Below are 60,948 nucleotides of genomic sequence, written 5' to 3' on the forward strand. Positions count from 1 at the left end.
GTAATATTTGGGCTCAGCAAATATCTGTTGAATGTACTAACGAACGAATGTGATAGTTTTTCAAAAAATTTTAAAATTCTCTTCTGTTTCCATCCATATGTCTCTCTTTTTCTCTCTTTCATTGTAGAAATCTCACCACTCACCACACAATACATACTAATCTTTTTTGTCTGTTCATATTTAATAAAGAGTCTCTTGGAAAGCTGATTTGAGGATACAATACACATGAGTGCTTCTCAAAATATGTTCCTCAGCATCATCTGGGAACTTGCTGAAAAGGCATATTCTCTGGCTTTATCCCATCATTAGTGAGTCAGAAACTCTGAAGAGGGGATGGGACCAAGTAATCTGTTTTTATAAACCCTCCAGGTGACCCTAACGCACACAAAAGTTTGAGAACCACATATGTAGGGCCAAGACTGGCATCCACTGCTTTTGGGTGACCTGGAGAGGAGTAAGTGTTTACACAGGGAGATCTTTTCTTCAATGAGGAAATTTCGGGTCTCTTGCTTAGAGAATAGATATCTAACTGCTACTGTTCTGCTGGATGGTTGAGATTGAGACACCACGCCCATGCCTCTGATATGATAACTAGATGAACAAAGTGGCTCTTCGAGCTCTAGAACTGCTGAAAGTTTTGAACAAGGAGCCATTGTTTCAGTTCCCTAAGAGATCTGGCTGTGTGGGCCAGCCATTCAGTTTCCTGTATCTCCTTTCTTAGACATATATCCTTTCCATAAACTCCCATCATTTGAGGTCACCTGACAGTTTTCTATCCTTGCTACATTCAAGTTTAAAATTTTAAACATTTTGTCTTTAAATGTACTATTTGGATTACTTGTAACTCGAACAATCAAGCAGGAATGTCATAAACTCGGAAAACAAAATTCCAGCTCTTCATTTTAGAAAGAACGTGTGTACATTTCCCGCAAAGGCCACTAGGTGGCACTTTCTGCTCCACTTATAATCACTGTTCGTTACTTTGCTTTGGGACAAATCTTTAATGGAGTTCCCTTAGCCTCTTGTGGCAACTCCTCAAAATCTTGTGAGAAAATGGTTGCACGTTGGTGACTCAGTCAGTCTTTGGTGACTCATTTCGTTATTCTTGCTGCTTGAGTAAAGAGTTGAAAAATATCTTGTAATTGTTGACCACTCTGTCATAACTTGCATCTATTTTTACTTTGCCCAGCAAGAAATCTGGATACAAAATTCAACAAAATACAACACAATCATCTTAATCTAGCATTTTGGTAAAATATTACTAACCTTATCATCCTGAGGCTGCTCTCCCCCTTGCAATAGAGTCCCATAAAATGAATTTCAAAAGTTAAAGATGGTTCCTACAGATAAATACTGAAAGTAGAGCAGTAACAATGACCCTTTGGGTTTTATAGAAACTTTGTTTTTTGTAAGTTTAAATAATATGCAAATCAATATTTCATTGATTATCAGCAGATTTCTTTTTTCTTATTTCCCCGTGTGTCTAAGTTTTACTCAGCCTTTAAGAATCAGCTCATGCTGCATCACTTGTGACAAATCTTTACCAAAACCTCCCTCTAGCCTAAGTTGAATAGGGGGCCCCTCCTCACAGTTCTGCATACCTCTTGCATGGCACTAACCACACAACATAAAAAGATTTATCTTTTTGTAACTTATACCCTCCTTAAAATGCAGAGCTATGCTGTAGTCATCTCTATGTCCTATTTCTATAGTATACAGGGGAGGGTCTAGTTAGGTTTTTATTTGTAAAACAATACAAGTCCTTAATTATTTGATCAGAAAAACTACTTGATCCTTTAATGTTTTTTTTTAAAGAAGTAAGCAATCCAGTTCATTTATGAAGCATATTACAAAGCAATACTTGTTTAAATAAGGTGAGAAAGAAAAAAAAACTGGAATAGTAGAGATGACCAGAAACAGTTGGATCTTGCATAAGTGACAGATTATTTAGTTGCTTCCTGTCAACTACAATGTCATGGAGTCTCTTAAAATATATGAGTCTGGTCATTTTGAATTTTTCCTTAAAACCCTCAACTATGTCACTATTTTGTATCGGACCTAAATGACATATTTTCACAACATGAAGCAGTGCAAAATACTTACACGGTTGCTAGTTTTCCAGAAATTCAACCACATGACAAGGCCAGACATACAAATTTTAGTCACTGGCATATAAATTATCACCCAATTGTAACTTCACATGGTGAAATATAAACGTGTTTCCTTTACACCTCGGCAAGTTATCTATTATTGGATTTGGGGACTTGAGGTATGTTTAGAGAAATGAACAGAGACATTCTTAGCAGAGGTAAAACCTGGCCTCAATAGAAAAGAAGGAATTTTACATTGAATGATTTTTTTAACATCTCAGAGGATTAACTGTGTAAAAAATGACCAGATGACTAAATATAAAGAGAAAATATTCTTAATGACTCCATCTCGGTCTTGTCAGGTGAAAAATGGGAGCTTGTCTGAAAAGATACTAAAGGAAGACAAGACATTAACCAGCCTTCTTGTTCTGCCAGAAAAATCCTTGTTTCCGGTGTATAAAAATGGATGAAAGTGACCCAGAAAAGACCCTCTCGCTGGAACCCAGCCCAGCTTTCCGCTCTTATGCTGGCTCCCGGGCAGCCTGACAGCAAAACTAGACAAGAACCAGAACTGGACTGGAGAGAAAAGAAAATGAAGAATGTGACTGATCAGGACTTCACTTCCGTTTATATGGGACTTGCCTTCATCAAGTTCTACTCAACAGTTTGTCTCCCATGAACCTACAAAGAATAAAACTATAAAATAAAATATAACTCCTTCTTTGGTTTCAATCATGTTTTCACTAAGAGGTTTAAATAGGCAGATGTAAATACCATTTTATTTCATTGCCCTGCGTTACATAGTTGGGAGGGAAAGCAATGGACTGTGTACTCCCCATTCTGGAATGGGTCTCGGTCTTGGGAATGACAGGGGAAGCTGTGCAGGTTAGTTATAAGAATCAGAAAGCCATGGGGTTGGAGCCCTGCACTGATATGACTTTAAGACTCGGGCCCTGACCAGTTTGGCTCAGTGGATAGAGCGTCGGCCTGCGGACTGAAGGGTCCCGGGTTCGATTCCGGTCAAGGGCATGTGCCTTGGTTGCGGGCACATCCTCAGTAAGGGGTGTGCAGGAGGCAGTTGATGGATGTTTCTCTCTCATCGATGTTTCTAATTCTATTCCTCTCCTTTCCTCTCTGTGGAAAATCAATAAAATATATTAAAAAAAAAAAAGACTCGGGGAAGTCATTCTGTGAACTTCCTTATCTCCTAAAATAGTAATGATAGAAATAACTACTTTATAGGACTGCCGCATGAGTCAGAAAAGGTAATATTAATAACAGCCAAAATTTATAACCTTGGAATAGATATCCAGAGAGTAATTACTCATTGAGAGTTGGAATCACAATGCACTCTACCTGCTTTAGTCAAGAGAACTCTTTGACAACAATCTTTCCTTTTGGAAAAGAGAAAAAAAGAAAAGAAAAGAGCTTAATTGGTTTCAGTCATAAGTCTAACTAATGTACCCCAAAAAGGTAGTCATGTTGACAACAATAGTCACTAAGAGCCAGTGTTTTTTTTCAGGAATGAGTAGGATAACCGGTAGATGGTGATTCCCAGAGAGAAAGCGGGTGGGGCAGGAGAAGAGAGTAAAGAGGGATAAATAGTGACGGAAGGAGACTAGACTTTGGGTGGTGGACACAATACAACATACAAACGATGTATTATGAAACCGTACACTTTAAACCAGGGGTGGGGAACTTCATATTTTTCAATTTTACTAACACTATCAAATAGACCACCTTCTCTCCACTAATATGAAATGCTACCTTTAAAAAAAATATCATGATATATGCATAAGTTTCAATGTATATATCTATGTTTCCTTTCTTAGACTCTATTTTCCTATTGTCTGTTTGTGTGCATATACAGCATGCTTTAATTATTATAGCTGTTAAATTACAATTCCGAGTCTCTCATCCCATTCCTCTTTTTGAGAATTTTATTGATTCATATCCTCTGAAGCAGAAGATTTTAGTAATTAAAATCAGAAACTCTGGGTCAGATCAGTTAGGATTCTGCCCTGGGACCTTCAGAAAGGACCTCCACCCTTCGTTTTAGCCCAGTGCGACCCATTTCAGACTCTGACCTCTAGACTTTCATGAGAATAAATGTGCTGTTAGAGTAACCAAGCTTGTGACAATTTGCTTCAGCAGCAATAGGAGACTAATACAGTCTCTTTCTTTAGGATTTTTATGTTATATTTTATGTGTGTAAAATGCCAATCTAAAATCAGTTTAAAATTTGTTGATGTGCTATGTCAGATAGAAATCTGACTTAGTTTTTCCCAAAGCCTCCAACACCATTTGTTGAATAAACTGTTCTTTCCCAACTAATATGATGGGTCAACTTCATCACATACTAAGTTCTCATATACATGTGCTTCTATTTCTGGAGAATTTGTTTTGTTTCATTTATCTATTTACTTATTTTTAGATTAAAATCATTTTCTCCTTATACTATAAATTTATAGTATATTTTCATGTCCAAAAGAACCATTTCCCTATCAGTTGTTTGTGTTTTTTTAATAGAAACTTTCTTGGCTATTTTGTCTATTTTTTATCCCCCCAGAGAAACTTGCTTACATTTTTATATATAAAATTAAGCTTTATTGTGTTTATATAAATAGCATTTGTAACTATAAAAAACTGGTATTAAAAAAATTTACAATGAAGGAAAAAAATACTGAAATATCTTATCAAGTAAAAATAGCCATTAGTATTTTAGGAGATCATAACTTCAGAATTCTGTTTATGCAAATATATGCAAGGACAGATCAATAAATAGGATACCAATAAAAACAACTTTTTATATAGTTTATATTGTGCCAGGAACTGTTTTAAATGCCTAGCACGTGTTAACTCATTCAATTCTCACAATAACCCAAGGAAGTAAGTAATATGTCATTTCCATTTTTCAGACATAAAAACTGAGGTATGCAAAGGCTGAGTACCTTGCCTAAGGTCACACAACCAGTCAATATGAAGCGCTAGGATTTGAAGCAAGTCAGTTTGACTCTGTAATCTAGAATCTTAACCATTACACCATGTGAGAGAGTGACAGACATAATGACAATAGCATCTTGAAAGAAGACTGAAGCTTCAAGTTGTACTTAGATTAGTACTCTTTTTTTGCTGTCTACAACAAGCCCACTTTGTTCTCTTTTTTATTTTTTTGAGTGATTCCTTTTCTCATTACAGATAACTTGTTTATCTATTTATTTTAATTGAATTTGCTAAGATTACATTGGTTAATAAAATTATATAGGTTAAAAACAGGGGTGCGGAACATTCTTTCTGCCAAGGGACATTTGGTTATTTATAACATCATTCGAAGGCTGTACAGAATTATCAACTTAAAAGTTAGCCTGCTATGTTTGGTCAAACATTTAACTAACTCATCCCTAATGCTTTGGCAGGGCCAGACCAAATGATTTTGCAGGCCTTATACAGCTGATCTGACCCAGAGATTCTGATTTCAACTACTAAAATCTTCTGCTTCTGAGGATATAAACCAATAAAATTCTCAAAAAGAGAAATAGGATGAGAGACTTGTAATAGTAATTTAACAGCTATAATAATTAAAGAATGTTGTGGAGAAACCAAGATGGCGGCATAAGTAAACACCGGAGAATGCTGCCTCGCACAACCACTTCACTAAAATACGGAACGGACATCACCCAGAACCACAGGAAAGCTGGCTGAGGGGAAATTCTACAACTAGAAGGAAAGAGAAAAGCATACTGAGACTCAGAGGAGGTGCAGTACGGAAGTAAAATACTAAGATGCGGTTGTTGTTTTCAATCAGAAGGGAGTCTCAGGCTCTGGGCTCCAGTTCCAGGCGAGTCTCTGGGGACCCAGACTCAAACGGGAGAAGCGGGACTGTCTGGCAGTGGTCGGAACTCGAGGGCAGCTTTCTCTCCGAGGTACTTGCAGCGGTCACTGGGACACTGACAGGCAGAGACTCTGGGGACGGGACTGAGAGCAGCCATAACTGCTCGATTGGCCCGCCCTGTTATCCCCTGGGACCCGCCCTGCCCAAGCCCTGCACAGAGGCATTTGCTGGTTAGCCTCAGGCAAAGGCTAGATTAGCACCTCCCTAGAGGACAGAAGTTCTCCCACTGCAGACACAGCTGACTCTCACAGCCAGTTGGCCTGGAGATCAAATACCCCCCAGTGTTACCTACCACAATCAAGGCTTAACTACAACAAGACGGCACACAAAGACCACTAGGGGGTGCACCAAGAAAGCATAAAAAATGCGGAGACAAAGAAACAGGACACAAATGGAGGAAGGCAAAATGCTGGATATAGAGTTCAAAACCACACTTTTAAGGTCTCTCAAGAACTGTCTAGAAGCCACCGATAAATTTAGTAAGGCCCTCGAAAAGACTGGTGAGACCGCCGATAAATATAGTGAGATCCTCAAGAAATCTAATGAGATCCTCGATGTTGTGATAAAGAACCAACTAGAAATTAAGCATACACGGACTGAAATAAAGAATATTATACAGACTCCCAATAGCAGACCAGAGGAGCACAAGAATCAAGTTAAAGATTTGAAATGTGAAAAAGCAATAAACACCCAACCAGGAGAACCAAGATGGCGGCATAGGTTAACGCCCGAGTTTGCTGCTTTGAACAACTACTTCAAAAGTGAAACCAAAAAACAGAAGGGACATCACCCAGAACCACAGGAACGCTGGCTGAGTGGAAGTCCTACAACTAGGAGGAAAGAGAAACGCACACGGACACTCAGAGGAGGCGCAGTGCTGAAGTCAAATTCTGAGGTGCGGAGTGCGCGGAGCGGGCTGGCGGCAGAGGGCGCGGTTGTTGTTTTCAATCGGGAGGGAGTCGCAGACTCTGAGCTCCAGATCCCGGCGAGTCTTTAGGGACCCAGACTCAAACGGGAGAAGCGGGACTGTCTGGCTTCGGTCAGAGCGAGTGCAGCTTTCTCTCCGAGCTTTGCAGCGGGTGCTGGGACTCAGAGAGGCAGAGCCCCTGGGGACAGGACTGAGAGCCGCCATAACTGCTCTCTCCGGCCCACCCTGTTGATCCTGTGCGACCCGCCCCGCCCAAGCCCTGCACAGAGGCATTTGCCAGATAGCCTCAGGCAAAGGCTAGATTAGCACCTCCCTAGAGGACAGAAGTTCTCTCACTGCTGACACAGCTGATTCTCATAGCCACTTGGCCTGGAGGTCAAACCCTCCCTGGAATTAGCTACAACAATCAAGATTTAACTATAAGACTGCGAACAAAGACCACTAGGGGGTGCACCAAGGAAGCATAACAAAATGCGGAGACAAAGAAACAGGACAAAATTGTCAATGGAAGATATAGAGTTCAGAACCACACTTTTAAGGTCTCTCAAGAACTGTTTAGAAGCTGCCGATAAACTTAATGAGATCTACACGAAAACTAATAAGACCCTCGATCTTATATTGGGGAACCAACTAGAAATTAAGCATACACGGACTGAAATAACAAATATTATACAGACGCCCGACAGCAGACCAGAGGAGCGCAAGAATCAAGTCAATGATTTGAAATGCGAGGAAGCAAAAAACATCCAACCGGAAAAGCAAAATGAAAAAAGAATCCAAAAATGCGAGGATAGTGTAAGGAGCCTCTGGGACAGCTTCAAGCGTACCAACATCAGAATTATAGGGGTGCCAGAAGATGAGAGAGACCAAGATATTCAAAACCTATTTGAAGAAATAATGACAGAAAACTTCCCCCACCTGGTGAAAGAAATGGACTTACAGGTCCAAGAAGTGCGGAGAACCCCAAACAAAAGGAATCCAAAGAGGACCAGACCAAGACACATCATAATTAAAATGCCAAGAGCAAAAGATAAAGAGAGAATCTTAAAAACAGCAAGAGAAAGAAACTCAGTTACCTACAAGGGAATACCCATACGACTGTCAGCTGATTTCTCAACAGAAACTTTGCAGGCCAGAAGGGAGTGGCAAGAAATATTCAAAGTGATGAATACCAAGAACCTACAACCAAGATTACTTTATCCAGCAAAGCTATCATTCAGAATTGAAGGTCAGATAAAGAGCTTCACAGATAAGGAAAAGCAAAAGGAGTTCATCACCACCAAACCAGGATTATATGAAATGCTGAAAGGTATCCTTTAAGAAGAGGAAGAGGAAGAAAAAGGTAAAGATACAAATTATGAACAACAAATATGCATCTATCAACAAGTGAATCTAAGAATCAAGTGAGTAAATAATCTGATGAACAGAATGAACTGTTGATTATAATAGAATCAGGGACATAGAAAGGGAATGGACTGACTATTCTTGGGGGGGAAAGGGGTGTGGGAGATGTGGGAAGAGACTGGACAAAAATCGTGCACCTATGGATGAGGACAGTGGGTGGGGAGTGAGGGCTGAGGGTGGGGCGGGAACTGGGAGGAGGGGAGTTATGGGGGGGGAAAAAGAGGAACAAATGTAATAATCTGGACAATAAAGATTTAATTAAAAAAAGGAAAAAAAAAAAGTACAGAGACCATCAATCTGGCTTTAGTAAGAAAATAATTGTTGTTACCATAATTATATATTTGGCAAGATTTCCACTTGATTCAGTGTTTCTCTATTTATGTAACTTTTTTAGAGGAATACAATTTGCCTTGCAGGACCTGATTATTTATTTATTTATTTATTTATTTATTTATGTATGTATGTATGTATGTATGTATTTATGTATTTTAGCTGTGAGTTTATAACCATGAATTTTAATGCTTTGGCCTTTCAGGAAAGAAATTTTAGCCCTAACCGTTTGGCTCAGTGGATAGAGCGTCAGCCTGTGGACTGAAGGGTCCCAGGTTCGATTCCAGTCAAGGGCATGTACCTTGGTTGCGGGCACATCCCCAATAGGGAGTGTGCAGGAGGCAGCTGATCGATGTTTCTCTCTCATCGATGTTGCTAACTCTCTAACCCTCTCCCTTCCTCTCTGTAAAAAAAACAATAAAATATATTTTTTTAAAAAAAGAAAGAAATTTTTAAATAAAGTCTAACCCTTACAATGTGAGAACTCAATACATTTTTAAATTTATATTTTTTGTTGACAGTATTACAGATGTCCCCCAATCCACTACCCCCAACCCCCACCTTTACCAACCTCCATCCAGCCCCTGCCCCACCCCAGGCCTTCACCAAAATATTGTCTGTGTCTATGGGCTCTGCATATATGCATTTAAGTTCTTTGATTAGTATCTTCCCACCATCGCCCGCCCAACACACACACACACACACACACACACACACCAAACAAAAACAAAAAAAACTTTCCCTGTGAGATCTCTCAGCCTGTTCCATGCATCTATGTCTCTGGACCTATTTTGTTCGTCAGTTTATTTTGTTCATTAGATTCTACATGTAAGTGAGAACATATGATATTTGTCTTTCTGTGACTGGCTTATTTCATTTAGCATAATAATCTCCAGGTCCATATATGCTGTCGCAAAGGGTCAGAGATCCTTCTTTTTTACAGCTGCATAGTATTCCATGGTTAAATGTACCACAGCATTTTTATCCACTCATCTGCTGATGAGCACCAGGCTGTTTCCAAATCTTAGCTATTGTAAATAATGCTGCTATGAGCATATATTCTTTCTGGTTGATGTTTTGGGATTCTTAGAATATACTCCCAGAAGTGGAATTGCTGGATCAAACAGCAATTCCATTATTAATATTTTTAGGAAACTCCATACTGTTTTCCATAATGGCTGCACCAGTCCCCATTCCCACCAGCAGTGTACTAGAGTTCCCTTTTCTCCACATACTCGCCAGCACTTGTGGATTTATTGATGATAGCCATCTTGATGGGTATGAGATGATACATCATTGCTGTTTTAATTTGCATCTCTAATGATTAGTGACACTGAGCATTTTTTTCATATGTCTCTTGGCCATCTGTATGTCCACTTTGGACAAGTGTCTATTTGGGTCCTTTGCCCATTTTTTAATTGGGTTGTTTGTCTTCCTTTTGTCAGCTTGTATGAGTTCTTTATACATTTTGGGAATTTCCCCCTTATCAAATGTATTATTGGTGAATATGCTCTTCTGTACAGTGGGTTCCCTTTTCATTTTGAGGATGTTTTCTTTTGCTGTGCAAAAGCTTTTTCGTTCGATGTAGTCTCATTTGTTTATTTTTCTTTTGTTTCTCTTGCCCTAGGAAATGTATTGGTGAAAATTCTGCTATATGAGATGTCTGCAATTTTACTATCTATGTTTTCTTCTAGAGTTTTTATGGTTTTGCGACTTACATTTACGTTTTCTATCCATTTTGAGTTTATTCTTGTGTATCATATAAGTTGGTGATCTAGTTTGTTGTTGTTTTTTCATGTACCTGTCCAATTTTCCCAACATCATGTATTGAAGAGATTGTCTTTACTCCATTGTATGCTCTTGCTTCCTTTGAAAAATATTAATTGACCATAATTGTGTGGATTGATTTCCAGGATCTCTGTTCTGTTCCATTGGTCTATATGCCTGTTCTTGTGCCAGTACCGGGCTGTTTTGATTAAAATGGCTTTGTAGTATAGTTTGGTATCTGGTATTGTGACCACCTCCAACTTTGTTCTTCTTTCTCCAGATTGCTGAGGCTCTTCAGGATATTTTTAGCTTCAATGTAAATTTTTGAAATATTTATTCTAGGTCTGTGAAGTATGCCGATGGTATTTTAATAGAGATTGCATTGAATCTATAGATTGCTTTGGATAGGATGGACATTTTAAATTATGTTAATTCTCCCAATCCATGTACACAGCATATGCTTCCACTTGTTTGCATCCTCATCAATTTCTTTTCCAATGTTCTATAGTTTTCAGAGTATAGATCTTTCATCTCCTTGGTTAAGTTTATTCCTAGGTATTTATATTTTTCTTGCAATGGTAAATGGAATTGTTTGTTTAGTTTCTCTTTCCGAGAACTCATTATTGGTATATAAAAATGCCATAGATTTCTGGGGTTAATTTTGTATCCTGCTACTTTGCTGAATTCATTTATTAAATCTAGTTGTTTTTTGATGGAGTCTTCAGGGTTTTCCGTGTACAATATCATGTCATCTGTGAATAATGACAGTTTTACTTCTTTCCAATTTGGATGCCTTTTATGTTTTCTTCTTGTCTGTTCACTGTGGCTAGGTGGACTTCCAATATCATCTACTTATATAAAAATGATGGGTGGTGTTCGTCACATAGGGATTAACAGCGACCAGCGGAAGGAAGTCAGTCCTACAAGGGTTGTCTTGGCAACGGTTGTGCCCTCCCCCAGCTGTTTCCTGGAACTGTTCCCTGGAGGGGCAGAGTTTGAGGCAGGAACCCGCCCTGAGAGCGTGCAGGCAGATCTTTCTAAAGTGTGAACCTGAGTGGGGCGGCTGAAAGGCTTAGGAAAGACAGACAGAGAATGAAAGCTGGGTCTCAGTGGGACGCTGCTTCTCTGAGAGCCAGCGACCACGCCCACAGCCATGCCTTTATTTTATAGCAGATGCTAAGGCAAAGTAAAGGCATGACCAAGATGTTTACAAACATTCTCCTGGGTTTCAATCCCACTCAACTACATGCACCTGAACTCTATCAAGCCCATATCACTCAGGCACGTGGGGCCACGTGTTCGGACCATAGGTTCAAGCTTACAACTACAGCTGTAGGCTATAATTGTGCTGGGAGGGCCTTGCCCTCCAAGCTGGGACTTGCACGTGGCAATGAGAGGACTGTGCCCTCTCATCAGTCCAAGGCTTGAACCTGTCCAAAACACTGTAGCGGCTCCCCACAATAAAGTTTTAATTCTGTTTCTTTGTTACTAATGTTGTGGCCTCAACCCATAACAAAGAAACAAAGGAAAATTTCCCAATCAAATTTCTGAATAGTATTACTCCTTCGGGAATGCCGTGTCATAAATTAAAATTGAAAGTGGGTGCAATCATCATGCTATTGAGAAATCTCAATAGTAAATGGGGTCTTTGTAATGGTACCAGATTTATAATCAAAAGATTACGATCTAATATTATTGAAGCTGAAGTATTAACAGGATCTGCAGAGGGAGAGACTGTTCTGATTCCAAGAATTAATTTGTCCCCATCTGACACTGGCCTCCCATTTAAATTGATTCGACGACGGTTTCCCGTGATGCCAGCATTTGTGATGACTATCAATAAATCACAAGGACAAACTCTAGACAGAGTAGGCATGTTCCTACCTGAACCCGTTTTTGCACATGGTCAGTTATATGTTGCTTTCTCTCGAGTTTGAAGAGCATGTGATGTTACAGTTAAAGTTCTAAGTACTTCATCACAAGGGAAATTAGTCAAGCACTCTGAAAGTGTTTTCACTCTTAATGTGGTGTACAGGGAGATATTAGAATAAGTTTAATCACTTTATCAGTCACTGTTTGCATCACTGTTGTTTTTATATCATGTTTTTGTTGTTTTCATATCATGTTTTTGTCATTTTTATATCATGCTTCTGTTGTTGTTAAATCCTTTTGTTACTGTTTATATATTAATAAATGTATATATTATTTTCATATGCATTTTACTAATTTCCTTTCATCTCTCACATTTCTATTATAGAGAAAGGGCAAATAGCAATGTTAAAATATCTCTGCTAATTAATTCCCTTTTTAAAAAATATATTTGTTATTGATTTTTTACAGAGAGGAAGGGAGAGGGATAGAAAGTTAGAAACATCGATGAGAGAGAAACATTGATCAGCTGCCTCCTGCACACTCCCCACTGGAGATGTGCCCGCAACCAAGGTACATGCCCTTGACGGGAATCGAACCCAGGACCCTTGAGTCCGCAAGCCGATGCTCTATCCACTGAGCCAAACCAGTTAGGGCAATTAATTCCCTTCCAATGTGCATGAATTTCATAGACTGGGCTACTAGTGTTGAATAAGAGTGGTAAAAGCAGACATCCCTGTCTTGCTGCTGTTCTTAAAGGAAACACTTTTAGTTTTGGGCCATTGAGTATGTAGGTTTGTCATATAAGGCCTTAATTATGGTTGAGGTATGTTCCCTCTATTCCCACTTTGCTGAGAGTTTCTATGAAAAATGGATGCTGGCCCTTGACCATGTGTTCAGTGGTTAGAGAGTCGGCCTATGTATCAAAGGGTCACAGGTTTGATTCCCGGTTAAGGGCACATACCTGGGTTACAGGTTTGAGACCAGGCCTAAGTCAAGGCACACGCGGGAAGCAACCAGTAGATGTGTCTCTCTCACCCTGCTGTTTCTCTCACTCTCTCACACCCCTCCCCCCTTGCACTTTCTCTAAAAATTCAAGAGAAAAAAGTATCCTTGCCTGACTCTGTATGGCTCAGTGGTTGAGCATGGCCCGTTGCAGGCTAAATCCCCAGTAGGAGACATGCTGGAGGCAGCCGATCAATGATTCTTTCTCATCATTGATGTTTCTATCTCTCTCTCCCTCACCCTTCCTCTCTGAAATTAATAAAAATATATTTTTTAAAAATATCCTTGGGTGAGGATTAACAACAGCAACAACAAAAATGGGTGCTGGATTTTGTCAAATGCTTTTTCTGTGCCTATTTATATGATCATGCAATTTTTATCCTTCATTTTGTTTATATGATGTATCACATTTATTAATTTGCAAATATTGTAGTCACCTTGCATCTCTGGAATAAATCCCACTTGGCCATGATGTATAATCTTTTTAATGTTTTGCTGGATCCAATTTGCTCATATTTGTTGAGGATATTAGCATCTATGTTCATCGGGGATATTGGCCTGTAACTTTCTTTCTTTGTAGTGTCTTTATCTGGTTTTGCAATTAGATTAATGCTGGCCTTATAAAAAGGGCCTGGAAATCTTCTCTTCTCTTGCATTTTTTGAAATAGTTTGAGGAAGATAGGTGTTAGCTCTTCTTTGAATGTTTGGTAAAACTCCCCTGTGAAGCCAGCCAGTACAGAACTTTTGTTTGCTGGGATTTTTTTTATTATTTCTGCTTTAATTTCATTAGTTGCTATTGGCCAATTCAGGTTTTCTGATTCTTCCTGATTGAGTTCTGGAAGATTGTATGTTTCCAGGGATTTGTCCATTTTGCCCAAGTTGTCCAGTTTGTTGGCATATAGGTGTTCAGAATATTTTCTCACAATCCTTTGTATTTCTGAGGTATCAGTTGTTTACTTCACCTCTTTCATTTCTGATTTTTTATTTACTTGGGTCCTCTCTCTTTTTTTCTTGATGAGTCTGGCTAAGGGTTCATCAATCTTGTTTTCTTTTCAAAGAACCAGCTCTTGGTTTCATTTATTTTTTGTATTTTTTTTTTAGTCTCTATGTCATTTATTTTCATTCTGATCTTTATTATTTCCTTCATTCTACTTCCTCTGGGCTTTTCTTATTGTTCTCATTCTAATTCTTTTAGTTGTGAGGTTAGATTGTTTATTTGAGCTGTTTCTTGTTTCTTGAGGTAGGCCAGTAATGCTATGAACTTCCCTCTCAGACTGCTTTTGCTCTGTCCCAGAGATTGTAGGTTGTTGTGTGTTCATTTTCATTTATATGCAGAAAGTTTCTTATTTCTTCCTTGATCTCATTTGTAACCCATTTATTGTTTAATAACATGCTATTTAGTCTCCATGGGTTTTAATTTTTTTATGTTTTTAATTGAGGTTGATTTCTAGTTTCATGCCATTGTTATCCAAGAAGATGCTTGATATGATTTCAAACTTCTTGAACTTGTACAGACTTTTTTCCCCTAACATGTGGTCTATCTTTGAGGATGTTCCACATGCACTTGAGAAGAATGTATATTCTGCAGCTTTGGGATGAAATGTTCTGTAAATATCAATTAAATCCATCTGATCTAGTGTGTTGTTTGGGATTGCTGCTTCCTTGTTGATTTTTTATATGGAAGATCTACCCTAGTGATGTACATGGGGTATTAAAATTCCCTACTAGGACTGTATTGCTGTCTATCTCTCCCTTATCATCCTCCTGGAGTTTTTTAATATGTTTATGTGCTCCTATATTGGGTGCATATATTCTTACCAGGGTTATATCCTTTTGTTGGGTCAATCCTTTGAGTGTTATGTCTCTTTTATGACCTTAGTTTTGAAGTCTATTTTGTCAGATATAAGTACGGCTACCCATGCTTTTTGTTTCGTTTCCATTTGCATAAAAATTTTTCCCATCCCTTCACTTTCATCCTATGTGAGTCTTGTTCTGATATGAGTCTCTTGTAGACAACATTTATATGGATAATATTTTCTTTTTTTTAATTAAATCTTTATTGTTCAGATTATTACATTTGTTCCTCTTTTTTCCCCCCCATAACTCCCCTCCTCCCAGTTCCCGCCCCACCCTCCGCCCTCACTCCCCACCCACTGTCCTCATCCATAGGTGCACGATTTTTGTCCAGTCTCTTCCCGCATCTCCCACACCCCTTTCCCCCCCAAGAACAGTCAGTCCATTCCCTTACTATGTCCCTGATTCTATTATAATCAACAGTTCATTCTGTTCATCAGATTATTTATTCACTTGATTCTTAGATTCACTTGTTGATAGATGCATATTTGTTGTTCATAATTTGTATCTTTACCTTTTTCTTCCTCTTCCTCTTCTTAAAGGATACCTTTCAGCATTTCATATAATCCTGGTTTGGTGGTGATGAACTCCTTTAGCGTTTCCTTATCTGTGAAGCTCTTTATCTGACCTTCAGTTCTGAATGATAGCTTTGCTGGATAAAGTAATCTTGGTTGTAGGTTCTTGGTATTCATCACTTTGAATATTTCTTGCCACTCCCTTCTGGCCTGCAAAGTTTCTGTTGAGAAATCAGCTGACAGTCGTATGGGTATTCCCTTGTAGGTAACTGACTGTCTTTCTCTTGCTGTTTTTAAGATTCTCTCTTTATCTTTTGCTCTTGGCATTTTAATTATGATGTGTCTTGGTGTGGTCCTCTTTGGATTCCTTTTGTTTGGGGTTCTCCGCGCTTCTTGGACCTGTAAGTCCATTTCTTTCACCAGGTGGGGGAAGTTTTCTGTCATTATTTCTTCAAATAGGTTTTGAATATCTTGGTCTCTCTCATCTTCTGGCACCCCTATAATTCTGATGTTGGTACGCTTGAAGCTGTCCCAGAGGCTCCTTACACTATCCTCGCATTTTTGGATTCTTTTTTCATTTTGCTTTTCCGGTTGGGTGTTTTTTGCTTCCTCGCATTTCAAATCATTGACTTTGAGTGTTATGTCTCTTTTATGACCTTAGTTTTGAAGTCTATTTTGTCAGATATAAGTATGGCTACCCATGCTTTTTGTTTCGTTTCCATTTGCATAAGAATTTTTCCCATCCCTTCACTTTCATCCTATGTGAGTCTTGTTCTGATATGAGTCTCTTGTAGACAACATTTATATGGATCATATTTTCTTATCCATTCACCTATCCTATGTCTTGATTGGAGCATTTAATTCATTTATGTTTAATGTTATTATTGATAGGTACTTATTTATTGCCATTTTTATTCATTATGCCTATGTTCCCCCCCTCTCTCTCTATTTCTTTTTCTTCTTGCAACAGTCCCTTTAACATTTATTGTAATGCTGGTTTGGTGGTAATAAACTCCTTTATCTTTTTTTTTTTTTTTTTTTTTTTTTTTGGTCTAGGAAGCTCTTTATTTCACAGTCAATTTGGATAGAGTAGTCTATCCTTCCTGGATAGAGTAGTCTTGGTTCAGATCCTTGCTTTTCATTACTTTTGAATACTTCATGCCATTTTCTTCTAGCCTGTATTATTTCCATTAAGAAATCAGCTGACTACCTTATCGGAGTTCCTGTATAGGTAACTAACTGTCTCTCTCTTGCTGCCCTTTTGATTCTCTCTTTCTTAAAGTTTTGTATTTTAATTATTATGTTTCTTGGTGTGGGTCTCTGTGTGTTCATCTTGCTTGGGAATCTCTGTGCTTCCTGAACTTATTAAGGAGGTTTTCTGCCATTAATACTTCAAACAGGTTTTCTATCCTTTGCTCCCTCTGGTACCACTATGATGTGGATGTTGTTCCATTTCATGTTGTCCCAAAGTTCCCTTCAACTCTCCTCATGCTTTTTAAGTGATTTTGTTTTGTTGTTTCTTTTTGCTGCTTTAAGTGTTTTTTTTACCTTGTCTTCCACATCACTAATTTGATCCTCTGCTTCATCCAGCCTACTTTTAATTCCTTCCAGTATAGTCTTTGTTTTTATTGTCTAAAGTTTTACATATGTCTTCTTTTTCCCCAATTGACCCCCCCCCCCAAGCCATTCCTCCTCTGGGCAAGCCCCTATCTTCCAGTATATTACATATATATATATATATATATATATATATATATATATATATATTTGATTTTTTTTTTTTTTACAGAGAGGAAGGGAGAGGGATAGAGAGTTAGAAACATCAATGAGAGAGAAATATTGATCAGCTGCCTCCTGCACACATCCAACTGGGGATGTGCCCGCAACCAAGGTACATGCCCTTGACCGGAATCAAACCTGGGACCCCTCTATCCACAGGCCAATGCTCTATCCACTGAGCCAAACCAGTTAAGGCTTCCAGTATATTCTTGATGTTAGATATAGTATTCTTTATTTCTGACTGGTTCTTACTCATGATTTCTATGTCATTTTTCATTCTGGTGTAGTTTCCACTAAATTTCTTGTGGCTACCATTAAGTTTCTTATAGTTTTCACTAACTTCCTTGAGCATCTTTATAGCCATCACTCTGAACTCTATAAATAAATTGCTTACCTCTATTTCATTTAGCTCTTCTTCTGGAGATTCCTCCTTTTCTTTAATTTGGGGGTTGTTTTTTGTCTCCTCATTTTAGTTGTCTCCTTGTTTTTATTTCTATGTATTAGATAGAACTGGTGTGACTTCTAGTCTTTGTGGGGTGGCCTTTTGTAATAAATGTCCTGTGAGACCAATTGTGTGGTCTCCTTGAACTCCTGATCTGGATGCTCTAGCAGTGTCTCTTTTGTGGGTTATTTGGGTTTTCCTTTGTAACTGATTGTTATTGATTGTTGTTTTCCTGTTTGTGGATGGGATCTCCTCTCAGGCTGGCTGAGTGTGAGGCTCAATCCCAACCAAGTCATATGAGGTGTTGAACAGGGCCTCTAGTCCCGATTTTCTAAACTACTGGTTAGGTATGGTTCCATGAAGAGCCAAGCAGCAGTGTCAGATGGATAGATGTAGTTTATTCCTCACTGTTTTTTCATGGAAGCCACTGATAAGTTTGGAGGCTAGAAGTCTGAGGTCAGGATGCCAGCATGGTTAGGTTGCCAGCATGGTCAGGTTCTGCTGAGAGCATCCTTCCTGGCATGCAAAAAGCCAACTTCTGGGTGTTCTAATTCTTACACAGTGAATTAACAAACAGAATTCTTGCTTCTTCCTTCAGGGTAATTGGAACTATTGCTCATATCTGGCTGGGAAAGCAAGCAGCAGGTGGACAGACCTGGATAATCGGCTCAAGAGCTCAATTTGATTTATTTTGATCTAGAGATATTATTTGTATACTTGTTTGGTTGCCATGGAGCTTTGGGCAATGGAATCTTTCAGTTACAAAGTATGAGAAAAATAAATAAAAGTAAACCTATTTTTTTTTATCTTCAATTAGAGCATAATAGAAAGCAGGCTCATAAAATGTTTACATCCCATTAAAAACATTTGACAGTAGATACAATACCAAATAATTCTGTCATTTTATAGCATAAAAAGAAACAACTGTAAAATATAATCTACCCATTTAACCTGGGTTAAAATTTTATAATAAATAATATGTTGTCCATATGCTGAAATTCACTTTTCAGCACTCATCTTACAAATGAATCACCTAGCCTGGCTGGTGTAGCTCAGTGATTGAGCATCAGGAGGTCATCAGTTCAATTCCTGGTCGGAGCACATGCCTGGGCTGCAGGCTCCATCCCCAGTGGGGGACATGCAGGAGACAGCTGATCGATGTTGATGTTTCTCTCTCATTGATGTTTCTCTCTCATTGATGTTTCTATCTCTCTCTTCCTTCCTCTCTCTATAAAATCAATAAAATCACATATTTAAAATAATAAATAAATAAATCACCTGATTCCATAAATTAATATTTATTGTTACTATTGGATGTGAATACAGAATAATAATGCCATTAATCAAACAGAAAATCTTTGCCAAGGTATCTCTTACCTGATAGGAAAATGTGAAGGACAGAAAGCTAGTAGAAAAGGAGATATAAATGACTTAAATATATTAAAACTACTTCACTAAATACAAATTAAAACTATAATGAGATACCATTTTTCATTCATCAGGTGATCAAAAACTTTTTTATATATATATATTTTATTGATTTTTACAGAGAGGAAGGGAGAGAGATAGAGAGTTAGAAACATCGATGAGAGAGAAACATCGATCAGCTGCCTCCTGCACATCTCCTACTGGGGATATGCCCGCAACCCAGGTACATGCCCCTGACCGGAATCGAACCTGGGACCTTTCAGTCTGCAGGCCGACGATCCATCCACTGAGCCAAACCGGTTCCGGCGTGATCAAAAACTTTGATAACTCCCTGTATTGGCAAGTGTTGGGGAAAGACTCACTTTCATTCCGTGCTGGTGTGAGTGCAAATTGATACACAACATCCATCCAAGACAATCTCTCAAAATTAAAAAGCACATGTGCTTTAATGTAGCTACTATTGCTTGGTCAGTATTGTACTTCAAAGTGAAGTTTCTCTGGGAACAAATACCAGTCATACTAAAGTCCCTTTCTTAATATATTATGTTTTGTCAATGTAATTGTAGGAATATGAGAGCCCACCCAATATAAAATTTAAACCATGATATATATCGTTGAGATCTAAGTTTCCAAATCATATCTTTTCTCATTTAGTGTATAAATTTCATCAAATGTGTCCTTTTTTTTTTTTCCTTAAATGACCTAGCAATCCGACCTGAAAAAAAAACAGAGACAATACATACCAATAGCTACACAATATTAAACCCAAAGTGTTTTATTTTTCTTTATTCCGTCAGTGCTTAGTACAGGCAGAGCAGATCTAAGGATTTCATTACAGGTTGGTAAATTAATCTAGAGACTTAATGGATTTAAGAAACTACAATGCTGGTGAGACTTTTTAATCTTTTGAAATCAGTAATTTTACATAGGGGCAACAGAGCCTATTTTTTATTCAGAATCCATGCAGAATTTGCCAATACAAATTTAAAATAAAATCCCCCATAAACACAGCATGTGGGACAGAGAATCATAACATGAGGTCGTCACTTTCATACATTAGTGCAAATAAATAGGCAGCCAGTGGTTCGCTGAACATATTCGAACAAAGCATATCCTTATGCAAAAGACTATGCATATGCACTTGATACTTCAAGACTGCACTTTGGATAAGTGCATAATCAGACTGGCCTTGTCAGAGGAGCCCTTAAGAAGGAAACTGTAAGATCATATTATGTGGAACATACAGAACAGAATAGAGATAGGGAAAGAATGGAAACCATTCTGCTACAATAGATAACGATGTCACTAGATTCTTAGCAAAGGGAATTGGGAATTATTTATGAAACCACTGGGAATTCTTTAAAGTCTGTTACATGTAACTACGTGAGGTAAACACTTCTTGTTACAATGTCTGGACTTACTTATTCCCATCAAATTATTTTATTATTTTTATAAGTCCCCAGTTGGAAATCACAAAGTAGTTCAAGACTCCTGGCTATGTGGTTTCAATCAGAAAATAGCCTAGCCTGCCTTGTAGAATTCTCTTGCAATGAAGCCTATTTCAATCTCAAAAGGCAATATGTGATACTAATTTAGATTCTCCTGAAGTGTATTCTTTGAAAAATTAGACATGACTGATGCTTCTTGGTTTTGAGGTGAAGGAGGAAAGGTCAAGGGAAAAGATAGAGTGTGACTTCCATGGTTCTCCCCTTAGAAATCGATGAAGCACATTTGCTTATTACAGATAAAGAATTGCTGCAAGAGAAGCCTCTTTAACTTAAACATAGTATTTCTCAAATTTACTTGGTCAAGGAGGAAAGCATTTTTCACATGATATTAAATAACACACCAAAATAACTAATAATTCACAGAAGCTTTGGGAGAGTGCATCACTTTATGATAATTAGCAATAAGGAATAAGGTCCTTGGAATAGAATTAGACCTCAGTAAGCAAGAACTATTTTCTCCCACCCCAAATGATAAGCCTATTAAAGCCAGAGACTGACATTTTAATAACCAATATCCAGGAACAGGAATATAATTTGGAACATCTTGGCTAGAATGACTTCTTAAGGAGTCTGTCTTGAAGAGTTTGGTCAAGGAAAAACACTACTGGATTACATTGCTAAACCAATCAGAGGAGTAGAGAAAAATGTAATCTCATAAGAAGGGAACAAGACATGAGACACGTGGTCTTAGAAATTTTACCTAACTCATGTGTAAGAGAGATCATTGCAGAAATTAATTCCATTTTATAAATATACATTAATAAACTGACCTTATGTTCCAATTTGCACCTACAGTTGCAGCATAACAACGAATAGCATCCACCTTTACCCTCCAAAGTGTTTCAACTTGGATATAAATTATATGGAGAGTCCCCCCCCCCCCACATCTATTGAACACCTACTGGATGCTACATGTGATAAACAGTAACAAAAAAATTTTAAAAATTTTAAAAACCTGTGCCTTGCCTCCAAAAAAAATGAGCAACCTCATTATAGAAGCAAGAATAATACATTTGAGACAACCTGAAAGCAATAAATTGTTTCCTAGTTTAAGGTTAATGTCTAGTAAAGCAAATACACTGCAGGGGACAAAATAGCAAGGGGAGAGGGTAGAATGTGCTAGGATGTGTGGAAAGCAAATGGGCAAGCTGGTACTTAGAACACAAACTGAATCACTGCGTCCTTGAAAGGAAAACGTGTGCATATAGACATAACCGACTGACCCCAGGCCGGTGACCTTCGGGCAGCCTCTCCTGCCGCAAGGAAACTTAACTACATCCCTCTATGGAGCCTCCATTTTTTAAGACCAATTTCTTGCTACTAGATGATGAGATACTGCTTCCACATCACATGTACCCCAAGTATAAACTGGGACTTGCCACCATCTCTTACAAAGCACAAATATACATGATTTATATTTTTATTTATTCCCCCAAAACCTTTTAACTTCCATAAGAGAGCACGTTTTCGACATTCAAAAACCAAACGGTAGGACTGTTTTGTTCCCAGAACCCTTCCCATGTCTATGGGAACTTCTGGCTCCCAGTGTCTGCAATTTTTCAACATTTCAACAGTCACAGTCACCAGCATCATAAGTTCAATTTGCTCCCAGTGCTGTCAGAGGTCAAATTATGCCAGGTTTCAAAAGAGTAATTCTGTTGGGGTCCAGCCCCAGCAGGTCCAGGGGTTCCCAAAGGTGTGGCGAAGAAGGAAGGACACGGAGGCAGCGTTCAGTTGATCAGAATAGCAAGGTTCTCTCTTTATTGTCCTGTTACATCTGTATTTCTACCATTTGATCCTATAAGCATGCCTCTATAATCACATCATGGTATGTTTTGGGTAATGTTCTACAGTTCCTTGTTTCTTATCGGACCTTGGCCAAAAATCCTGTCTCTATCTAGTTCTGTTGATTTTAATCTTGTCTAGGTTAATCTCTGTGTTTCCATTACAAGGGCGATTCCAAGGTCACTGCTCTACTGATAGGCTACAAGGAAGTGACTGAAGGAGATTATCCTACCCAGTAAAGGTTATGTCCTCCCAGCCTCGCTGCTTGCCTTCCCTGGGACTGCCCTGTGTCGGTGGATCTCCAGGGGTATAGGCTTTTGTGCTTTCCCTGGTGGGCAGACCCCTGGGGATGTGGGCCCAACAAGTCCCAAATTTATTGCCAACAGTCTTAGTCCAAGTTCTTCATAAGTAGTACATGGTATTTCTGTAACACTAGGGGGATTTACTGATTTATTCTCTTCCTTAGTCCTATTAATCCCTAACCTGGGGAAACAACCTTTCTCGGCGAGGTGGTCCTGTTTAAAACACATAGTGCTAAGAGGGGGAGCAAACATATGCCATATATGCCAGGTCCCTTGAAACATAATCTATGCAGATGTTTCTTCCCTGCAGCGACTGTGTCAAGCAGCAAGGGTGGACTGGCTTCCAGCATAATTCAGCTGAACAAGTCTTACCTCTGAGAGAAGCCACAGAAGAGCAGTTATGTGCTCATAAAAGCAGACCTTGCCCTAGTGGTTTGGCTCTGTGGATAAAGCGTCGCCCTGCGGACTGAAGGGTCCTGGGTTCGATTCCAGTCAAGGGCACATGCCCATGTTGTGGGCTCCATCCCCAAAAAGGGGCGTGCAGGAGGCAGCTGATCAATGATTCTCCCTCATCATTTATGTTTCTCTCTCTCTCCCTCCCTCTCTGAAATCAATAAAAAATATATATATTTTAAAAAGCAGACCTTATTTAACATTCTGTGAAATGTGGTAGCCTAGGAAGAAGACACATGTGCGCATGACACAGAACTCTGCGATCTGATTTCACAGGGAAAGATGAATGATCCTGTGCAATCATGCCCTCTGTGAGCAGCAGGCCTAATGAAGAAAAGAGCCCTTTCATGTGGGTGCTTCATAATGCTTTTCATTAACTTCACACAGCAACTCTAAAGCCCTCCTCCATCAGAGGTAATTATCTCCAATTTGCAGAGTGGTGCACACAAGCTTTTCACAGATCTCATAGTCCCCTTCAGACCTCCCGCCCCTGGGTGTGCACGCTGGCCAGCACTTCATGTCTAGTACCTGAAACAAGTTCCTGATTCAGCCGGCCAGGGAGGAAAGAGAATATTACAATTAATTGCTTCCCGAAGAGCTGTCCGTGGTGTTGGCATTCTACTCCACAGTGATCCGAGAGCCTAAGTACAACTTGCAATAATAAGACAGAGGTTTTTTTTTTAAGTTTTCATTTGTTTATTTATTCATCAATGCATATTTACTAGGTCTCACCACGTTATTGAACTACCTAAGCTACTGTAAAAGCTATGGGGGCGGGGGAGGGGAGCAACATGAACCCTGACCTCAGGATATTTTTTTTCATTCTTTTTAATTCTTTATTGTTTAAAGTATTACATATAGTATTACATATGTCTTCTTTTTCCCTCATTGACCTCTCACCAGTCACCCTTACTTCCCCCCACATGCTCTCACCCCCCCCCCCCCCCAGTGTCTGCGTCCATTGGATATGCTTAAAAAGACAGTGCTAATTCTCAGTTCACTAAAATAAGATCCTAATTTATGGGGAGACTCATATGAATAGGTGAATTCTACCGTTATATAAGATTGAATAACTAACTAATAAAATGAACAAAATAGTGGCTTGTGCAACCTTAATTCAGTCCCTCAATAGTGCTATTGTGTAACAAACCATTTGGGTTTCTTATGTAATAATTTCTGATTGTAAAACAAAACATAATACACAACACTTGGTTCAAAACAATACACATTACCCTAATGTAAAGCATTTTTAAGGAGCAAGTGATAAAATCTGAAAAGACTTCTAGGATCTCATCTAGTTCTAATATGCAATTTAGATTTTGGTCATTAGTGTATGTACCCTGCTAAAAGGTATGACATTTATTGCTGTGACCGGTTTGGCTCAGTGGATAGAGCGTCGGCCTGCGGACCGAAGGGTCCCAGGTTTGATTCCGGTCAAGGGCATGTACCTGGGTTGCGGGCACATATCCAGTGGGGGGTGTGCGGGAGGCAGCTGATCGATGTTTCTCTCTCATCGATGTTTCTAACTATCTCTCTCCCTTCCTCTCTGTAAAAAATTAATAAAATATATTTTTTTAAAAAAAATAAAAAATAAAAGGTATGACATTTATATAGTATCTTGCATTTACAAATCATCATCTTGGACATTTTGGAGAGAATTTGTGCAACTTTGCTATAATTATTTTGTATAAATCAACTTATTTGACTGTGAATATTATCATTTTATAGGTTCTTTGATTTCCCTCTTTTTATATAGTAAATATTATCTCCCCAAATCAATTATCTGGCAGAATGATTAAAACAAGGGTGAAGGAAAAAGAAAAAAAGTTCCTAAAGTAATTTCTCCTGGCAACTGAGGAGGACATGTTTATCTAGACACAAACTTCTGACAATATAATCTTGTTGAATATGATTGCTGAGAAATATATCTCAGCGAAATTTCAGTGAAATATATCTCATTAGTGAGTTGTTTTCTCTGAAATTGGTGACATTTTTACTAAGGAGTGTCCCCAATCCCCTATGAGCTAATTGTAGTTTTCTGTTTCTGACACTATATTAATGAAACTCTGGGCACTAAAGTAAAAGTACTTGGCGCAGACGGTGGGACTCAGTGGTTGAGCGTCAACCAATGAACACAGTTCGATTCCTGGTCTGAGCACATACCTGGGTTTCGGCCTCAATCCCTAATGGGGGTCATGCAGGAAGCAGCCAATCAATGTTTCTACTTCTCCCTCTTCCTTCCTCTCCGAAATCAATGAAAATATTTTTTTAAAAAAGAAGTACTTGAAGATTTACAAGGAGTATTGATGCCCTTTTGAAAATAAATAATCAGGAAAATACATTATCACAATTTCCAGCAACTTCAAAAACATTGCCAGTTTGAAAAAGTGAAAAATCAGAAGATAAGTGAATTTTTGCTGGGGTCCAACCCCAGCAGGTCCAGGGGTTCCCAAAGGTGTAGACGGAGTCGGCGAAGAAGGAATGACACGGAGACAGCATTCAGTTGATCAGCAGCCTAGCCAGGATCTCTAGCCAGGATCTCCAGCCAAGTTCTGTTCAGGATCTCCAGCAAAGTTCTGGTTAGGATCTCCAGCCAGGTTCTGTGTCCATGTTCTCTTGCTAGGTTCTGTCTCTAGGTTCTGTGGCCAGTTTCTGTCCAGGATCTTTTGCCATGTTCTCTCCAGCGAAGTTCTTCTGTCTCTAGGTTCTGTGTAGGTTCTGTGTCTAGGTTCTGTGTCTAGGTTCTGTGTCCTGTTGTCTTGTTACATATGTATTTATACCAGTTGATTCCAATCCTATCAATCTCTATTCCAAAGGTTAGGGCGTTTCTTATCTCCATTCCAGGGAGTTAAGATTATGTAGCTTAAGCATGATTGTTCGTAGTTAAAGTGATTAACTACCCTCCTGGCACTTAGTTAAGGGGTTTTATTCCCTCTCTAACTTCAGGGGAAAATCCCTACCTGGGGAAACAACCTTTCTCAGAGAGGTGACCTTGGTTAAAACACATAGTGCCAAGAAGGTGAACAAAACATATTAAGTACAGTATGCCATATATGCCAGGTCCCGTGAAACAGCAAGGATGGACCGGCTCCCGGCAAATTTTGAAGAGCTTTTTGCAATAGCAAAAATGTAGTCAAATTTAGTTATGATTTGGGGCATGAAGAGACAGAAATATATACTTTTCTCCTATAGATTTTCCCTAAAACTGGAAGAAGAAGAAGAAGAAGAAGAAGAAGAAGAAGAAGAAGAAGAAGAAGAAGAAGAAGAAGAAGAAGAAGAAGAAGAAGAAGAAGAAGGAGAAGAAGAAGAAAACACCAGTGTCACTGTTTACACAGCCTATGTGGAGACTCAGAAAGAAGACTAGAGATCAATATAGAGGCAAGAAATGGACTCTGGTCTTGGATCCACGGCAACTGGCAATGTGATCACTTTCAAGTCCCTTCTCAAAACCGTGTGCTCTTTCAATAAGGAGTTCTGTCAAATTTTTAAAGCAACAATATAATTCTAGTACTAACTGTCACAGTGTAGGGGGTGTTTAGTATATGGCAGACATTGTGCTAAGCACTTGTAAGTATTCTATGAGTTCAAACAATCTCAGGAAGTAGGTGCCATTATTATCCGTATTTTAGAGAAAAAAGATTAAGTAATTAACAGAGAAGAGATTAAGTCATTTGCCTAGTTACATGTGAAGTAAAACCAGGATTCAAATTCAGGCCATACGACTCCAAAGTCCATACTCATAACCCTATTTTTGTCCAAAAAAAAGAATGATGTATTCTAGAGATAATATGTGACAAATAATATGAAGAATACTTCACAATGTTACAAGTTAAAATAATTATAGTTCATAAATAGTCATGTGCCACCTAGCATTATAAAATAAACATGATGCCGTGTATCTACTTAAAATAGTACACACTGACTTTGGTGTGAGATTAATTTCACTCAGAATTTCAACAATGTAGTAAGCACAAGGGTAGAATGGAATTTTTAATAATCTATATATATGCTAGTAAAAGGCTAAGTGACCAACTGTACATCCGACCAGCGAGCTGGTACATATGATGCGCACTGGCAATCCTCCCTATATATAAAAGGGTAATAGGCAAATCAACCGAACGGCAGAACAACCGGTTGCTATGATGCGCACTGTCCACCAGGGGGCAGATGCTCAATGCAGGAGCTGCCCCCTGGTGGTCAGTGCATTCCCACAGGGGGAGCGCTGCTCAGCCACAAGCCAGACTGACAGCTAGTGAGCACAGCAGCCGCCTCCACAGCAGCAGCAGCAGCACTAAGGATGTCTGACTGTGGCTTAGGCCCGCTCCCACAGGGGAGCGGGCCTAAGCTGCTAGTCGGACATCCCCTGAGGGCTCCTGGACTGCAAAAGGGCACAGGCCAGGCTGAGAGACCCTTCTCCCCCTCCCCAGTGCACGAATGTTGTGCACCTGGCCTCTAGTTTAAAAATAAACGTTTATTTATGAGTCATTGTTTTGTTTTGTTTTTCAATATATTTTATTGATTTTGTACAGGGGAGGGGAGAGGGATAGAGAGTTAGAAACATCGATGAGAGAGAAACATCAATCAGCTGCCTCCTGCACACCCTCTACTGGGGATGTGCCCACAACCGAGGTACATGCCCTTGACCAGAATCGAACCTGGGACCCTTCAGTCCACAGGCTGACACTCTATCCACTGAGCCAAACCAGTTAGGGCCAGTCATTGTTTTTATCAATGTTGTTTTTATATAATATTTTTGTTGTTTTTATATCATGTCTTTGTTGTTGTTATATCATGTTGTTATTTATTAATCAATTTATCAATCATTGTTTTTAATCAATGTTTTTATGTTTTTTTATTTTTATATCATGTCTTTGTTGTTTTTATATCATGTTATTATTTATTTATTAATCAATTTATATATTTTCATATACATTTTATTAATTTTCTTTCATCTGACACTTCCATTATATAGAAAGAGTGAATAGCAATATTAAAATATTTTGTATTTCAATTTTATAATACTATCCTATCTAATAAAGAGGTGATGTGCAAATTGACCATCACACCATCACAAAGATGGCAGAGGCAGTGTTTCCATAACACAAGACTGCGCCCACAGCAGAGGCCGAGTTCCTGTAACAAGCCTTAACAAGCAATCCACAGGCACCTGAGGCTGCGTGGTGCTGAGCCAGGGCAGGGGACCTGAGACTGTGCCCCCGCCTGGGGGGCTTGACATGGGACCTCAAGGTGCACCCCCCGCCCAGGTGCTGGGCCGGGGAACCTCAGGCTGTGCCCAGCGCCAGGCTGGGAGACCTGAGGTTGTTCCCCCCAGGCCAGGGGACCTGAGGCTGCGCTCCCCACCCAGAGGATCTTGACAGGTTAACTGAAGCTGTGCCCCACCCCCCTCCCCCCCGCCCCCGCCCGGTGGGGCTTGGCGGGATTTTAGACCGCAACCCCTGCTCAGCAGGGCTTGATAGGGGATCTCAGGCTGTGTCCCCTGCCGGGCAGGGCTTGACGCGGGACCTCAGTCTGTGATCCCTCCCCTGGCGCTGGGCTAGGGGACCTCAGGCCATGCCCCCCGCCTGGCAAGACTTGATGGGGGACATCAGGCCACGCCACCTGCCCTGGCACCTGGCCGAGGGAACTTAGGCTGTGCCCCCCGCATGGTGGGGCTTGATGGGGGGCCCTGGGGCTGCGCCCCCCCACCCTGCAGGGCTTGACGGGGGCCCTGAGGCTGCGCCCCCCCCTCCCCGCCCGGTGGGGCTTGACAAGGGTGGGGCCGGACGGGTCTGGATCTTGCCCAATGGGGGTTGGGCCAGCTAGGTCTGGGTCTCGTGCAATTTTGAGGTGCTGCAGGTGGGCAGGGACTTGACTCTGGGTCCCCAGACTCTGATAGGAGGAAGATTTTCATATACATTTTACTAATTTTCTTTCATCTCTGACACTTCTATTATATAGAAAGGGCAAATAGCAATATTAAAATATTTCCTCTAATTAATCCCCTTTTAATGTGTATGAATTTCATGCACTGGGCCACTAGTATTATATATACTATTTTGACAAGTAATTTTTTTAAAATATATTTTATTGATTTTTTTACAGAGAGGAAGGGAGAAGGATAGAGAGTTAGAAACATCGATGAGAGAAACATCGATCAGCTGCCTCCTGCACACCGCCTACTGGGGATGTGCCTGCAACCAAGGTACATGCCCTTGACTGGAATCAAACCTGGGACCTTTCAGTCCACAGGCCAAAGCTCTATCCACTGAGCCAAACCAGTTAGGGCTTGACATGTAATTTTTTGCAGTAACGTAATTACTGCACTAATCTTACTTCTAATTAATTTCCTTTCAATGTGCACAAATCTGTGCACCAGGCCACTAGTGTGTTATATAAAGCAACTCAGTAACAGTAGTATCCTGGAAGCCTGACCTCATTTAACATGACCAGAGTATTGCTGTCCAGTTATATTCCCCTCTACAAAGGCAGATGTTCTATAAATGGGGCAGGGGAGGGTGGTACAGTGTTTAAACACTGAATCATCATCCTGGTGTAAACTATGCTAATGGAGAGAGACATTGCCTGAACATAACCAAAAGCTACAGATAAACTTCATAAATCCTAATAAACATAATGGTGCCTTCTCAAGCAGTAAGGAACAGTGCCTATAACATGGATGGGATGGTTAATTTTATGTGTCAGCTTGGCTAGGTTATGGCACCCTAGCTATTTGGTCAAATGCCAGTCTAGGTGTTGCTGTAAGGCATTTTTTAGATGTGATTAACATTTAAATCAGTAAACTTTGAGTAAAGGAGATCAATCTCTAGATTGTGGGTTGGCCTCATCTAATCAATTGAAGGCTTTAAGGACAAAGTCTACGGTTTCCCAAAGGAAAAACAATTCTGCCTTCAGATTGCAAAACTCCTATGTGAATTTTCAGCCTCGCCGCCCCCCGCCAATAAATTTCAGACTTACCAACCCCTACAGTCATGAGCCAATTTCTTAAAATCAATCTCTCTCGATATATACATGCATATATATATGTATATGTACACACACACACACACACACACACACACACACATATCCTATTGGTTTTGTTTCTCTGGAGAACCCTAACAGAATGGTAGCTACTTACTTATGAGACTGAATATACAAATAGACAATGGATAGACCATTTATATAGAACTTTGACCCACAGTCTACAGCAACCTCCCCAGAAAACCAACTCCCACATCTGATAGGGTACTTATAATCTGACAAGATAGAGCACCTGAATTAATCTGAAAAATAATCATATTATTTTAAATCTTAGAACACATATACGTATGTGAATAGGAGGTTAAGTTTTTAAGTTTCTTTCACAAGGCCTGTGCGAAGAGATTAGGGAGGTAACTCAGCTGTGAATCCAGCAAGCAGAACCGATAAGCATGGTTAGACCGACCCACCAGGAGTCAAAATATCATCTCATCATCTCATTGCCTGATGATTAAGCACAATAGCTGACATCTGTGGACCTCCAGGACAGCATGTAGCTGCATTCCGTTACCAGCATCACCCTCCCTTCCCTTTATAATCCTGTCCCCTACACCTTGCTGGAAGACAGGATTTGAATGTACGTAAGCGCCCTGTCTTCTTAGTTGGCTGGCCTTCTAAATAAATGCCTTATATCAGTGGTTCTCAACCTTCCTAATGCCGCAACCCTTCAATACTGTTCCTCATGTTGTGGTGACCCCCCAATTTCATGGTTACAAATTGAACATAATTAAAGCCTAGTGATTAAGTACAAAAACAATATGTAATTATATATATGTTTTCCAATGATCTTAGGTGACCCCTGTGAAAGGGTCATTCGACCCCTAAAGGGGTCGTGACCCACAGGTTAAGAACAGCTGCCTTATATGATTTAACCCTGCCTTAATTATTGGACACAGTGAGAGGCAGCCTGAGCCCAACCAGGGGTTTCCTGGAAACACATTTACAACCAACCCAGGAAGCTGGCCTTGCTGAAAATCTACTTCTATCTCTAGTGACAATCTGGGAAGCTAAACAATCACTTCTGTAACAATCAGCCCCAAATGGCCAGGACTTAATAATTGACAGCTTCCCTAATTTTTGTCCCTGCTTTTGAATAAGGATAAACTCTAGAAAGCCAAATGTGTACCAATCACATAGGATGTTCCACTTCAAATTAGCTCACCAACAGCTTCCTAAACACCAGCAGAACTCTGGATCAGGACATATCTGAAGCCTTCCCTTTTGTACACTCTAAAGCTTTTCCACTCCTGTCTGCCTTTAATGTTTTTAGTCTCTTTTTTTCTTTTTAATATGTCTAACAGTGAGTTACTGTTATCCAATTGAGTCATCTGACAATTTTAAATATGGAAGTTTTAGTTTCTCATCCATCTGTATCAACAAATATTAAAAAATTTCTGCAATTCCTTATGTTCTGGCTTGCCTTTGAGTCTCTGACAAAACACAAGTAACAGTAGCTGACTCCCTTGCAAACTCAGAATAAATACACTTTGCTTTTCTTATTTGGCTGAGTCTGTTTATTTCCGCAGCCCTCAGGTCCTGAGAAGGCAAGAAATCAGGCCTGCCAGAAATCATAGTGAGATATGACCTGCCTCGAATGCTGCTGCCTATAGACAGAATTTCTAGACTATACAGAATGTGGGCAATACATAAGAATGTGTGTTAGTATGAATTCCCCTCTTACGCAGCACTATTATTAATCAAATTCAATACACTTTTTTTTAACACTGAAACAAATGGCGGTAGCAAACAAATGACTGAAAGCTTTTAGCATAAAAACAATTTTAAAAATTTAATTATTTGACTTATGACTTATTGACAATAACTTGTTTTGGGTTTTTTAAAATATATTTTATTCATTTTTTACAGAGAGGAAGGGAGAGGGATAGAGAGTTAGAAACATCGATGAGAGAGAAACATTGATCAGCTGCCTCCTGCACACTCCCTACTGGGGATGTTCCTGCAACCAAGGTACATGCCCTTGACCAGAATCGAACCTGGGACCCTTGAGTCCACAGGCTGATGCTCTATCCTGAGCCAAACCGGTTAGGGAGACAATAACTTGTTATGCATTTCAATTATAAAAAATTCTGTTTTACACATTTCTTCCTTTAGCCTCACAAACCTACTGTTTCAGATAAAACCTAAAAAAGTATTATTTCTGTCTATAAAAGTGGCTTTTTTACCTTCTATGTATAGAATTTGTAACTAATCTGCAAACACTAAGATTTGGGTATCATAGTTCTACAATTGAATTGATAAAATTAACATAAGAGCTAAGAACTCATAGGGCTAGGAATCCAAGTTAATTACACATAATATAAAAACATCACAATGGAATGGATTTGATAATTAGATTTATTTTTTTTAAATAGTAAACACCATCTTAAATCAGTAGAATTTCACAGTAGACTTTACAGGCATGTGATATTTGGCTTATGGTAATTAAGTGTAAACCATTGCTTTAAGTGCTGTTTTCAACGATATGAAAAATCACACTTGATTTAAAAACGTTCATTTAATAATTTAAGTTCTTCAGAAAACATCAAAAGTGAATTATCACTATATTGTAAACATGATCAATATAATTCTTAAGCTATGAAAAAAAGAGAATAATCCCAAAAAGCAACACAAATTTCACCTCCTTCAAAGGCAAATATATGCCAAAATTAACAAAAAGGTATTAACAGAATTGACCTGTCAATGACAATAAGGGAAAGAGGAAACTGTGGAAAACAGGGATGATCCCTGGAAGATTACAGTTGTGTGAAAGGTAATGAGGTGCCTTAAAATTTTCACTTGAAAATCTATAAAAGTTCATAATGGTCCATTCGATTATTCAGAATATTTGATCTCTCAGGAAGCAACTTCTAATAGCAGTTCTGGTATGCTAGGTTCAATATGCATTTGGACGGTGCTGTAAAAACAGTGCACATGAAAAACAGGTTATTAAACATGCTGGCAATGACTTCACCTCCCCTAAGGACTCTTTTGTGATTACTAACATCTTTTAAATCTGCACTTCGACTAAGTTCTATGCACATTTACACACCCTGTTTATTGTAGGAAGAGAAGGGAAAAACCTTTAAGCATTCATAGCGAGGCCTCTCTTTATAAATATGAGCCCCAGCCCCAAGATAAGCATCACTTTCATGCACACACACCCAAAAACACTAAAGTAATAAAACTTACTGCTTTCTTCAAAGCTTGATCTAAATCTTCCAGTAGGTCTTCTTTATCCTCTAAGCCCACAGAGAGTCGAATCAGTGTGTCACTAATTCCAAGGGCCTTTCTGTGACTCTCAGGCACTGATGCATGGGTCATAATTGCTCTGGAAGGAAGAATGAGCAAATTTTTAAAAAATGAATATTTTTGATTTCAGAGAGGAAGGGAGAAAGAGATAGAAACATCAATGAGAGAGAAACATTGATTGGCTGCCTCCTGCAACTTCCGGCCCCCCACTGGGGATCGAGCCTGCAACCCAGGCATGTGCCTGGACTGGGACTTGAACCATGACCCCCCTGGTTCATAGGTCAATGCTCAACCACTAAGCCACACCGGCCAGGCCCAGAGTGAGCCAATTTTTTGTCACTATATTATATCAATGGAGGCATATTCTGAATCATAAATTGCAGTCATCTTCTAATTTCTTCTACTCTAAATATCAAATTCTTCATACGCTTATAATTTTTCATAGGCAAAAAAAAGGAATTGTTAATATTATCTTTTCTAGTCATTTAAGTGAAATCCAAACTCTTTTATTAATTTATAGCATCAGTAAGGTATACTCAATCCAGACACTGAAGGTGCCAGTCAAGCACCCCTATGCAGGAGGGAAAGACGGGGCCTCCAGTGTGTGGATTTTAATCCCTTGCCTGAAATCATACCCCATGACCAACCAGCTGAACTTACAAGAGGCCTCGGGGACCAAGAGCCAGTCAGAATTAATTTCTTCTGGATCAATGAATCAATCCAGAACTGGACCTTCTGAGGCAGATCCGGAAAAGGCAACCCAGGATCACTAGTAGCGGCCAGTGTGCAATAGGAATTCTGGCACATAACCCAGGTGTAAAGGCAAAGTACCTACTATGGGTCAGGCATTACAGTGAGAGTTAGGAAACTGGTAAAAACGGGGTATTATGAGATGTTATGAGATGTTATCTTTACCCTAGATAACAAAGCAGGAGCTAAAGACTAAGGCAATTCACAAAACAGAAGCGTCAACACAAACCTGTTTGAAAACTAGGACTGCCAGATTTCAGTGGGGGGGAGATCTCTGTGGGCTGAGGCAACACAGAGGGGCTTATAGTCTTTCTGAACTCTAATACTCACATTGCCACCAACACTCAACCTCTCCCTGCACACTGCCAGTAAAATCAATGCCTAAGTTGCTTTCTCCTACCTCACTTCAGACCCATGGAAAGAAAATCTCATTCATGGTCAAAGTAAATGGGTATCTTCTTTCACTACTCTAAGTTTTACATGTAAACAGCCTCCTTAAAATGTTCTGCCTTTTCAGGCTCTTAATTCCCTAACAGAGCATGCACAGGTAGAAATAAGAACTTAGGCCTCCGAGACCAGTAGACGTGGGTATGAATCTCAGCCCCTCCACATACTGGCTGTGTGGGCTTGTAAAACTTACCTCTCCTCAGAGTGCATTTCCTTATCTGAAATAATAGTAGCTATCACTTATTGTATGCTGCTCATGAAACAGGTACTCTAGGTCATTTATGTGCATTAATTTAATTTTAATGGATAAAAACTGGATATGACATCTATCTCAAAAGTGTGTCACAGTCCTTAATGGAATGGAACATATATAAAGCACTTACATGTACCTGGGATATATCTGCAATATAGTAATGTACTAAATGCCTGATAAAAAATAATCTGTAAGAGTAGTTAACATTTACTGAGCACTTAATATGAACCAAGGCATTAGCTGAGGCATTATTTTCTCCCATGTTCTCACAACAACCCTAAGAGCTGGGCACAGTATTATCCACATTTTACAATGGAGAAAACTGCGGTTGCGAGAGGATAAACAATTTTTCTAAGGTCACAAAATTAATACATGTTTTCAGGCTGGGAGACCAACCCAGTGCACACTGGCTCGGCTTCCTCCCTCTCTGATTGCAATGCTGCACTAGTTGCAGCCAAGTTGGGAGACACAGAAGGAGGGTGATAGAACAGCAAGCTCTTGACCTAAATTCACTCCTCTACAGGCAGCAGGGTTATGGCCTAGCAGGAGCATCTGAGGGCCAAGCAACTTTAAACCAAATCCCTAAACAAACCAGGAGAGGTTTAAGACTCGCCTTCGAGTAATACACATTTCATTACTATGAAAAATAACCCAATTTCATATGCTGAGTGTGCCCTCTTGTGCATCCAGACTTAACAGGCATTTCCTTGAAAGATGAACAAAACCTCTAAGTGTTATCTTAATTATTTGAACATCATTTCTTCTTTTTAACTTTGCAAAATTGCCTAACTCTACTCAGAAACTGTAAACTACGATGAGAGAGCAGAAAATGGGCCCAGATTTTGGTCATCTCTAATACCCCTCAGTACAATGCTTCCAGAACATAGTTATTCCAGAAATGTGTATGGAAATTAAAACACACAAGCAGTTGAAAATTATTAAGTAATGTTCTTGATTGACCACTGCAATAATTATATCATATGGTCATAGTAACATACAATGAAGTCAGGACATAATTCAGGAATGCTTGGTGGGATGGGTAATCAATAAATGATAATCATTATTTCAAATGTTGAGCCCATTTTATGGATAAAAAAATTGAAGCTTAAAGGTTAAGTAATTGGTAGAATAGGCATCAACTCCAGATCCAGCCTGCTGTTACCTCCCCTCATTGCAGAGCCTCAAGAGTTAAGTTGCTAACATATTCCCATGTGACATTTGAGGGATCAGCAAAACTTTTTGAATCTGTTTCCTTATCTGTAAAATAAGGTGCTGCACTTCCTCCCCCTCCCCCTACAGGCACCTATCTCCTAAACTCCAAGGGGCCCCAAGAGACTTGTAACCAGGAGAGCAATGGGCAGTAGCAGCTCGTCCCAGGCTAACCCCCTGACCCTGTCCCCAGGGCCCCTTTTCTCAGACTTCCCAGTGAGCCAAAGCAGCCCAGCCTAGGCTCTCCTGTTGCTTCTCCTATGCCCTTCCTTGTGTCACTGTCCTACATGTTTTTGCTGCAGTCAATACATTCTTGCCTGCTTTTCTACAATGTCCTTGATTGAAATCTTTTCTTAGATATTTGATGGTAGCTAGTTGGGCCCTCTTCTGACAATCAAGGCGTGGAGGTGTTTCATCAGAGACACATTCCCCATTTCTCAGGGAGCCTTGAAATCAGCCCTTCCAGGACAAAGTCTTCATCTCCCTTTCAGGGTGGAGTGGGATAGAACAAGTAGTCCTGGGCCAAAGGCGGAGAGCCCGACATACAACTTCTGCTGGAATGTCCTTCAGACAGAACAGGCGTGGAAGTAAATTCTGGAGAACACTGATAAGAGTCTCCATGAGATTTCATCAGTCTCCATTCTATTGAGTCAGAATCCATTCTGATTAAATAGTACCATGCTCTTCTGATCATTAAATATCTTGAATTATTTCGGGTTTTATCATATTTTTTTATCAAATGATCACTAAAACTGACATCAAAGGTAAAATACTATGAAAAAGAAAAACATACTTACGGAAGCTCAGCAAGACTCTCATATCCTCCCAAGCTCTCAGCCAGAGTAAATAACTGTAGCAAAGAAAAAATTAATTTAGAGCTTCCACCAAAATAAAAATACAAATATCTCAAAGTAAAGGTTTTTAATAAAATGGCCCTGGGACAGAGGATGGGAAATAGTGATTATGAATAAACGATAATTGGGCAAGAAAGTCAGAGGGAAAAAATGAGAATAGAATCCATAACACTGATTTCATTAATTAGACATACTATGTATAAACTTTCACAACATTAAAAGTTGATAAAGGTGAACCTCCTGTATCTTCCTAATTGGCCTTATACATGAACAATACTTAACCTGAGCTCTAAAACCTCAGAATGACTACATCTGAGACCTAGCTCTGTGGTTAGGGGCACAAAGAATATTGGGGACTAGTTATGGTTATGGGAAATATTAATTATGCTCTGTTAACCACGATTGCTTTGTTCTGGTTAAGGAAAGGACAGTCTATTCTGGCTGGGAGCTGTAAGCCCCTGGGACCTGGGAGTCAACCTTGGAATGCCGTCCATTCTCATTCAAGACCTGCCTATTATCATGGAAGGATTAACAACCTTGTTGCCCAAACAATGGAGTCCCGTCCCGCATTGCCTACTTTCCCATTCCTGTAATCCCTACTTCCCCATGTAATCCTTGTCCTACCCTATATGAGCAGCTGGTTTATAGGGGGCTGCAGAGCAGATGTTTGTGGATGATTCAGTCCCTTCTCTGCTTAATTGGCTCTAGTGACAGGCAGTGTGGACCCACTGATTGTCCAGTTACAGTTACCCTTTAAAGAAAAATATCTAAATGTTTAAGTACTTATTTGTTAGTATGTATCACCTATTAAATTAATACATCCATTAAACTGCGGCCTGGAATAGAAGAAAAAATAACTCGGTTTTGGTATTTAGTGTTATAGTAGCAAAGAATTTTATAAATATTTAAAAAATTACTCTCACAGCCATATTAAATTAAATACACACTACTATTTTTCTGATTTCAGAGGTGGACCAGTAGGGCTTTGACGAATCTGGTAGCACCCTATTCTTTAAACCGATAGTATTTAAAACTCAGTGTATTGTGTGAGGTTGATCAATGAAAGCTTAGTGTGTGGTTATGTAAGACTCTCCCTGAGCCCCTGAGAACTTCCTGCCACTGTGGAATTAGACAAAGGCCTTCCCTTCCCTCACTCCAGGCAGTTGCATCCTGGGAGGCCACAGGGTTTGGAAAGCCATTCTTGGGCTGGGTTCCAGCATAGCCTCAGGCATTGCCCTAACAGCACCTTACTTTGAGGTCTCACATAATATTTCATTTGGGAAAGGGGTTTACTTTTTTTTAATTATTGATTTCAGAGCGGAAGGGAGAGGGAGAGAGATAGAAACATCAATGCTGAGAGAGAATCATTGATTGGCTGCTTCCTGCACACCCCCTACTGGGGATTGAGCCTGCAACTCAGGCATATACCCTTGACTGGAATCAAACCTGGGATCCTCAAATCCACAGGCCAACGCTCTATCCACTGAGCCAAATCAGCTAGGGCAAAAGGGGTTTACTTTTAAATAAATTTGAAAACCTATGCGCTAGAACATCCTGTCTTTCTCAAATTGATAGCAGGCTCTGGAGAGCTAAATAAATAAACATATTCAGATATCTGCTACCACACCAAAGCCATTTTCTAACCCAATGCATTTCATGATAAAGAGGTTTGTAGGTGTGATCTGCAGGTACAAAAACATGCATCTGAGTTGGATGGAAGGGAGAGATAATAAACTGCCGTAAGAAGGTCTTGCCTCTAGAATTTAATAACCTGTTTTGAAAGCTTACCTTTAGGCTCTTGAGGAAAGCCTCAGCGTGCTGAAGAGCGCCCTTAATATAAAAGGTGATCATCCCCGGGCAACCTGTGCACTGACGCTTTGCCAGCTCATGCTGAGGATGAGAGGGCAGCCCTGTAATAAAGTCTTATTTTAGAGTCAAACAAGTAATTTCAAAACAAAACAAAAAAATCAGTTTGCTCAAGTAAACTACAAATAAGCCTAATCATGAGCTTTACCCGATGGTCTCAGCTGGCTGCTTGTTCTGGCCTGTCTTTCTCTCTCTGGCTTCCTTTCTATCTCTTTTCTATGCTCTCCATGCTCTAGCCACACCAGCTTTCTTTACACCAGAAGTACCACACCCTATTTTCATCTCAGTGAAAGGGTTCATTTGAAACACTGACAGATAGGACTCGGGTCCAGTGGAAAACAAAGGCAGGTGGAACATAGGCAGGGCAGACACGGCAGTGTGAGCCAGCCTCACCACAGGAAACAACCAAGCAGAAATTATAAAATGTTTCTGGACTCAAAGCGGGAGGCATGGGAAAATAAGGGAGGGCCTGCAACAATAAGGTGAACTGATGAATAGAAACAGGGAAAGTTCAGCACAGGGACAGAGAAAGAACACACAGAAACAGGGAAAGTTCAGGCCCGTTGTTGGGCAAGAACAACTGAGGGAATCAATCAGGTGATGACACAGGTAGACATAGAGCAGGCTTGTAGCAAATATATACCCCAGGACTACAAGGCTTGAGGGGGGCAGCCCATTATTGGGCACCCCCTTCCCCGTGAGGGGAGTCTGAATCTGCTTGTAATACATTTTCCACACTTTTGCTTAAATCGCTCACCGTTCCGGTTATCATCAGGACCTTTGCCTGGAACATTCTCTACACTGACTGCCCTACCCCTTGTTAATTACATCCTTCTGTATTGTCCTGCTTAATATTTGTCTTATTCACCAACCTAGTTCTGTCATAGACAGTTAGACAAGCATGAGCAGAGCAAGGACGATGGGCCAGGTACAGAAGGTCACCAGGGCTGAAAGCCTGGATGCAAAACGGACAATTGCAGGTGGGACATCATCCCAGGATGACCTTTCCTCCCTAGCATATTGCTGGTCATGAGATTAGGACTCCCTGACCTTTTGTCCCTACAGATAACATCTAGCCCTCAGTTGTATTTCAGCTCCCGGCCCAGAAAAACAGCAAAACCAGACCAGCTACACCAAGGCTGACCTCAAGGACGGCTGCATTGGATAATGACTCGCCTGCCCTGGCGCTGACCAGACAATCAGTGGAGAACCTGACCCTGAAAGAACACACCTGGAGAGCTGCTGAATATTCTATTGAGATCTTCCCCTAAAATCTCCATCCTTAACACCCTTAAGACAGAGGACCCAGCTCGCTCTCCTACTGGGAGCATGCCCAGGCCTTTTCCTTCCCCCTCCCAACTCATATCATCTTTAACTTCCTCACTCCCAAGCTCCAAGGGCCCTTCCTCTGCCTCTATAACTTGTTTCTTCAGCCCATTTCTTCTATGAATTACTTCTACCTCTGTAATTTTCTAAATAAATGTTCTCTTATAGTTTGAGTCTTGGCTCTGAATTCTCTCCTAGCCTGAACTCAAGTACCAAGGTTGCTGAACCCAGGTCCAGTCTGACCCACCATCTCACACATGGTGCCTGTCCCCGGGCTCCCAACAGTTCCATAAGAAATCCTTTCCTTTTGTTGATAATTGGATTCCAGTTGCTAGTACAAAGCTTGGTCCGTAGCTGGCAATTAATATTTACTGAATGAATCTGAAATGCCTTGTCCAAGCCTTTTTAACAAATGCTACCCATTCTTCAGTTCACAGCCCAAAACATTTCTCCCTTCATTCATTCAAAATGTACATATAGGGCACTTGCTAGCATAGATACAGGATGAGGCAAAAGTAGGTTTACAGTGACTCTATGAAAAATAATACAATTAATAAATAATAATATAGGAATAAATTCTGTGTTTCATGTACTCATGACTATAAAACTACTTTTGCCCACCTTGTATTTTTGCCTTGGCTTATTAAAGTTATTTGAGGGTAGGAATCAGGCTTAATTTTCCTATACATCTAAGAGTTTAAAATAGCTATTTACTTAAGACCACCACAATTCAAACCATTGGCAAAATAGATTCAAACAGTAACATGTAAGTCCGCTAACTCCACATAAGCATTTCTTCAGGTTGTTAGATGTGAAGGAATTCAAAAAGGAAGAGAACTTTGGGGGGATTTTGATGGCTGTAAGTAATAGAGATGTATCAAGTTCCAACCTAAATCAGAAAAAAGTTAGAGCTAATGGCCCGGCCGGTGTGGCTCAGTGACCCAGCATCAACCCATGACCCAGGAGGTCACAGTTTGATTCCCAGTCAGGACACATGCCTGGGTTGGGGACTTGATCCCCAGTAGGGGGCTTGCAGGAGGTAACTGATCAATGAGGTAACTCTCTCATCATTGATGCTTCTATCTCTTTCTCCCTCTCCCTTCCTCTCTGAAATCAATAAAAATATAAATAATAATAACAACAACAACAATAACACAACAATAGCTGTCCAGTATAAATGAATCAAAATTGTACCTTTTTTTTTTTGTCAGATTGGCAATAAACAGAATTTTTTTGGTGCACTACAGAATTTTAGTAATTACTTTATATGTGCCATGAGATTTAAAAGGCTGAAAATTGCTGCTCTAATGCATATGACCAATTTCTTTTTTTTTTTTAAATGTTTTTATTGATTTCAGAGAGGAAGGGAGAGGAAGAAAGAGATAGAAACATCAATGATGAGAGAGAATCATTGATCATCAGCTGCCTCCTACATGCCCCACACTGGAGAATGAGTGGGAAATCAAACCATGACCTCCTGGTTCACAGGTCGCTCAACCACTGAGGCACCCCGGCTGGGTAAGACTAATTTCTTAACATCCAAGCATCCACTAGGCAACACAAGGCCATAGATCATGTCTATCTTCTTTACCACCAGAACCACCACAGAGCTGACACCCAGCAGCATTCAATAATTAACGAACATGAAAATATATGAAAGCACCTAACTTACAAATAAATGTTACATACACAGGATGCTTAGGATAAGCCTTACAATCCCAAGAATATGTGCTTAGAACTCAGATTAACATACCAGGATAAATAACCTTTTCCACCAGAGGATGTGACTCCAGAAACTGAGCAACTGCCATTCCATTTTCAAAATGCTTCTGCATTCGGACTTGTAGTGTCTTCAGACCTCGGTTGCAGAGGTAACAGTCAAAAGGAGAGGGGACTGCCCCAATTGCTGCAAAATAAACATATCCTGGGTTAGTGTTGAAGGTGGGTAGGAATCCCCAACATTTTCTGACCCCTCTTTTTCATGATAGTGTCTCTGAGAAGCTAGCTACAAAACCCAATGCTTGAGTTTTAGGGGGGCGGGGGGATTAATATCTCAAATCAGAAGCATGAGAATGGAGCATAATTTATGCTTAGAGGAATGGGCTTTAAAATGAGAGGGAAAAGGAATATCCTGAAAATTATGTACAAACAACAGTAACTTTTCGAATATGAACGTAAACAGTCCTTTCTATGATCTTAATAAAATGGGATACTGCACAGAGCTGAGCCTTGTATTTCTTTGAAAAAGTATCACAACATATAGAGAAAAAAGCAGTTCAGTTCCTGTTATTACTGAATGTTCTACGGATAGTCTATTTAGCTTTTGTCTAAAGCAGCCTATGACTTTACATGCCTCCAGGATATGGACCACACTCCGACTTTTTACAAATGAAACTTAACAAGCAGTAAGTTTTAGTTTCCCTCCTCAGAGCCCCCTTTTGTTACTTTAATATTTACTTCCTAGAAGGGCACTTGTATCCCTAATTATGTTTGTATCTTATGTGTTTGTCAAACTGTAATAATTAATTGAAGTCTCTTAAAAATAACTCCTATCTATCCTGGGATAACTAAATAATCTAACCAGGAAGTGATGTGTAGACAGACATCTGATGAAAATTATGTTTATATCTTTTTTTTTTTTAAATATATTTTATTGATTTTTACAGAGAGGAAGGGAGAGAGATAGAGAGTTAGAAACATCGATGAGAGAGAAACATCGATCAGCTGCCTCCTGCACATCTCCTACTGGGGATATGCCCGCAACCCAGGTACATGCCCTTGACCGGAATCGAACCTGGGACCCTTCAGTCCGCAGGCCGACGCTCTATCCACTGAGCCAAACTGGTTTCGGCAATTATGTTTATATCTTATGTGCTATTTAAAATTCACCACCATTTCAGATATAAAAAGTATAATATAAGAAAGTCATCATACCAAATGTTGGTGTTTAAAGAAAAGAAAAAAAATTCATTAAGTCTTAAAACTAAAAATCCACTTGGGCTTTAACCACATTATGATCAAAATTAACATGGATTTGAAAAAACACAACTCATCCTGTGTGTCATTCTGTAAAGTTCCATTACGCTGTAATTAAATCTTTATAACCCCATTTTTCTACTTTCCTCTAAATACCCAAATTTTTTCTGATTTCTTTCTAAATTAATAGAATGCTATCACTTTACAAAATTTAGTGGAAATAAAAAGATTAAATGTAGCTCCTGTGAGACCATAAAATAATCCAGATTTTTTTAATACTTACAATTCTGCAGGAATCGGAGCTTTTCATGGAGGCTCTCAGAATTAACAGACACTAAGCCCATTACAACATCGCTGTGGCCTGAGAAAAAACAAACACTGTTAAGTTAAAAACAACTTTAACTTCAATTTATAATTGTTTTTAATTCAATTTATAATTTCTAAAATGTGATTTTCACTTGAGCGAACTCTGGAAAAAAGCCCTCTAGAATAAGTTTAAATAAACTTTATTTTATAATAGCAAAAGCCATACTCAAAATAATAAAATAAAAATCATATAAAAAGTAAATGTTTCTTTTAAAGCTGTAAGCAGGATGAAAGTATAATCTTTTATAGCAAAATTTAATCTTCTGCTCATAAATCATGAGCATAGTTAGATCTGTTATAAATGAAATCTTATATTTAATCAAAGTGTAATTTTTTTACTTGCTACATGAGTCACAGAGAAAACCTAAATAATAGCGGAAGAAAAGGGATCAAAAGTGTCAAAAATAGCCCTACGCTATTTTCATCGATTCATGGAAAAGAACTTTCAAAGTGTCGATTCTGCATGTCTTACCATTCATATATTTTGTTGCTGAATACATACAAATATCAGCTCCCAGAGCCAAAGGTCGCTGAAAAGAACAAAGGTTTTTATTTTAAATAAGAGATCACTTGAAAATATGTTTCATTACTTGACTATTCGTTATTGTAACAACCATTCCTATTCTAACTTTTCAAAAATATATACATCTTAAAATGTTGCAGGATCCCTGATACTGTTCCCTTTCTTACCTCCCCCAAATAAAAATACAAAGAACTGGACCCAATAGTCGATCCAAAGGCACAATTTTTTTAGAAATAGCAGGTAAACTCAGGCCCATGGGTCTCCTGAACCTGTTTCTCTAGGGCAGTTACTGACTGGCTCCTAAATTTATGACTTACAGCAGAAATGTTGGCATTCTTATGATTCAGTAAACACAAAAGATAACTGACATAAACATTCAGCAAGTAATCTCTTGGATTTTTAATCATTAAAACCTGACAATATATGCTGTGCTTATTCACTTGGTTTGCCATGATCTTGACTCTTAATTACTCCTTTATTACACTAGTTTTGCCAAGTTTAAGTCACTTATGAAGAAACTTGTTTGCACCCAGCGGCGTGGCTCAGCAGTTGAGCCTCAACCTATGAACCAGGAGGTCATGGTTCAATTCCCAGCCAGGGCAGGGTTGCAGGCTCGATCCCCCAATGTGGGGGGTGCAGGAGGCAGCCGATGAATGATTCTCTCTCATCACTGATGTTTCTATCTCTCTCCCTCTTCCTTCCTCTCTGAAGTCAATAAAAATATATTTTAAAAATAATAAATAAATAAACAAACAAATGTCACTTCCTCAGAGATTTGCTTTCCCTGACAAGGCAATCTAAAGTTGCACCCAGTCACTTTAAAAAAAAAAAAAAAGGAAGAAGAAAAAACCATTTGTTTGGATTGTTTCCCTCACTTGTCCTGCAAATTAACCCTCTAGTCTTAAGATGTCTTTGATATAATCAACATATTCATTAAACAATATACTATCAACATCTTTCCATTTATGTTTTCTTTAAAACAAAGAGTGAGTGTGTGTTTGTGTGTGTGTGTGTGTGTTTTGACCTCACCAGCTGTTTAGTCTTTGGAAGGTATTAATGTTGGGGACCATACATGTTTCATAAACAGGTTTTATGTGTGTTTTTTAATCCTCACCTGAAGATATGTTTTTACTAATTTTTTTTTTTAAGAGAGAGAGAAACATCAACATGTGAGAGAAACATTGATGGGCCCCAGCCAGGAATTGAACCCACAACACCTAGGTGTAAGGGAACAATGCTCAAACCTATTTAACCACCCAGCCAGGGCTCATAATCAGGCTTTAAGTAAGATACTGCTCTAAGCACTGTCTACATAGCTGTTTGCTCATCTCTCAAACTAGATGATGTCTAAGGTCTCTTCCAGGACTAACATTCTGTAAACTCTATGGTCAACAGAAAAATCCAGTAACTAACATCTGGTGATTGCAGTATGTGCCAAGAATCATGTTAAACATTCTATGTTACCCAGTGAAACACTGTGCAAAATATTTCACCTAACTCAGTAAAATAAGTACTGTATGACTCTAATTGTACCCATGAGGAAAAGGGACTAAGAGAAATAAAATAGATCACTCAGATTAAAAAACTGGTAGAGCCAGGTCTCCCACCCAGACTACCTGAATCAAAGGGCTCTACTCTGAAACTTGATTCTGGTACGTCTGTCATTGTGCCTTTTCTGAGACTTAGAGGAGATCCAGAAGACAAAAGGCAGGCAAGAAAGAGAATGTATCCAGTTTCCATGAGGATAAAACAGTGAGAGGACCTTTTCAGAGGATTTGCTTTGTGGAATCAATACATGTGGTTGCCTAGGAACACTGTGATTGATTAATTCAACTGGAATGCATCCAGATTGAAATGAAGCATTTCATCCCTGTCATGAGCAATGTGATATGGGCTTCAGGAAGGTAGAAAAACTAGACTATATTTGTGACAGTAACAGGAGAAAGAGGGCCAAGCCTGATGAGTAACGTAGACAGGCCCAGGCTAAAACAATTCACCCCACCTCTCTGGGAATATGCAGGACTCACTGTGACTCAGCCAGATCACTCCTAGGCTGTATTAACTGGACTACTGTAAGTGGTAGATGGGTAAGGAGTTGAGATAAAGAATATAAGAATGAAAATCACCTGTGACGCCCTAGCTGGTTTGGCTCAGTGGATAGAGCATCGGCCCGTGGACTCAAGGATCCTGGGTTTAATTCCTGGTCTAGGGCACATGCCCAGGGTTGTGGGCTTGATCCCCAGTAGGGGGCGTGCAGGAGGCAGCCAATCCATGATTCTCTCTCATCATTGATGTTTCTCTCTCTCTCTTCCTCTCCCTTCTTCTCTCTGAATTCAATATATATAGAAAGAAAATCACCTGTGACAACTAGATAATGCCAGGAGATTTTCACTTAGAAACAGACTGCCTTACTAGGTTTTCTGTTACAAGATGTTACAGGAAACAACTAAAGATAGTCAACCGTCTATATCCTCTGTCATCTGCAACCATGGATTCAACCAACCATGGATGGAAAACATTTGGGAAAAAAAGTTATACCATTGCTGACCCTGGTACTAAGTAGTGAGGCCTAAAATGGTTGTGTCTGGACTGAACATGTACAGCCTTTTCTTTCCTTGTCATTATTCACTAAGCAATACAGTATAACAACTACTTATTTAGCATTTATAGCAAGCATGTCAAACTCGCGGCCAGCGGGCCACATGCCTCGTTGATTTACAGTGTATTATTAGGCATTATAAGTGACCTAGAGATGAATTGAAGTACACAAGAGGAAATGCATGGGTTATATACAACTACTACGCCATTTTATATAAGGAGCTTGAGCATCTGTGGGTTTTGGTATCGACAGGGGTTCTTGGGACCAATCCTTTTGGATACTGAGGGACTATCATCTATCATGAAGGTAAGTGGCCCATGAAGCTATCTGAATGCACTTTAGCCAGGAAGAGTGTGTCAGGAAAGGAAAATAAAAACATAGTAATCCGTTCTGAATAAAACAAAGGATAGTGGAGAACAGGCTTATGCAACTTTCCAGGGAGTCAGCCAGTCACATGAAGGCAGAAGCTTGGCCCAACTTCAGGGACCCAGAATAGAAGGAGGGAAATGGAAACAATTGAGCTTGTAAACACGTGCCTAATTGAAGAGCAGAAGAAAAGGAGCTGGGGTTTCTGGACCTCTGCATAATAAAGAAGCACTACAGAAGTGTAATAAGAATGGACTAGAGGGTGCAGGCAGGAAGGAAAGAGCAGGGAGAATGTAACTCCTAATAAGGAAAGGAAACAAAGTTAGGTTACTTAGAGAAAAGAGAGGGGGGGGGGCGCAGATAACTACTCAATTATAGAGATCCCAAGATGATCTACCAAAAGGAGCCAAACAGAACAGAAAAAAAGAAGAATCTGCAACAACAACAACAAAAGAGGAGAAAAAAAGGAAAGAAATGAAGGACAAATTGGGAAGTTTGGGGGTGGAGATGTATGTAGAGGGGTGGATAGGTAGGAAAAAAAAGATGGTTTAAAAGGAGCACTCTAAATATTTATAGCTACAATGTGAAACAAAGTAGAAATTCATAATACAAATAAGGTTAAGATAGAAAGGATTACACATAATCTATGGGTGCTAAAGGAAGAGAAACTAGACAGAAGAGAAATGAAGAAATAATATGTGACATACATCAAGATGTCACCGAGTACAGCTTTTCTTTACTTTTATTGGGAAGGTTGATCAAATAAAAACGTATTAGGGATGACTGAAAAATGATGTTACTAACTTGTAAGCAACACATAAATATGCAAGTCCCTACTATGTGCAAGGCCCTGACAGATACAATCATAAAATAAGGTCACATCTTTGGAGAGTTTACACATCCTATGAAAACCTAAAAGCTAATTAAGACAACATTTAAAACACACAAAGTCCCATATACAAGATATTAACCTGAGGAAAGAAAGGCCTTGTTTACATTAAAATCATTTTCAAACTCATAAAATCTAGTCATAGTAATTGATTAGACAAATTACTATAATTGGGCCTTTTCTACCATTAGTTAGTATCTTTTCAACCCAATTACAGGTGTCCCTCGAGTCCACTAATCAAACCAAAAAATTTATATGCATTTACCTGGAAATATGCCGACATAAAAGTGTTATCCACGACCAAAATAATGTCTCCATGTTTATGGACAGTATGTGCACAGGCTTCAATGTCAATCATCTTCAAGCTAGGGTTTGTGGGGGTTTCAATCCAAACAAGCTAAAACAATTCAGTAAATGATAATAGTTTATCAAAAACACTGTACAGACATACATCCCATATATTGTAACCATCTGGGAAGCTATATGAGAAGAGCTGGATGATGAAGTTGAAAGGTTCAAATCTGAATCCTAGCCCACATAAATTTCTGAGAGGTCATGGCTAAGTAACTTGCCCTTTGTACCCCTCAAATTCTTCATATGTATAATGGGGCTGGTAATATTTACCTGACAGAGTTGTTGTAAAAATCAAATGAGATAATATACATATAAGCAGAAAAGTACTCAAGGTAATTATTGTAATTATTTTCCATAAAAAAAGAAGATGTATTCCAAAGACATAATTCAGTGTCTGGAAATTTTATTCTTAAGGATAACAGATTGTCTAAAGTTACATCCTAGAATTTTCATTAAAGAGAACTAGCTCTATGATGCAAAAAAAATATATATATATATATATATACATATATATATACATATATATATATATATATATATATATATATATATATCCTTAATGTTAAGTTAAATAATTCCAGATGCACTAGAAATTATAAATTAAGAACCCAGGACTTGAAGAGTATGGGTTTTAGAGTGAAGACGAAAGCAACACACACACACAACAGAAAACCTGGCTACAACTCTGTGGGAACCACGCTGCTCTGAAAAGCTCACTTAAGAAAGAGACCGTATCATATACATATCTGTATATTCCAAAATCTAGTACAATTCAGGGACATAGTTGATGCTTGATAGTTATTTATTTAAGACCAAAGAAAAGAATTCTATTTGTTAAACAAGGTGCCGCTGTATTGAATGACATTATCTACTGATTTCTTTCTAAGAGTTAACATTTCTTTTTAATTACTTATATAAAAGGACAAAAACTCTTGAGTTTTACTGTAGGAAAGATAAGGTAAAGAATCTATAAAAATTATTCCACTCATTACAAAAATTAAAGTAAAAATAAGTAAATAAATACAAAGTAGGTTTACCTGCAAAAAAACCTACTTCAAATGATGAGGCAAATTTTTTGGGGGGGTCAGGGGGAGTTGGGGAATGGATTGATTCAAGTCAGTAAAGAGACATTACATAAAGCTCTGTTGATAAGAATTAATATACTCACAATTTGCTTTCTTTCCTTAGACTAGCTATTTTAATAAGTATCTTTTCTCCCAAACAAGATAAAAAAAATTTTTTTCTTTTGAAAATAAACCTTAATTACTCAAAGTTCACCCTGGTGTTAATCTTCAAAGTATTTGTGTGAGAAAATAGTTTCATTTTTTAGCAGTCACTGCAACATAATCTTGGGTACAATTCAAACCTTTTAATCAGTAACAGAAAGTTGGAAGGGGTTGACTTATAAAAGACATTGGTCCTTCTTTTACCCATGCAGAATTTAAATGAGGTCCCAAGAAAGAATAGCACATATGCCATTCACTTCAGCACAAAACACCTTCCGGTGGCATACAAGCTTCCCAGGATGGAGGCTAAAGATTGCTAGTGGCCCTTTCTCTACTTCTATTATTCTGCCGAAGTATCCCTTAGAACCCTTAAAAAACCACTTTGCTTAGAATTTGGGGGGCTTGACAAGCTTCCTTTTCTGAAATCCAATTTCTGTGATGACTTCTGTTACCAATACTAGCTTGGTAATGCAGTTAAGAATTATGTGCTTTTGCTAACAAATGTTCTAATACTTATCATGTTCTGGGAATTGTGCTAAGTGTTTCATACGCCTTATCTCATTTAATTCACACAACAACCTTTCTATAAAGCAGGTACAATTATCCCATTTTGCACATGAAGAAATTGAGACTTTAGTTAAATAATATGCCAACTATGATACAAAATTAGAATTTGTGTACCTAGTAATTTATGTACCTAATCATTATGCTGTAATACCTAGGAGACACCAGACCTATCTTATTCTTGTTGATGGCTTCCAATGGTTTCTAATAAAATTTGTTATTCAGATTTATGTCCCCTCGTAAACAGAAATGATGAAAACAAAACATCACAGGGGAAAAGCCAAACAAAACTGAATTACCTTGGTTTCTGGTGTAATGGCCTCCTCTAGTAATTTAGTTTTGGAACAATCAACAAAAGAAATCTTTAATCCAAATTCAGATGCAACCCGCCTGAAGTACCTGTTTGTACCTGAAGTAGAAGAGAATCAGATAAAATGGAAAGGACACTGTATTAAGAAATGTTCATTCCTTATTGGTATAACCACTTTAAAAATATAAGGAAGCATCAGTTGCCAAGAAAAATACAACTAAGAGCAATTCTATTTTGGTTAAACAATTTGGCTATTGTGTATTGTAAAGAATATAAGGCTTGGATTTTTTTTTTTTTTTTTAAGCTAGAGAGTCAAATAAAACATACTTGGTATCCACACCAAGTGGCATAAAGCAGAAAATGTTATCAAAACACACAATCTCTACTCTTCAAACATTAAGGAGCCTGCTCTCTAAAACATCAGTGTCTTTTTAAACAATTTCTTCCTAGTACTCAAATCTAAAGTAAGTAAACCCATCTTGGCAACATTGTTAATATAATTCAGGACCCACTTTATTATCTTTAAATATCAGTTGACGCAACACGAGTGCAAGACATCACCTACCTCCATATACATCATCCATACATATAATTTGGTCTCCTGATTTTAAGAGATGGGTAATAGTCATAGTGGCTGCTAAACCTGAAGCAAAGGCCAAACCTAAAATAAAAACCAAGTTAGAGTAAACCAAAAAGTCAGACCAATAGGTTAAAAACACCTACAGCATTAACTTCATGTCCCTCTCTGCTGAGAGGACGGTCATCGCCAACCACCACGTCTCGAGAAGTCCCATGATGAATACCATCACAGAATACCCCCTTTCCATTTCAAAGATAAAATATCTATGTAATTAAAAATACATAAATCTGCTTTAATTAGATAACATTTCTCTGAAACACTTCAAGGAAATAATTTTTTTTTATAAAATTCTGAGATAAAAGGCCAATTGCCAATTAAATTACAGTTTGAAAATATCAGGCTCTAAAGAAATTTCAAACTTGAGGAATAGAGCTAAGCTATGATTCATTAACTATAGGGATATAAAGCTGAGCAAATTTAACAAAGATCAAAATCACACCTGAGATCTGATAAATTTAATAAATTTTATTTTTAATTTTTTTAATGTGAATCTCTCTTAAACAAATGTGATCTCATGTTGAACAAACATAATAAAATAAAAAAATAACTGGCATTGTGCACATTAAACACTATAGAAGAAAATATCCTGACAAAGTATCAATAGATCATCTAGATGATTAAAAAAAAAAAATCACCTGTGGCTGAGAGAAGTGACAATACAATTAACCTTTCAAAAAATAAAATTTAAAAAAAAATCTCCTCAGAGAAGTGTAGGTTAGGATTGCAGTTTTCTACTGCAATAATTCATACAGTTGGCTAAACTTGAAAGCGCAGTTAAAAACAACCATGTTTTCTGGATCCCACTTGAAAAAAGTGTTTGACATTTAAACACTCAGTCTTTATACCTCCTGCAGAAAATAATGCTCCCCACACAGTACTAAATTTCAGCAATTTTGTGTTTAATTTCATCCAAAATAAAACCAACTCTCTCCCCAAAATCTCAAACAAACCCAGTTATTCACATTATTCTTTCTAATTCCTACACTCTTGCTGTGAGAAAACTCCTAAGACTCTGTATTTATTCACTATTTTGCCCTCATTTAGCATCATTTGCATAAATAATACAAAGATATTTAGTAGCAATCCACTCCCTTATGAAAATTGCCACAAGATTCAAGAGCTAATTTCTAATCTCTGAGAGCACATTATCAATGGTACCTGCTAGTGCAAATGTGCCTTGCTGCTATTCTCAGGCACAAATTATCAGGTGAATGAAACAGAATATAAGAAAGCTTATATTCTCTTAGGTAGTCTTATAAAACTTAGTTAATTTTTATCTATTTATATTGACAGCTTCAGATAAAGAGTATCTACATGAATACCAAATGGAAAATTCTGCCATTTTGTCTCGATTCATATTTATTCTTACCTAATAATCATATATATGCACAGTCTACCAGCTGTGGGACCTTGGGTAAAAAATTCAATGTTTTAGTAAAATAACAGTTTTGAACTAGCTAATCCTTATTTCAGTCCAGTTCTACATTCTGTGCTTCTGTAATCTTCTCTATGCATGTAAGAATAGATTCCAGACTTCACAAACTTGGGATTGGAAATCACTTACTGTACTTAGCCCCATCCAATGCTGCCACTGCTTTTTCCAAGCAATTCCTGGTGGGGTTTCCAGAACGGCTATATTCAAAACCCTGAAGGAAAGAAGTCAGAAATCTAAGTTTATTATCACAGTTGTAACTAGACAACTCCACAACTATGGGTTCAGCCTACTGTAATCAAGTTTTATTTATTTATGGCATGTCTTGCCGTAAAAAGGATAACAGTGTTGTGGTACAAAGAGGCCCTGAAGTCAGCCAAACTGGATTAGAATTCCGTACCTACCGCTTAGAGCTACATGCCAACAGGCAAATTACTTAACATTTCCCAGAGTCGATCTCAATAAATGTGAATAAACTACAGATATCTAGTTCATAAAATTGTTGTGACAAAATGAGATAATATATGTCCTCTCCATGGTGCCTAGCACATGCTAACTACGAGAAAACTGATTGCATTATTAGCATTATTATTATGCTAGACTTATCTTTACCCATTAATCTGGGGACATCATGAAAAGGGAATCACCTAAGCTAGGAGTAAACCAAATTCTAACATGTATTTCGTTTCCTTAGAAGTGACTGACGCAAGTTCTGTTTAGCTTCCAACAGGAAGCTATGAAGAGATTCTACAAATGTTCAAGGATCAGATCTTGGCTCTACAAAAGAGATTCAAAAGATGGAGAGTAATTCTTGGCAAAGCAGCTCTACACAATACTTTTCAAAATTTTGTGTTATTTTATGTGTATGTCACCATACTAAATGTGTTCATCCAGTCATTTTATTTAATCCTTGTGCTCTGCTTTGAGAAAAGGAAAGCCAAATATTATAAGGAGTATCACAACCGGAATTAAAACCCGGGATTTAAATGAAAGTCCTATAATCCTACCCGTCCCTCCCCACAAAGCCCTCCTCCTATAGCACATAACAAAAGACAACCACTCTTTACACATTTGTTTCTGATTCAGGAGCTCCCAGTATTAGTTATAAGTATATATTTTAATTTGTTTTGTTGCTTTGTTTCTTTGTTTTTGACAAACTGTATAAACATATTTTATAGGACTCCAGCTACTCTCATCTCTTCCCACCATCACTTTTTATTTTTTTTATTTTTTTTTTTATTTTTTTTTTTTTACAGAGAGGAAAGGAGAGAGATAGAGAGTTAGAAACATCGATGAGAGAGAAACATCAACCAGCTGCCTCCTGCACACTCCCCACTGGGGATGTGCCCGCAACCAAGGTACATGCCCTTGACCAGAATCGAACCTACGACCTTTCAGTCCTCAGGCCGACGCTCTATCCACTGAGCCAAACCGGTTTCGGCTTCCCACCATCACTTAATTGATGTGACCTGCAGCTGTACTTACCAGACAGAAAAATACTGTATTCATGTGGCAGTTGCCACAGAAAGGTACCCCATATTTCCATAAATATTCACTGCAGAGATTTAACTTTGGGGGGATGGGGAGAAGCCTATTTTCAAAGCAAATTCCTACCCCCTCACCCATTCAATAGCTTTCCAAATGGAACTGGAGAATTAGATGCTTCTCATTCAGCCCCTCAAATTCTCTTTAGGCCCTTAACTGATTTTTTAAAGGTATAAAGTGGAGTTTGTGGATTTTACCATCCCTGCTGGCTCTCTGAAAACATTAATTATTAATATCATAGCTACATGGTTAACTTTTGTGCAGAAGCTCCGGCAGCCACACTTTCACGAAACTCTGCATCAGGCACAAACCATATGCTGGAAGACAGGTTGTGTGTACACACACTGATTCCAAAATACAGTAGCTGGAAGTATCCTAAACCAACTGTAGAAATGTCCTTAGAATTCTACCTGACAAAACAATGGGTTAAATCTAAAAGAATTTTCTTCAACTTACTATAGCATAACACAGCAAAGAGGTTTTTGAAGTTTAATCAAGGTTTAGGACCTACAAAGTTCATTTAACTAACTTTTTTCTGAGCCTCAGACACTTTTAAGTACTCCAAGATCCAACGAGTATTCTACCAAAAGGGAAAAGGCTACGTGGTTAACGAAGAGGGCACTCTCACAAACCTTACATGTCATTTATCAGTGACTCTGGGTCAGTTCCTTGTCTCTAAAAAGTGCATAATATCTGTCCTGCCCCCGGATCTGGTTGTTTTGAGGAACCAATGAAAAAAGTGAGCACCATGAAATACCAAACTACTGGGCATTTATAATGTACCATACAGCTTAGCCTACATATCAACAACTTATGTGGTAGGTACTATTAACCCATTTACACAGAATCAACCCGAGGCTGGAATAGGTTAAGTAACTTTGCTCAAGGTCACCCAGATCAGAAGAGGTGGTGTCAGAACCCAAACCCAGGTCCTCTGACTACATGATCTATGCTTTTAATCACTAAACCACACTGCTTACATGATGCAATGAGTTACATTATTGCTAGCATTATTGGAGTAGAGCACAATGTCGCTGAATGCCTAAAAGTGTGGTTCCAGAACACAGCTGGAATTCCAGCTCCTCAACTTATTAGCCCTGTGGCCTTGGACTAGTTACTTGTCCCTAAATCTCAGGGGTTTTGTTTTTTTGGGGGTTTTTTTCATGAGAAAAATGAGAACTTGGTTCAGACTACGGCTGTTGTCAGAATTATCTGAGACAATACATGTAATACACATGATAAAACGCATGTAATTATGTATCTAGTATATAGTAAGTACTCAATAACTATTAACAATTGAATACATCTACTGGAAATGATCTTGATTCTGAGTTATAAAACCCTTAAATTTTATATTTTTATAATTGTTGCTGCTACAAGTAATTCAAGGAAGTTATGATCCTCAGTTTTGAACTGCACATTTACCAGAATCACATGAATTTAAGGCCAAATCTAGATGGCAAGTTGGACAAACTGTTCCTTCTAGTCCTGCTTATCAAAAGAAATATGATCACTGGACCATCCCATACAAACCTTTATTGCAAGGAGGATTACAGGTGTAGCAAACATCCGCCACGGCTGCCTTCCTGATGTATAAGTCATTTTATAAATTACTTGGGTGCCTTTTAAACTTGTCAGCCATCTCTCTTTTCTCGCCCAACCCTGGACCGCCCCAGGCAGACCCAGCTCACCGAGTGCTTGCCAGGAGCCCCCTGCTTGAACGTGGTGGACATGGAGATGGGGGCCACTACAGCCCGAGAGCTCCATTGCTCTGGTTCCTGGCCCACATGGATGGCCTGCGTGGCGAAATGCTGGAAGTTTGGCAGGAAACCGTATGGGGAGACGTCTTTTTTCTGCATGATGAGCTGCAAAGGAAGGAGGGAGGAAAAGGGCGAGGAAGATGAAACTAGGAAACGGGTGCGCGAGGGCTGGAAAGAGACCTAGAAGAACCAGGCAAAAGGGAGCCAACAGGAAGCCAGTGACCTGCAGCCCGCACACAAAAGCCGGACTCGGCGACTCTGCGGCGGAGACTTAAGTGGCCTGGGAGGGTTTGCACTGCCCGAGGGGCGGGGCCAGCGCCACCCAATGAGCGAAAACCCCGACGCGGTCCCCGCTCCTCATTGGTTGGCAGTGGAGGCGTTGCCTGGAGCGTCGCCGGCCCGGCCTTCCCGGTTCAGGTGGCGGTTTGCAGAGTCCGTGTTTCCACGTGGTGCTTGTCCCCGCGGGCGAAATTCCCGAGATCGAGATCGGGCTCGGGAGGAAGCGGCCTTGCCAGTTCCTGCGAGATACCCGGGCGGTTTGTGTGACCTCGGGCCAGAAGCTCGCGGGAGACTTGGAAAAAGACTGGTTTGGTGTTGAAACCCAGTAACCTGTAAACAGGCCACATAAATAGCCTCCTCTCACTGCAGCCCTTTGCCCTCGACCTTCCGCACCTCCCCCGCCTCCAGCACCCTTTGTCCTGAGGGTGGTGCTGACGGACGCAAGCGACAAAGCGGAGATTCCTTACAAAAAACGTGGTCCGGCCCTAACTGGTTTGGCTCAGTGGATAGAGCATTAGCCTGTGAACGCAAGGGTCCCAGGTTCAATTCCGGTCAAGGACATGTACCTTGGTTGCGGGCACGTCCTCAGTAGGGAGTGTGCAGGAGGCAACTGATTGATGTTTCTCTCTCATCGATGTTTCTAACTCTCTATTCCTCTCCCTTTCTCGCTCTAAAAAATCAATACAATATATCTTAAAAAAAAAAAAAAAAAAAAAAAACGTGGTCCAAGCTGCCAAATGTGTAGCTTGGATTCTCATTATCCGAATGACCCGGTACTTGCCACTTGCAAGCAGAACTCTGGCAGCCTCCCAACAGCTATTCAAACTTGAGCTTTTTTCAAGCATCATTATCTTCTTTGAAGTACCCAGAAAAACTCTTCCGGGTGAAAAAAAAAGACAGTTTGATTTTAAACAACTTATTGGAGCCTCAAATACTTACCAAAAAATGCTTTCGTTGTCCCATAATTGATAGCAACATTCTTGTAGGAAAAGGGAACAGTCCCATAGCATTGTTTACCACTCACCCCGCACCCAGAGACCTACTCTCTCACAAGGATCACTCTTTTAAAACAACAAAAATCTTCTTGTTCCCTAAACAATACAGACCTGTCCTATTGACTACTGTGACTATTTTCTAGGACTAGGGAATTTAGGAATATTTCTGTTCCTGCAAAGTCTTAGCTACAGATTTGGAACTTTATTAAGCCAATTAAGAAAGAGGAGAATCCAAAATAAACAGCTCTCAACTTATCTCAAGAGTTATGTATAACTGTACATGGGCGTGTTTATCTGATATGATGCTTAGGTACCAGGAAAGTCTAACACAGTCCTAATTAGTTTACCTCCTAATATTTGTGGACAAACTCTGAGTTGCATAAATATAGATGTCTTATTTAGTGTTATTGTAATCAAGGATTCTTTAAAATATGGCACCAATATAAATGCTCTACATTAAGCCTGTTTTACTATCATAAATTGAGGAATCTTTATTAGGTGGTAGCTTAATATTATGTATCAAGGATTTCTAGGACTCAGCAATTTTACTTGGAGGAATTTATCCTTCAGATGTATTCCTACATGTAAGTAAAGATGAGAGAGGATGTTCTTTATACCTACTTTTGCCCTTTTTTTATAGCAAAAGAATGGAAAATAGCTCAAGTATATCCATCTATAGGAAACAGGTCGGTCATTCTGCAGAATGACCAAGAAGCAGGAAGAGATTTATATGAGCTAGTATGTTGTGATCTCTAATTTCTGAGACTTCAAAGCAATGTGGAAGCAATGTATATGTTATTCATCCACTTTTTTGAGAATATATGCAGTACCATGTTGCATTCATTTCAGACAGATATATATGGATTAATGTGCATAAAAATTCCTGTGGTGGTAGAGACCATGAACCTACAGTAGAAAAGTAATTTTGTTTATGTTTTATTTGCTTTCGTGTTCAAGTCTTATACCATGGGCATATATTACCTTCTCAACATTAATAATGCCAAAATCCTAATTTAAAAATGGCAATTAAGCAAGTTACTTAGCAAAAAACTTTTTAAATGAATAAAACATACTTTAAATATAGTAAATGCTATTTTGGGTGTGTGTGTGTGTGCTGCTTTTTCATGTAAGCTAGCATGTAAACTACAAAGTGATTATCATAACACTAACTGAAAATGGGAAACCATCTCATTATCTGATTATGAAAATTGGAGAGATGAATGGTTATGTCCTCAATCTATGTGGAATTTTGAATTGACCCAATTTGGGCCTGTCAGATCTACCCCAATGAATAACAATATATAGTATATAGGAAAAGGACATTTTTGTTGGGAAGATTTAGAAAATTATTTTGCTATACTGGCTTCTATTGTAATGACACCAACTTTACATTAAGTGCTATAGAAATATGGTGTAATACTGAAATTATAGGCAAAATAACTTTACTTGAGGCCAATGAAACTTATGATAAAATTGATACTGAAGATGCAATGTGGTGGATCTTATAATTGGAGATGGGGGTCACTACAGCCTCAGAGGTCCATTGCTCTGGTTCCTGCATGGCAAAATGTTGGAAGCTATGCAGGAAACCTTGTGGGCAGACATCTTTTTTCTGCATGCTGAGCTGTGAAGGAAGGAGAGAGGAAAAGAGCAAGGAAGATAAAACTAGGAAACTGGTGCGTGAGGGCTTGAAAGAGACCTAGAAGAATCAGGCAACCAAAGAACCCTTTATATGAATCATATCTATTTGAAACTTCAGAATTGGTCATCAATTCTGGGTAAACTTGGTCTTGCCATTGATTATCAGAATTAATTCAAGTAAGTTACTTTTGTTATTGAGCCTCAGTTTTTTTCAACAGAAGAGTGAAAATAACAATTCCTATTCTGTATTCGATAGTGCTACTCTAAATCTGCATATCAGTGCCTATCAGTGAACTATTTATTAAAGATCAGAAATTAATAGAAATAGGAACTTATATAATAATTTGACAGTAATTTTGTGTTTTGACTCTAATTTTATGACATTTAAAATTTTCATTTTTCTAGCTATTTGTTTTTGTTGTATTATACAAAAGTATCAGTCTGCATCAGATTGTAAATAAAACAAAGCTGGTTCTTTACCACAGATTATTTGAAATGGACAGTCAGAGAGTTACTATGAAGATGGAAGTAAAGGGTCTAGTATAGTGTCTGTTGTGTAGCAAGCAACTGGTGAATGGCTATTGTTATGAACACCAGTCTTGTGATTTCTCAGTTCCTATGATAATAGAAGTAATTCCTCCTTTGGATTGCTCAAAATATAACCCCATTGGTTATATTGACCTGGTAATTGGTTAACCATGTCCAGGCCTATAAGTCCCTGTTTCTTTGAACAGCCAGTCTTAAGGCACAATAAATTAGAATCACTGACTTAATAGCAATATATTTCACTTTTCTGATTGATTATACTTTTAATTGAAGATTGATTATACTTTTAATTTTCTGATTGATTATACTTTTCATTATACTTTTAATTGTTGTTAAAAATGTATGTAAGAGCCCTGACCGGTTTGGCTCAGTGGATAGAGCGTCGGCCTGCGGACTGAAAGGTCCCAGGTTCACTTCCGGTCAAGGGCATGTACCTTGGTTGCGGGCACATCCCCAGTGGGGGGTGTGCAGGAGGCAGCTGGTCGATGTTTCTCTCTCATTGATGTTTCTGACTCTTTATTCCTCTCCCTTCCTCTCTGTGGAAAATCAATAAAATATATTTTTTTAAAAAAATGTATGTAAGAGACCTGGCCGGTGTCACTAAGTGGTTAGAGCATCAGCTTGTGCACCAGAGTCGTGGGTTCGATTCCAGATCAAAGGCACATCCCTGGGTTGCAGGTCCAATCCCTGCCCCCACTTTTGGTGGGTGTGGGAGGCAACCAATTGATGTTTCTCTGCCACGCCAATGTTAGTGAGCATTACAAAATAAATAGTAAAATTTTTTAAAAATGTTTGTAAGAAATTTTGTTACTCTTAAGTGCTTAATGAACAGTATGTATTTGAGTGAGTAAAAAGAGTATTGTAATTGAAGTAGAACAAAGAGAATTTTTAGGGCAGTGAAAATAGCCTGTATGGTGCTATAATGATGGCTATGTCATACATTTGTCCAAACCCATAGAATATAAAATAGCAAGAGTGAACCCTAATGCAAACTGTGAAATTTGGGTAAATGTAATATGTCAATGCAGGTTCACCAGTTGTAGCAGATGAGTGATGTTGACCATGGGGGAGGCTATGCCTGTGTGGGGTCAGGAGGTCTTAGGGAAATCTCTGTACCTTCCTCTTAATTTTGTGGTGAACCTAAAACTTCTCTTTAAAAAGTCTTTAAGAAGTGACATAAGCCCTGACTGGTTTGGCTCAGTGGATAGAGCATCAGGCCTCGGACTGAAGAGTCCCGGGTTCGATTCTGGTCAAGGGCATGTACCTTGGTTGCAGGCTCGAACCCCAATTGGGAGCATTCAGGAGGCAGCTCATCAATGTTTCTCTCCCAATAGATGTTTCTGACTCTCTATCCCTTTCCCTTCCTCTCTGTAAAATATCAATAAAAAATACCTTTTTGCCGGGAGCCAGTCCATCCTTGCTCTTTCAAGGGACCTGGCATATATGGCATACTGTTCTTAATATGTTTGCTCACCTTCTTGGTGCCATGTGTTTTAACCAAGGCCACCTCTCTAGGAAAGGTTGTTTCCCCAGGTAGGGATTTTCCCCTGAAGTTAGGGAGGGGGAATAAAACCCCTTAACTAAGTGCCAGGCG

General features: G+C 39.1%; 1 protein-coding gene across 1 annotated transcript; it reads right to left on the minus strand.

Annotated features, from left to right (window-relative positions):
• Window positions 1-32,726: 32,726 nt before the first annotated feature.
• On the minus strand, window positions 32,727-56,166 carry CTH (cystathionine gamma-lyase). Its single transcript, XM_059689184.1, has 12 exons — window positions 55,825-56,166; window positions 52,721-52,802; window positions 51,082-51,177; window positions 50,506-50,615; window positions 48,328-48,459; window positions 44,158-44,215; window positions 43,603-43,680; window positions 42,097-42,249; window positions 38,940-39,061; window positions 37,095-37,147; window positions 33,579-33,717; window positions 32,727-33,303 (listed from the first exon to the last, which is right to left on the minus strand). The coding sequence occupies exons 1-12, from the start codon at window positions 55,990-55,992 to the stop codon at window positions 33,283-33,285; spliced, it is 1,212 nt and encodes a 403-aa protein (XP_059545167.1). The 5' UTR covers window positions 55,993-56,166; the 3' UTR covers window positions 32,727-33,282.
• Between the last annotated feature and the right edge of the window lie 4,782 nt (window positions 56,167-60,948).

Source organism: Myotis daubentonii, chromosome 3, assembly GCF_963259705.1.
Source record: "Myotis daubentonii chromosome 3, mMyoDau2.1, whole genome shotgun sequence".
In the NCBI taxonomy this organism is placed as follows: domain Eukaryota; kingdom Metazoa; phylum Chordata; class Mammalia; order Chiroptera; family Vespertilionidae; genus Myotis; species Myotis daubentonii.

Bases quoted from the DNA above. Each gene is read 5' to 3' on its own strand.
- CTH (XM_059689184.1), bottom strand. From the start codon at position 55,992: ATGCAGAAAAAAGACGTCTCCCCATACGGTTTCCTGCCAAACTTCCAG. The intron at 52,803-55,824 runs GTGAGCTGGGTC...TCTTTCCTTCAG, and splicing joins GGGCTCCTGGCAAGCACTCG to GGTTTTGAATATAGCCGTTC. The intron at 44,216-48,327 runs GTAAATGCATAT...TGTTCTTTTCAG, and splicing joins TTATGTCGGCATATTTCCAG to CGACCTTTGGCTCTGGGAGC.